Consider the following 72,089-nt stretch of genomic DNA (forward strand, 5'->3'; position numbering starts at 1 on the left):
GTTATAGTACCCGACCATATGCAAAAGGAATAAAGAAAAATACAAAACCATTAAAAAAAGATTAATGGAAATTAGCATATCAAACACCTCTTACAATCTCTACCTCGGCGTTGCTCAACTCTTCATCACCATCACCAAAACGAGAAGGGCTCACCCTAGTTGTATGCCCAACCGAAACAACATCCTCGGCGTTTGTCGTATCAATGGTCGTCTAAGGATCTTCAATAACCTTCAACACCTCGATTTCATCTTCATGAATGATAGAATTGCCATATATGTTCTTATTCACATTGAATCATGTATCCTTTACTAACACTTCACTATAGAAAAACTCGGCTTTCTGAAGAGCCTTGTTGAAGCCATTAATACGTTTGGCCACTACATACTTCTTAAGATCCATCAGTTCAATTTCCACAGTAACTCTTCCCTTGCATGTGTCCACCTGTGCCTTTAACTCTTTTTCCTTGTCTTTAGCTTTTATCTCAAAATCTAGGCACCTCACTCTCCATGTCCTTAACTATTTTTCCTTATAGTCTAGAGTTGTCTCCCTCTTACCCAGGCTGCCTTCTCCTCTTCGTACTTGGCCTGAACCCAAGATAAATCCTCCGCCAACTTCGACTTATCTCTGTCCCTCAACTCCTTTTGTAGCAAGTTGCTTACCTTCTGGCCTATCAATAAGGCCTTAATGTTAAACTCTAGAATGGCTCGAATAGCGACACTCGTCTCCATCTCATCTAGAGCCTTCACCACATCCTCATCCAGATTAATTTCCATCCCTTTGCAGACGTTGACTTCTAGCTTCTCTAGACCTTAAAACTCCACCAACTTACTCCTTGAGGCCGAGCTCCCCCCACGACCAAGAAGTTCGACCCTCAACTTCTTTTTTTCTTTTCCAACACCCCTCTAAGTAAAAGGATTACTTTTTCTCTTACTACTCTCAAGATAGTGAGTATCCACCAATGCCCCTTTCAATTTAGGGACATTAGTCTCCTCGAACTTCTTGGTTTCATCAGGCAGTTGGGGCCTCAAGTTCCTCAACAAGTTCACCTAGGACCTGTTCAGAACAAACGCAAACACAAACCAAATTCACAAGTTAAAAATTACCTTGCAATTCAACAACTAGTTATGTAGATAAATACACTATAATTAAACTCTTAGTAGGAAACTTGCGGGGAAACTTCTCAAGTATCCTTTTATCCTCCATCAACAACATAGCCTTCGTCATGTCCTTATATCTTCACGGGTTATCGGTCCAAAAAGGAAATTTTAGCTTGCCATTGTCATTGTGAAAGTATGCTTGACCAATCGACTTCACCACAACCCGTTAAAAAGTCATCTTTAAAATGCTTAAAAGATTGGGAATAGGAATCTAAAACACTAACACTTGGCCGACTAACTAACGATAACCATGTAACAAAATCCTTATGATAGGTAGCATTAAAGTATGAGAAACACTCAAGAGATGGACGTAAGAACAATGCTAGCAAAGCAACCTAAAGGCCTGAAGGTAGCCCCAACTATTTCGATGTAGTTGCAAGGACGCAAGATTTAGAAGACAGAGCATACCCATAGTGAACTCGTCAAAAGGCAACATCACATGTAGTTGAACAAAATGCCACATCTACATATAAAAACTTCCTCAAAATACTATTCTCGGCCATTGCAAACATTATCAACAACACCCACACTCTCTAACATACTATGTCCGATTATAAACCCTTCTAAAAAACATAAATACTCTAAAGCCATGAGTTTAGTATCATAGACCACCTATACAAAGAAAACTACCCTCTGACTCACTCCTACCCCACTTTACATCGTAGATTGTTCTCGGTCTCCATCACTAGTCCATCGGTCCTAGACATAGAATCATCCAAAGAAAAAGTAACTATCCTAGCTACCCAACCCATTCACAGATCCCTTACTCGAACCAGAATAAGGCATACCTTATAGCTAGATGGTTATTGGCAAATACAATTTTCTTCTCTAAGATATCTCAATAGTAGAGACAAAAGTATGATCGCTCAATAACAAAATAAGCACAAATGATCTCCTATTTACCGCAAATCCCACTAACCCCTCATCTTTCTACTCATCATAATGTATCATTACATCTCAACCAACACCACAGTAATGCAAGCCATACTATGACTCTACATCTTCCCTACTTCTTTCAATTTTTGTGTGAAACTCAGTGCGTAATTTTACATTAAAACTTTTCAACTTCAAGCCAAGCCAAGCCTCCTCACCTTCCCCTTAGTCCTATCATGTCATATCACACCCTTAATAAAGCCTCTACGTCATTTACACTCTTTGAGGTTGGGGGGCTACCATACCCATAGGGAGGTAGACAAAATAAAATAGAAATTTTGGAATTTTAATTTTTCTATAAGAAACAATTCGTGGACACAACAGATAGAAAAATAGGAACCATAAACTACTCGACCTTGCACAAACCTCAAAAGGTCCGCATAACATATAAATAAGACCAATAAGACTTTTCAAACCTTTAGCGAACAAAATTTACAGAAGGCTGGTGGGCTTATGTATCATATAGGGCCAACCAGTTCCCAACCAATGACTTTACCATAGGCCAGGAACTTGTCCATCCCTCTAACGAAGGTCAACCATAAGCCTTGAAGTAGAATAATCCCATAAGAGGTTGGAAAGTTCGATACACCTTTTATAACCGGCTAGTTATCGGTTGTATCTAAGAGTCCATATTGGGTATTTAACAGCCCACATAAGACAAACACAAAAACTAGGCACCCAAATAGAAAGACACTTGACCAAAAGTAGGGCACTTGTTGGAAAACCGATAAGTATAAAAATCCCACTTTATAGACGTAACTTAGAAGACTTTGGTAAAGATTGAACAAACTCTTGAGCAGATTGGGCCTCCAATGTTAAGCCCACAAAGCCCACAAGATTGGGCCTCCCATGTTTAAAGGTAATATTTTAAACAAAAAAATGCATATAGAATCTACATTATGCATTGGGGAAAAAGGAAAAGTACTTTATTTAGGTCGAAAGTTCACATGGGTGGACATCCTAAAATATACTATTCAAGCATTGGGATGGCACCGTGTGAGGCCTTGTATGGGAGAAGGTGTAGAACATCGCTCTATTAGTACCAGGACGGGGAGTCAATTACTATTGGACATGAATTGTTACAACAGATAATGGAGAAAGTTAGACTGATTCAGGATCAGATGCGTGCGATGGAGACCAGGCAGAAGTTGTATGCAAATAAAAGGAGAAGGCCATTAGAGTTTGAGGCAGGGGATCATGTGTTCCTCAAGGTTACCCCAACTACTGGCATTGAGAGAGCAATCAATTCCAGAAAGTTGCATCGGATCTAACATATTAAAAGGAGGATCCGTCGGGTGGCATATGAGATCGCATTACCACCAAATCTGGAAAACTTGCACAATGTGTTTCATGTGTCTCAATTATAGGAATACATTGCAAGTCTCACTCATGTGTTAGAGGCGGATGATGTCCAGTTCAAGGAGAATCTTACTTTTGACATAAGCCCAATAAGGATACTAGACTCTTAGGTCAAGAAGTTGTAAGGGAAGGAGATCCAAACAATAAAAGTCCTTTGGGATGAAGCTACACAAGAGGCGACATGGGAGATAGAAAATGTCATGAGGAAATCCTACCCACACTTATTTTTTGATAAGTATAATTTTCGAGGACGATAATTCTTTTAAGTTAGGGGGGAGAATTTAAGAGTCGTGAAGTTTAAATAGATAATAAATAATTAATTACCAATAATTGTGGGTTCAAAGTACCTCTAAGAGAATTACTTTACAAGTCATGGAAGAGGAACAATGGTAGCTCAAGTGGTTGAGCATGTGAAGTGGTGTGAGAAGACTAGGGTTTGAGTCTTGTGTATGCCATTAGTATGATGTTTAATTGTGTTTTATTTTGCACATATGTTTTGAATGTGGAAACATGATTGATTATTCTATGTGTGCATGAATTGGCATGAAACATGTATTGGTTTGATGGTTGTGCATATGCTTGATGGGTTGGAGGGATGTGAGTTTGAACCTTGGCTAGCATGAGTAGTTCCTTTTCATGTTTTAGTATTTTTGCTAATTGGTGGAAAATTTAGAAATATTAGAAATTCTCTGAGAAGCCAAAAGGGTGGAGTGAGGGCAATTGTGATGGAGTAAAATACTCAAGTAAATGGCAATTAACCCTTAGTTTTTATTATTTTTTTACTTATTTTGGGCTGAAATGAGGGAGATGGGAGTCTAAGGGAGTAATCAGAGGGTCATTGAGTGTGGCAGCAAGGAGGGTGAGAGAGAATAGTGAAATTGTGACCTAGGAAGAGAAATTGAGTGTTGGAAGAGAGTCTTGGAGTGGAGGCAAGGATTGAGGCTTTGGGGACAAGGAAAGATCACTAAGAACGCATTTAGAGCAAAGAATCTAGGTAAGGGGAGTTGTCCCTACGTGCTTTTACATTGAACAATGTGTTTTGTGTTATACTATGGTTTGGGTGCCTTAATTTTCCTTCATATACGCTACTTTTTTATGTTTCTGGGCTTCAACCTATAACTCATCCTATTTTCACCCAAATTTCTAGGTTCTGTGAAGAACTGCTTGGAGACAATGAAGGTCCGCCAAGCGATATGAACTAGTTTTGGTGCAATCCACATTTTTTTATGTTTCTGTGATATGTTTTGATTATTGCAAATTCTAGTTCTTTTACTTGGTTGTTTAGTTGTATACATCACTAAGAATGTTCCTTTCTGATGAATATTTGATGATTGGGGGTTTTCATAAACATAAAGGTTTCGTGAGGGTTTAGGGATGAATGTGAAATGTGTTGTACATGTTACGAATTTGGTTATTTAGCAAGTGTTTGGATTAATCGAGTATGTATGCATGCTGGATACTTGATTGAATGTGATTGACGTGCAAATAAATAATTAAATTGCGTTCGGAGATGTTTAAGGTTTCAAGCAGGTGCAAGAGGATTTTGGAATTCCAAAATCTGAAGCACCGTTTGGCGGTACATGGATGCCGCCAAGCGATAGATGTTGACCAGCAGACACTTTCAGTTGGCTGTGTTCACAACGAAGTGGAGTTAGGTTGGGGACCATTTGGACACTTAAAATTGTATGATGATATAATGAACATGTTCAAACATGGATGTGTTTAATGCATGATTTAGGAATATGGAATAATATTGAACTTGAAATAGGTATGAGTTATGGAAAGGAAATGGTTGTAGTAGGTGTTGTTAGCTTCTTTAAAACACTTGCATGATTTAGAAGTTTCAGGGGTGGTTGTTTGGATGTATTTAAAATGCATGTATGATCTCTTGTTAATATCAAAATGCTACTAAGATAAAGTTATGTATGGATATATGTGATCACATAGTTGGACAAATCATGATTTTTGGTTAGGTTGCATTAGGATGAAAGAATATCATAGGTACTTTTGAGGTTGGTATAATTATATGCATAATTGGACTGTTGTCACATAGGGTCACGTGTTCGATGTATAGTCTTGGTTGCACTTAAGTGATGTAATATTTCCATATTTTGAATGTAGGAATGCTTATGCTTGAATGGTACTTAGGCATTATGATGATGAAATTTGAGGTATGTTGAATTGTAATAATATGTAATTGACATTCTGGAAGTGTGATTTTGATTCCTTGGTATATTCAAATGCATTCTCTTGGGCTTAAACCAGTAAAATACACTTTACTGGTGTGGCGACTAGCGGCAGGGATGGTCTCGCCAAACGATAACTACAAACAGAGAAATTCCTGGAGCGCTTGGTGCCTGGTGGCGTGGAGGTACCACCAAAAGGTTTAGAGCATAGTTTCGCTTGACGATGCTTAGGCTGCACTAGGCAATAGTGCAGGGGCAAGGGCTTTTTGTGGAGGGTTTTGCATGGGTGGTTGTGATTGTTTGGTCTGGGATATGCTTGATTAAATTACAAGCGAGGATGTTCGTAATGGAGTTGGAAATGCATGATTAATGCAGATGGGGAAGTTCGTATTGGTTGTACTCTTTTGTGGGGATACGAGCGAGGATGTTTGTTTGTTTCGTGCTCACACTTGAGTTGGAATGTTCACGCATGTTGGCCTACGAGCAGAGAAGTTTGTATACTTGGACTACGAGCGGGGAGGTTCGTAGAGTTAGACCACTAGCGGGCAGGTTTGTGGAAGCATGATAATCCCTAAGACCAAAGTTGGGTGCACATTCTTCTCATATAGGTTATGAGATCGGGATGACATGGTATAAAGGAATCTATGAATAAGTAAATGGCTAAATCACTTTGGAGTGGATGTAAGTATCATTATTTATGTATGATTGTTTATTTCAACTCACCCTTTCTATTTGTGTTTGGCGATGATTGTGTGACTTGTCACACGAGAGTATATATGAATTTAGGTGAGGATGTTGATGCGTAGTGGTGGAGCTAGGCTAGCTATGGGGATTACTTTTTAACTTGTTTTCCAACATTTTGTTATTTTCATTTATTTGGCTTTTGAATTATGGATTGTATATGGCCTTTGAGGTGTATTTCTATTTCACACGATATAAGTTTTAAATTTTTCTCGCGCTTGGGAACTATATGCACTATTGAATTCCATATTTTATATAAATTTGCTTTATCAAGTAATATCCACCTAGGGTGTTACAAGGGGGGCTGATGTATCATATAGAGCAACTAGTTCCCAACCAACGGCTTGACCTTAGGCTAGGAACTTGTCCAATCCCCAAAGGAAGGTCAACCATAAGCCTTGAAACATAATAACCCCATAGAAGGCTGGAAAGCCTAATACACATCGATAACCGATTAGTTATCGGTTGTATCCAAGAGTCCATACCGGGTACCTAACAACCCAGGTAAAACAAACACCAAAAGTAGGCACCTAAATAGCAGGACACATGTCCAAAAGTAGTGCACTTGTTGGTAAACAAATAAGTATCAAAACCCTACTTCATAGACGTATCTTAGAAGAATTAGCAAAAGATCGAGCAAACTCTTTAGCAGATTAGGCCTCCAACATTAAGCCCACAAAGCCCATAAGATTGGGCCTCTCATGTTTAAAGGTAATATTTTAAAGAAAAAATACACATAAAATCTACATTCTACATTGGGGAAAAAGGCAAAGTATGTTATTTGGGTTGAAATTTCATAAGTAGACATCCTAGAACATATTATAAGATGGTATTTCAAGTAAAAAATTATAATAAAATCTCTGATAATTTTATCTATTAATTGGTGGAGCCAAAATATTGAATTAAATGATATGGTCCTATTGTTCCAATTTTCTTATTATAAAAATTTCAAATTTATTTAAATTCATAAACATAACTTTTATAAGCATAAATTCTAAAAATAAAAGAGAATAGAATAAAAAAATATTTTCTATAAATTTTTTCTTTGCTTTTCATAATTATTGTTTTTAAAACACTCCCCACAAGTTTTTTATTTACGATTCTTTCTTTACTTTTAATTCTTTATAAACTATTCTTATTTACAGACATATTTTTTAATTTAAATTTTCCTAAAATTTGTCTACCTGTAAATAATTATTTTTTCAAATATTTATTTCTCTAATTTAATATATTATATACACTTATTTTTTTTAATATTAATATTTCTTTTACACAATAATTGCAATTAGATCATAAAATTTCCGTTCTTTTCTTTTTTTTCTAATATAATTTTCTTATTTAGATTTTTTATTCTAATTTAAATATCTTTAGATATATGAATCTAAAAAAAGAATCTTTATCCAATTTTCGACTTGTCTAAACAATTATATCATACACCCTTGTTTTTAAGATTAAATCTATATTATCAAATTTTATCCAAACTATTTTTTTTATTTCTAAAAAAAAAGGTATTTTCTTTAACAAAGTATTTCCTTCATTATTTTCAAAATCAAAAGGAAAAAAAATAAAAAATAAAGACATCTAGTTTGAAATTCTAGTTCGTTTATCGGTCGGCCTTTGCACCCATTCACAATTTAGAGTGCAACTACTTAGGAACCAAATTATAAACTGAAAAGTTTTCTTTGTACATATAATTTACATGGTGCCATAGGGTAAAAAAAATTAAGTATTTTATTTAGGAGAAAATTTCAAATGAGTTCCACGTCATGAAAAGAGTATTTTTCTATTCAAGTGAGTGGAACATCTGATAACATAACTACAAAATGAGATATCAAATAAAGTAACAAAAAAATATATATTAATTTTGATGGGGCCAAAATATTGAATTAGATGATGTTTTGTTATGGGGACAAAAATCTACCATAGGTGCTTAAATGGCCAATTTGATAATGCAATAGTTGAGCTAATCTCTTAAGTTCACTACAACAAAAATGAATTTTAGTGACAAAAATTTAGTGACAAATATAAATTTTGTCACTTTTTATATATTATTTGTGACTAAATTTTTATTTGTCACAATTATTAATCATAGGTATAAATACATATTTGGTACCCAAACTTTTTCGGAAAGTTCAATGTGGTACCCAAACTTTAGGAATGTTCAATTTGGTACTCCAATTTTCTAAAGAGGTTCAATTTGGTCCTCTCCGTTAAGTTTAAGTTAACACCGTGTCCGTACAGGACACGTGTCAAGCCATGAAATTTTTATTTTTTTTTAATTTTTTTTCAAAAAATTAATTTTTTCTTTCAAAAAATTTAAAAAACTGCCACGTGTCAGTTTATCATCGTGCCACGTGGCAGCTTACAAGCATGACACGTGGCAGTGTAATAGTTGTTTTCAATTTAGTACCCCAATTTAAATTTTTGGTTCAATTTAGTACCCAAATTTTTTAAAATGATCTAATTTCGTCCTTTCCTATTTGAGACCAAATTAGTAAATAAGCTTAATTATAATTTATATAAACATGTTAAAATAATTGTTTTGAATTTATACATCAAATCACTACACCTAAATATTCAAATTATTTTATTTTTTACAAGTGTAAAAAATTTCATGTATAAAAAATTACAAAGGTTAAAATGAAAAAAATAAAATAATTTAAGTATTTAGGTGAAATGATTTGATGTATATATATTATAAAAAGTTATTGTAACATGTATATATAGGTTGTAATAAAGCTTATTTACTAATTTGGTCTCAAATGGAAGATGACGAAATTGAATGATTTTAAAAAATTGGGGTACTAAATTGAACCAAAAATTTAAATTGGGGTACTAAATTGAAAACAACTATTACACTGCCACGTGTCATGCTTGTAAGCTGCCACGTGGCACGATGATAAACTGACACGTGGCAGTTTTTTAAATTTTTTGAAAAAAAAAATTATTTTTTGAAAAAAAAATTAATTTTTTGAAAAAAAAATTAAAAAAAATAAAAATTTCATGACTTGACACGTGTCCTATACGGACACGGTGTTAACTCCAACTTAATAGAGAGGACCAAATTGAACCTCTTTAGAAAATTGGGTACCAAATTGAACATTCCTAAAGTTCGGGTACCACATTGAACTTTCCGAAAAAGTTTGGGTACGAAATGTATATTTATACCTTAATCATAATAGTGATAAAATAAAAAAAAATGTCACAAAAACTATATTAAAAAATTTATTAAATAAAATTATTATTAATATATAAATTATTAAATATTAATAACTTAGTTTTTATTTTTATTAGTGATAAACTATTAATTATTACAATACTAAAATATTTGTTTCATTAATAATAATAATAATATATAACAAATTTATTTCCTATGTTTAAAATAATATATATATATATATATAAAATATTAATTATTTGATCAGATCTAAGTACCATATTTTTATTTTATAAGTAGATATTATTTTCATTTTGTCACAACGTGGTTAATACAATAATAAATATAAATTTTGTCACCATTTATATATAATTTATAATTATCTTTTAATTTGTCACAAATAAATTATTAAAAATGAAAAAATATATATGTCACAAATAACTGTTTTTTTACAATATAATTAATAGTGATAGAGATAAAATTTGTCATTATTTATATATGTAACCGTTTTTTAAAAATTTTATTTAAAACAACAAAATATCATAGTTATTATGACAAAATTATTTTTTGTATAAAAATATAATATTAACTTTCATTATATTATCGGTAACGGTTAAAAAAATAATAAATTTGTTTTATTTTAAATTTAAACTCTAGTTCTTTTATTTAAAAATTAGTTCTATTTCCACTAGGCCACTTCATATTCATAACATTAATTTCACTAATACATTAAATTATCTATTTGCACATACTTTTATACTATGATATTAATAAATAATATATCCATTTTAAATTTAAATTCAACGTATTAAATTTGAAATATCTAAATTTAACATATTTTTCTAATTTTAATTTTTTTAAAATTTGAAGTTTAAATATTCAATCATTTATAAGGATAAGATTTTTTATCGAAAGGATAGTACGTTATCATGTAAAGGGTCCCAATTTAATTTTTTTTTTATCATTTGAAAGATGGATTAGATCATTTTCAAGGAGATGATCTTTATTTACGAAGATTTGGTGACAAATACTAGAGTTATCAAAATGAGTTGGAACCCGCGAGCCAACCCGACTCACCACGAGTTCAGGTTGGGTTGGGTTGAAATTTTTTTATAAATTTCAATATGAGTTGATTTTTTACCCGGGTCACCTAGAACCCTGCTCACCCGGGTTGAACCCGTGGTAGACCGAGTTGGCTTATCAACTTGCAAATAAAGGGTCATATAAGTATTTTGTGTTAAGTTGGACTTTGTTTTTGGGTCATGTTAGATTTCTTTTTAGCTAACACATAGATAATTTGTATTTTTTTTATTTTGGTCTGTATTTGGATTGTATTAAAGTTTATTTAGATTTTAATTATAATTATAATCTAGTTTTGACTCAAACAAAAAATAAAAAAATTGTATTTTTTTTAATTAAGTGAGCTTGTGAGCCAACTCGTTTAACCCACCAACCCACAGTGGGCCAGGTCGGGTTGGATTGTTTTTTGGCTCGCTAATGAGTGAGCCGGGTTACGTTAGCTCACTAAGTGATCAATCTGTGGTCAGTCGAGCTAGATAGGGCTGGGTTACTCGTTTTGACAGCTCTTACAAATACCAAGTAAATGTCTCGATTTGAAAAAATATATTTGGCAAATCTCATGGACATAGTCTAGGTGCAAACGACCAGTCCAATAGAACAGACCTCGAATTAAATGAAACATAAAGAGATCAATTACTATTTCTTTGGAGAGGGTCCTGATACAAGCAAATTGATTACCATTCCCACGCAGAGGGTGTTGTCAATGTAAATGGAACAAAATGAAATTAGTGACAATTCATATAAAGAGGGTCGTATGTAAAGAAACCATATTTTTTTAAAGAATTTGAGTTTGGTATATAGGTCATTTCATATGAATGAAGAGGATCATTAACCTAAAGAACCAACTAAACCTTTTTTTTTCATTTTCTGAAGGAATGATTCGATAATTATTGGTATGATCGAAGAGAGTTTCAATATGAAAGGTAGAAATTATTTTTTTCTTTTCCTTTTTGAATTTGATGAATAATATGTACATTATGCATGATTGTGTCAACACATAAATGAATGGATAAAAATTTGTTTTCTATTTTCTTCTACCAACACAATATGTAGAAACCTTTTTGTTTGAATTAGGTGTCAAAACCCCAAGATGAATGCATGATAAAGAATTTGTTCTTTTATTTTTCTTGCTACTCAAGGAATAAAAAGCTTAGTCTTTAACATTAAAATAATTTTCAAAATCATATAATTTATGATCTACATATATCTCAAATATCAATAGATACCCAATATTTTACATACTTGAATATACTAAATTATTAAATTTAATTAAATATACCAAATAATATTTTAATAAATTAAAAATTAAATCAATAAATTAATTATAAAGTATGAACTAAATTTATTTTTTTATATATTTTATTAAACATCATCTTTAATTTTATATCTCTAAAAATAAAATCGATTCTTATTTATGATATATATATATATATATATATATTATACAGTTGATTTGTTTTTGTTTTAAAAAGATTATAAAATTTGTTTGCTAGCGTTATTAGGATATATTATTACATAATCATTATTAAGTTATATTAATGCAAAGATATATAATTATAAATTTTGTTTGATTAAATATTAAACTTTTTATTATATAAAATCAAACAGTTTAAAAACATTTAAATATAAAATTGTTTGTTTAATATATGAGGATTTTATTATGAAAGTTCGGTTACTAAACAAAAATTATAAGCGCTCTTATTTGGCGCTATTAGAAATTTTTATTTGGCGCTATTAGAAAATTGACAGTTAGTTTTATTAAAATTTGGAATATTAATGTAATATCAGATTTTTAGTCATAATTTTTAACACTTTTCAATTATTTGTCTATTTATTATGATATAGAAGGAATGTGACAATTAAATATTAACATAATTTCTAATGATAATTATAAAAAATAATTAATAATTATAAAAATAATTCATAATTATCCTAAAATATTTGAATTAATAACATAATTTTAAAATATTGTCACAAATATAATAGTAATTAGAGTATTAAGAGTGACAATTAATTGATATTGTTATTATATATAAAATATATATTAGTGACTACTAATTTATCGTATATGTGTGATAGTATATTTTAGTCACTATTACATCAAATTACTATAGTGACAATTATTTTTACCACAATATAGTTTAATTTTAGTGATAGTGTATTTTTGTCACTATTATAAAAAATTATTAGTGATAATTATTTTTGTCACAATATACTTTAATTTTAGTGATATATAAAAATATTGTCACAAGTACAATAGTGACAAAGTTATTAGTGACATCTTAATTGTTGTCACAAGATGATATTAGTGACATATTTATAATTTTTAGTGATGAATATTAGTATCACTATAGATACTTTTTCTTGTAGTGGTTATGTTTGTTTATTAATCAAGAAATACGTGTTAAATCCATGTATGATATATATTGTAAGTTATAGATTCAATCACTTTAAGGAGAGTGATGTACCAAACTCCAAATATGATTTATTTCATTAATAATGTGTTTGCAAATAACAAACATCATGGATAATGGTTACTTAAAATGATACAAGACAATTGATCACAAATGATACATTTTTTGTCTTGTGGGTGGAGTTCATTGATATTTCTATTCCACTTAGTCATCAAGGTTGTCGAGTCCTAATTCGTGAACAACGATGTTGCATTGGGAATCAATTGTTTGTGTCATGAACCCAAGGGGATTGACAAAGCGTGCCCTAGAGGCAGCACCCATGTTGTTGGTGAGGATGATCCTATCGGACTTGTTTGGCATTACCTCTTTGCATTCTCCCTCATTTGGTGAGTCTGCAACCACCACACAAATGTCTTCCTGATGATCACCACGGACAGGGATGCGGTACAAGCCATTTGCATCAGTTGTGCTATTCTTCATATAAGTCATTGTGTTATTCTTTCCATTGATGCATTCTAGAGTCACATTCACACCTACCAAAACATGTTCAAACATTTTTTTATGCTTCGTCAATGGCTTATGATAGGGACTTAAACTTCATGATAAATTGTAACATGTATAACTGTAAATGCATGTGGGTGTTGCATGATTAGGGAAAGTTACCTGATAAAGGGAAGCTGAGTCTAGACTCAAATTCAAAGTGGCAAGGATCACAATAAATCTTTCCTTCAACATAGAATTTTTCAGATATTTTGCGAGCTGATGCAGAGGAGAAGCACAAAACTGAGACAAAGAGGACAACAACAACAAATGACCTTGCCATGGTGATTATTGGATTTTTAATTTTATGGGTTATTGATGTTGTTCCCCTTGTGATTAGAGCATAAGGGTGCTATGGAATCCTTTTATAAGACAATGAATGAGATTTTGTTTTGTCTTTGTGTGGTCACTATGTCCATCCACCTTATTTGGACGATAAAAAACTATTTCAAAAAGAAATTTCCTTGATATTTGCTAACTAATTCAACCTTAAGTTAGGTGTCTTTATCTCATAATTTAAGTAAACCACTAAAAAATTTCATAGACATTATTTTAAAATTATGTGTTTACATTAATATTCAAAACAAATATTAACAAAGACTTATATAAATGAATCTTGTGTACAATTTGTTCATATTTGTAGGTAAAGAAGTTTGAAGTATAATATAACATAACATTATATGATTGAATCAATTGATTGTAATAGATTATAAATAATATCAATAGATATTTACACACCAAACTTACCCAAAGACATTCACATCATTAATATGATTTTTATGATTTTTATATTTTTTTCTTATGCATGTACCTTAATTTTTTCTTATGAGGACACAATCATAGACAAAATAATTAAATAAGAATGAGATATCAATGAGATTTTTATAAATGATAAATAATATCATTATATATTTATGTTGGCACAAAAGGATTTGTTGCATAAAAACTTGATGAAGGTTGAAGATTTGATCAAGCTTGAAGTGTAGTTTGAATTGGCTGGTATGAAAGGACTTGAAGCTTGACGATGGATCTGACTTAGGATAGAAGTTTTATGCCTATCTTTACAAGTTTTTAATATGTTAAAAAAGTGATTTAACAAGTTAAATAACTTGTGTTTATAGTTCTGTGAACAACATATTCTATCGGCTAAAATAATAATAAATCAGTTGATTTCACTTAAAATAAGTGAAACCAACCAATTGAGAAGTATTTTTAATCAGTCAGTTTACAAGATATAAAGCCTATTATTCTACAAGATTGAGCAGCTAAGCGTTTGCGTGAAAATCATTTTGGAAATCAGAAGATCTCATTCTCTCTAAAGAAGTCACTGTTATTACTATTCGAAATTAATTTCAGAGGTGTTGAAGCCGTAATAACTCTTGGTTGGTGCATTGAAGAAAGTGTCTTGGTTGGCTAGGGAGAGCCAATCTTGAGGTTTGATCTTTCTTGTGCATTTGTGGTGTCCCTGGTGTGAGTTCAGGTCTGCAAGAGGGTTTCTTGTTGTGTAGTTTGTCTTTTTTGTGTGATTCAAGAAACTTGATGTGTGGGGTGTTTTTTTTTAGAGTTGATTTTGAAAGGATATTGCAAATCTCTTTAATTATTGGAAAGTCAAGCTCAGGTTGTCTTGACTGACAGGATGTAGCTCCATTGGAGTGAACCAGTATATATATTTTTTGGTTTATCTTTTCTACATTGCATTCCCTTTAGTTTAAAACTATTAAGAAATTCAAGTTGTGTGATCTTTCATAAGAATATTTATATGATTGCATAATAAATTGATAAAACATTGCATCTGATATTAATTGTAATTGATCTTGGCAGATAAATTTATCATATTTGAAATCTAAGTGTTAAGTGGTTTTTTTGTATAATCACTGTTAGAATTTTAATTAGTTACTCCTATTTTCAATCAATTCAAATGTGTGATTCAAAAGTGATATGTAGCCAAATTCATTGGTCAATCAAATTTAAGAAAAAGGTTTTTACAAGTTTAAAACTGAGCATGATTTTTTAAAAGACCAATTCAACTCCCCTCCCCCTCCCCTATCACTCGTATCTAATACTAAGTTTTTTATAAATATTTGACATATTTATCAATCTAGTTAATTTTGTATAAATATTATTTATGTAACCTTATATACAACAAGGTAACCTTATTCTATATAATTGAGTTCCTATAACCTTATCTATAAATAATCGAAGTGATACTTGTTGGCGTAAAGTTATTATAGCCTAATTTTTCCTAAACTTAAGAATGACACTTATCTCTAATTTTTGAACAAATCATATACATAGTTTTGAACTTTAATCTAATCAAATGTACAATATTTGATTCTATAGAAGATGAGGCAATATTATTTTTCTGTGACTTAGTTGATAAAAGAAAATATATTAGTTGAACTAGATTGAAAGAAATTTTTTAATCAAATATGTCACCAAAGAAAAGTAGGTACACAAGAATTGAGTGAAGTGTATGGAGAAATAGTACAATTATGATCTATGTGTTAGACATACAAAGTTTATTTTCAATATAATATACTCTTGATAGTTTAGTTTTAACTATCTCATATAAGTTTGATTAAAAATGTTCATCTCATATGTTTTAGTTATAACATAAATGTAGGTTTAAAATGACTTTCTTAGTCAAGAAGGGAGAGTTGAATTGGTAGAGTGCTTAAAATATGCTCAATTAAAACTTGTAAAAACCCTTACTATTTGAATTCAGTTAACCAACAAATAAGATGTTTATTGCTACAGACCACACATGTTCAAATAGCATAATTAACAGATAGAAATGTAAAATCAATAGACTTATATTCTAAGAAATTCTGCAGAAAAATGCAAATCACCAAACTCACTCAAATAACATGCTTTATCATACAAGATTGGTTCCAATTGATATACCTTTATCTGTTTTAGCATTAACCTTGCCATGTTGTTCTTTGTCATTATTCAAAATGAAGCATTTTAAGCAAACCCTTTTAAGTGAGAGAAAACAGACCTTCTACCTTTGAAAAGCTCGTAAGGAGTTTTCTTTAAAATAGGTCTAATCAACACATGATTTAACATATAACTAGTTGTGTTGACTGCATCAGCCCAAAAATATTTTGGTAATAAATTTTCATTTAACATGGTTCGATAAAGTTCTTCAAGTGATCTATTCTATCTTTCAACTACTCCATTTTGTTGTGGAGTTCTAGGAGTAGAAAAGTGATGTTTAACACCATGTTTTTCACAAAAAATGTTCAAACTTTTCATTTTAAAACTCTCCTCCATGATCAGTTCTTATAGAAACAACTTTAAAACTCATTTCATTTTCTAAAACCTTGGCAAACCTTTTAAAAGCATGAAATGTGTCTGTACCACACCTAACCAAACTCAATCAAATAAGTAAACAATGCATCAAGGCAACCAAGTATTCAACCTAGGCCGAGTCAGTCTAACTTATACCGGACCTGGTCAATTTAACCATATAAATGATAACCCTCACGAACATGCCAGAGACAACCCAAGTACACGACCTGGGCCGCCATGGTCTCGAACTTAACTGAACAAAGGCTAAAGTAACAACAAAGTGGCCAACACGGATAGTACGCGACCAAGGACGACATCTGACAAGCCAAGAAGTAAACAGATCAGACCGCTCTCGAAGACTTAGTAAAATGGAAACCCCCGCGTTCGATGGGCCTTAAGGGCCTGGGTTAGGGCCCAGGCCCACTCATAGCCCAGGCTAGGGCCCAAGCCAAGGCCCGGCCCATTGGATAACCAGACATCATTAATCTTCTATAAATACGCATGGACCCCACGAGTTAAAGGTACACATTCATTAATCATAGATTTGACTTTCTGAGAGCTTTGACTTACTTGAGCTTTGGAGACTCTTCTGCAGGTAACCCCTCCTGGGTTCAAGCTGACATGTATCAACTGGGGAGAGACCAACTGAGGAGATAGCGGACTACATGGTAAGGTGACACTTGTGCCTAACTTATCTTATTTGTTCTCTGTAGGAACAATTGGCGCCCACTGTGGGGCACGAGACGAACACCTTTAGTACCCATTTTTTCTCTGAAGGTGGTTTCCACCCGTAGCAAATCTGGAGTGAACAAGCAAGCAGATGCTGGTCCCTCTGGACCTCCTGGCATCACCCCTGATCTGGCCGCCATCCTAGACGGTCAAGCAAAGATGCAACAAGAACTCGCAGATTTGAAGAAACGCAGCGTTGACGAAATGGAGGCACTGAGGCAAGAGAACTCTTGCCTAAGGAGAAGGATCGAAGCTGATCCCAATCTGAAGGGAAAAGCCAAAGAAACCTCTGAAGCTGCGAAGTCTCCGGCCTTCCAGCCCACAGAGGAAGAAAGCGAGTACAACCCCACCCCTCACACCTTCACCACCACTCAACAAACACCCATCCCCGCCACCCATCCCCCTCACTTCCCATCTACCCAACCAGGGCTCACCGCACCCCCAACCCCCGCCGCTACCCTCCCTACCACCCAGATCCCCTACAACATACCCTCCACCTTCCCCGCTATGATCAACCATCCCACCCACCTCACCTGCTCCCTTCCCACCAGCCCAAGCGCCATCACCCCTTCACTGACTTTATCGCCAACACCCCTCTTCCAGCCCAGTGGGAACCTTTCACCTTGGATCGCTATACTGGCGAAACCGACCTTGACGAACACCTTAAAGTCTACATCGCCCATGTCGCCCTATATACATCCCAAGACGCCGTCAAGGGCCCTACCCTAGAATGGTTCACAACCCTTCCACCTTACTCCATCGACAGTTTCGATGTCCTCTCCCACATGTTCTCTACCCATTTCGCTGGCAGCCGCCCACACCAAACTACCACCATATCCCTCCTAGGCATCCGACAAGAACAAAATGAACTACTCAGAGCGTTCATAGATCGCTTCAGCAAGGCAGCCCTTCGTACACCACACCTAAATCAGGAAATGATCCTCCAGTGCATGGCCCTTACCTTACAACCCAGCCCCTTCGCCAACAACGTCTATCTCCACCCACCTGCCTCCATGCACGAACTCAAGTTACGTGCAGTTGACTATGTTCGCATGGAGGAAATGCAAACCCTCCACACCAAATTTTGCAACGACTATGCAGCCACCACTGCCAACCCCACCCCACAGCCTAACCCACGTCCTGATACCCGCCCACGCGAACCTCGCCAACCTCGCTTCACCAGATACGCCCCTTTTACCGTAGTCCGCTCCCGCATCCTCGACGAAGCCCTACAAGCCGATCTAATCCCTCCACCACGCAAGACAACCACACCTCCCAATGTCGATATGACCAAATATTGCCGCTATCACCGCAACCATGGCCACACTACAAAAGAATGCAAAGACTCCAGGATAAAATAGAAGAACTGGTCCGTGCTGGCCACTTTCGCCGCTTCATCTGAAGAGACGACCACTCCTCCTCCTCTCGAACCCGCCACCCCCCGATCCGACCACAGACGTCCTCCACATGACGCTCGTCATGACAGACACCGCACCCAACCCACCAGGCAAGAACCGGAGCTGACATCACCCTTGCCAACCCTTCCCTACGTGGCACCATTAACACCATCTCTAGTGGCTTCACAAGCGGAGGATCCACTTCTTCTGCCAGAAAAAGACACATCTACCATATACAATCCATCAACCACATCACCCATTCCCACCACAGACGTCGTATGTCTCCTATCGTCTTCACAGATGATGACTTTCATGGCCTCGACCACCAACAAGATGACCCCATGATCATCACTGTTGAAATCGAAAATTACGCTGTCAAGCAAGTCCTAGTTGATCAGGGCAGCTCTGTTGATATCCTCTACTGGGCCACCTACCAAAAACTTCAACATCCTGACACCGCCATGGTCCCATATGACGAGCCAATATATGGCTTTTCTGGCGAACAGGTATCCACCCGGGGCTACATTGACCTCCACACCATCTTTCGGGAGGGAACCCAAACTAAAACCATCCCAATCCGCTTCCTTATCGTCGACGCGCCAACATCCTACAACATCCTCTTGGGCCGTCCTTCACTCAATACCCTTGGCGCCGTCGTTTCCACCCCTCACTTGGCCATGAAGTTCCCTGCCCCGTCCGACGACATCCTTACCATCCACTGCGACCAATGCTTGGCACGTGAATGCTACATGGCCAGCTTGCGACCACAACTCCCAATCCAACAAACCAACCATATCGAACGACCCCCTGGCTCCAACATAGCCCTATCCGGCGAAGACCTTGACCCCAGAATAGGCCGGGATGTTCGCCTCGAACCAGTTGAGGACACCTCTCCTCTATAACTTCCCAATGGTCACTCTATTAACCTAGGCACCGGTTTAAACTCTGACGAGCGTGCCACCATCACACCTATCCTTATCAACAACACCGATCTTTTCGCCTGGTCGGTCGTCGACCTCCCTGGAGTGGACCCCTAGGTGGCATCCCACAAACTATCCATATATAAAGAAGCCCGCTATGTATCCCAGAAAAAACGCAAGCTTGGCGAAGAACGTCGACAAGCAGCCAAGGTTGAAGCCGACAAGCTACTGAGCGCAGGATTTATAGAAGAAGCTCAGTACACCACTTGGCTTTCTAACATTGTCTTGGTGAAAAAAGCCAATGGCAAATGGCGGATGTGCGTAGAATACACAGACTTGAACAAGGCTTGCCCTCGTGACGCTTACCCCTTACCCAACATTGATCGACTTGTGGACGGCGCGGCAGGGAACAAGTTGCTTAGTTTTTTGGATGCATATTCAGGATATAACCAAATCCCTATGGCCGCATCAGATATGCACAAAACCGCCTTCATCACGGGCGATGCCAACTACCTCTATAGGGTCATGCCCTTTGGCCTCAAAAACGCCGGAGCAACTTACCAACGGCTAATGGACAAGGTGTTCAGCCACCTAATGGGACACTGTGTCGAAGTATACGTCGACGATATGGTTGTCAAGTCCCCAAGTCATCACCAACACGCTGAAGACCTGTCAGTAGTTTTCTCCGCACTACGCCAATACAACCTCCGGCTCAACCCCGATAAATGTGTATTCGACGTTGACCGGGGTAAATTCCTTAGTTTTATGTTAACCCAACGCGGCATAGAGGCTAACCTTGAAAAATGAAAGGCTATCATCGAAATGCGCAGCCCCACTACTATTAAGGAGGTCCAACGTCTCATTAGCCGTCTCACAGCCATTTCCCGTTTCCTGCTCAAACTAGCTGAACAAACCCAACCCATAATCCAACTCCTAAAGAAATCTACCCGGTTCACGTGGACTGATGATTGTGAACAAATATTCCAAAAACTAAAAACAACCCTAACCTCCCCACCTATCCTCCACAAGCCGGACACCCATCAACGCCTGCTTGTATACATCACAACCACCGATTATATCGTCAGCACCGCGCTTGTCCAAGAAATAGAAGGCACACAACATCCTGTGTATTTCGTGAGCAGAATGTTGCAAGATCCTGAAACCAGATACCAAATGGTGGAAAAGCTGGCCCTATCTTTGGTCCACGCGCCGCCTACGCCCATTTTTCCAAAACCACACCATAACTGTTAAGACAGACTACCCAATCCAAAAAATATTACAAAAACCAGATCTAGCCGGACGTATGTCATCATGGGCCGTGGAACTATCAGAATTCAACATCCGCTATGAACCCTACGGCCCCATCAAAGCCCAGTGTCTCTTAGACTTCGTCAACGACCTACAACAAACACCTATAGAGGACCAGTGGACGCTTCATATAGATGGTTCCTCAAATCTAAGGGGTGCCGGCGCTGGCATCGTCTTAGAAGGCCCCAACGACATCCTCATTGAAAATCCCCTTCACTTTGCTTTCAAAACGTCAAATAACCAAGCCGAATACGAAGCCATCCTCGCCGGCCTTTCCCTAGCTCGCGAGGTAGGCGTCAAGAGATTAACGTGCAAAACCGACTCCAAACTTACTATAGGTCATCTAAATGACGAGTTCCAGATCAAAGACCCCATCCTTCTACAGTATTACGATCTGGTCCGTGCAGTCATTCAATCCGCCTTCGAACAAGTCCGCGTCGAACACATCCCAAGAACCGACAACGTTAGGGCCGATATCCTTTCCAAATTGGCCAGCACCAAGCTAAAAAACCGTCACCGATCCTTACTACAGCAAACACTATCCACACCTTCCATCACACACACTTGTCAAAATTTAACCCACACCCCAGCTAACAACGTCACCCCCTCCCAAAGGCAAAACTGGACCACCCCCTACATCCAATACCTCAAAACCGGCAACCCCCTAGACGCGGACAAAACTTGGCTGGCTAAGGCCGCCAGGTACACCATGATAGGTGATGACCTCTACAAACGCGGATATGGTCAACCCCTCCTTAAATGTGTCACGATAGAGCAAGCCCAATATATTATCAAAGAGCTACACGAAGGTATTTGTGGTTATCATTCCGGTGCACGCACCATGGCTACTAGAATTCTTAGTGCCGGATACTTCTGGCCGACCATAGAAGCAGACTGCCAGGATCTTGTCAGGAAATGCAGACCATGTCAGAAACATGACAACCTTATTCACCAGAAACAAGAACAACTACACCACATACTGTCCCCATGGCCATTCGCTAAGTGGGGAATGGACATTCTCGGTCCCTTTTCACCCGACAAGGGGCAAGTAAAATTCCTAATTGTAGCCGTCGATTATTTCACTAAATGGATAGAAGCCAAGCCGCTAACTACCATCATGGCCCAGCAAGTTCAACAATTTGTGTGGAAGGACATTATATGCAGATATGGTGTGCCACATACCATCATCACAGACAATGGCCGACAATTTATTAACAAGGAGTTAGCCAAATTCTACACTGGCCTAGGCATCAAGCACATCACAAGCTCTGTAGAACACCCCACAAACCAATGGACAAGTAGAGGTGGCGAATAAAGTTATCCTCGTAGAGCTACGCAAGAGATTGGATACCGCCAAGGGCCGATGGCCCGAAGAATTAACAGAAGTACTATGGGCCTACAGATGCACCCCTCAATCGTCAACAAACGAATCCCCATTCAGTCTAGTCTACGGCGCCGATGCCATGATACCAGTAGAAATTGGCGAGCCATCCCTACGCTGAGAATTGTACGACCCGAACCACAATCACCAAAACATGGCCTTGCATCTCGACCTTCTACCCGAACTTAGAGAAAAAGCCCAGATACGCAACTTAGCTGCCAAACGACGAGCTGCCAGGAAATATAATGCAAATCTCTGTCCACGATCGTTCGTCATCGGGGACCTAGTATGGAGAATGGCCAGCAGTGCTAGAAAGAAGGATGACAAGTTCTCCGCCAATTGGGACGGCCCATACCGCATACGCGAAGATGCAGGAGGAGGAGCTTATCGCCTAGAACACTTATCTGGGGAAGAGATTCCCAACACCTGGAATGTATCCCACCTCAAGTTCTACTTCAGCTGAATGTACATTGTAATCGAACCGATACTTGCAACCCCGGGTGTACTCTTTTTCCTCACCTGGTCTTTTTTCCCTAAGGAGGGTTTTGGCCAGGGAGGTTTTAACGAGGCACCCCTATTCAATAAATAAAAAGAAGGGTTCCCAACCATACGACTTTCTCATGTGTTTTCTTTCACATTCATTTAAGTTCCCCACCCTTACCCCAAGTAAGCGGCCTGGGTCGAACACCCCTATCTTATGATTAATTCGTTTAAGTTCCCCACCCTTACCCCAAGTAAGAGGCCTGGGTCGAACACCCCTATCTTATGATTAATTCGTTTAAGTTCCCCACTAGAGATGGCAAATAAACCCGTGCCCGTGGGTATCACCCGAACCCGTCCCCGTTTTGACGGGGAATCCCCGCTTTGACTGGGTATGGGTATGGGTATGGGTAATACCCGAAATTTTCAACTGGGGATGGGGATGGGGATGGGAATATATATATATATACCCGCCCAAATACCCGTCCCCGCTTAAATTACTAAACTATTTATAATTTATTAAATAATCTAAAAAATATATATAAATAAATAATATATTGGCACATAAAATATAATATAATATAATATAATATAATATAATATAATATAGTATATATACATATAAATAAAATATACTTTTATATATATATATATATATATATATATATATATATATTTACACATATACATGAAATATAATATAATATAATATACATATAATATATATACATAATAATATAATATAATATATATAATATATACGTATAAAACAAATTAATCATTTAACTAGTGAGATCTTTTACAAACAAATTTATAACATTACAAATTTATAAAAATTTAAAAGAAATATATATATATATATATATATATATATATATATATATATATATATATATATATATATAAGCATAAAATATCTACGCATATACATATAATATATATACATAATAATATAATATATATTATTATATTTATATTATTATATAATATAATATAATATATACTTAAAATAAATATATATCTATAAATATATATATATATATATATATATATATATATATATATATATAAACATAAGATATCCACACATATAATATATATACATAGTAATAATAATATAATATATAATATAATATAATATAATATATATATATATATATAACATATTTCTCATTCTCTTTGTTTTTTGTTATATAACATATTGGCAATTGCTTCAGTTTTAGATCCAAGGTACAAGATGGACATGTTAGAATATTATTTTTATAAATTGTATGGTAATGATTTTGATTTGAAACTTAGTAGGATTCGTCAAATGTGCTATGATTTGGTTTTGGAATATCAATCAAAAAAGAATGAAACTTCTTCTTATAGAGCTACATCATTGGAGTTGGGAAAGGATGTTGATAATGATGCGAATGAATTTTTAGAGTTTATGGAAAAAAAGAAAAAATCTAGAACTACAGTTATGAAAACAGAGTTGGATTATTACTTGGAAGAAGATAATTTGCCGGTTACACAAGAATTTGATATCCTATCATGGTGGAAAACAAATGGGTTAAAGTTTCCAACCCTTCAAGCAATTGCAAGGGATGTTTTAGCTATTCCAATAACAACTGTAGCTTCTGAATCTGCTTTTAGTACTGGTGGTCAGATATTAACTTCTCACCGTAGTCGACTTCATCATATTACTATAGAGGCTTTGATGTGTACAAGAAGTTGGATATGGAACTCAAACCATCTAGGTAAGTTACTCAAATTTATTAATATTTTTTGTTAGTATTTTTTGTGAATTCTCATCTAATATTCTACATTTGGTGTTTGTAGGTGTTAAAAAATTAAAAGGAAAAGATGTTCTCATGAGTGAAAATGAATCTGATGAAGAAGGTACATTATATTCTAGTAATTAAAATTTTCAATTTCAATTATTATATCATATCTAATTTTTCATTTTTTTTCTATGTGTAGGTGGATCGAATGCAAATGAAACCACTGATCATTTGTAAAATTAATAAATATTTTGGTTATTATAAAATTTTAGTAATGTGTAATTTTTTAGCTTTTATATAATTATTTGAATTTTATTTAGTTGTTATTTGATACTTTAATTTGAGATTTATACTATTATAATATTTTTCTTAATATTTGACATCATGAAAATCAAAAAGAGTATGTTATTTTAATATTGAATATTTTGATAGTATCATGATTCCGTTGGTGTGATTTTTAAATTTTTTTTATAAAAAATATTTAATTGATATATGGAACAATAAAAAAATGGGTATGGGTATGGGTATAAGAAAATACCCGTTACCCGGTGGGGATGGGGATGGGTCAAAAGTTGTATACCCGTTGGGTTTGGGGATGGGGATGGGGATGAATTTTTATTATGGGGATGGGGATGGGATCATGATACCCGTACCCGCCCCGCCCCGTTGCCATCCCTATTCCCCACCCTTACCCCAAGTAAGCGACCTGGGTCGAACACCCCTATATGATGATTAATTCGTTTAAGTTCCCCACCCTTACCCCAAGTAAGCGGCCTAGGTCGAACACCCCTATATGATGATTAATTCGTTTAAGTTCTCCACCCTTACCCCAAGTAAGCGACCTGGGTCGAACACCCCTATATTATGATTAATTCGTTTAAGTTCCCCACCCTTACCCCAAGTAAGCGGCCAGGGTCGAACACCCTTAACATACAATCGTTCGTATCACACATCCACCACATATCATCAAAACACAACATACATAATAACATACAAAATCTTAATCGCATTTAAACACAAGTGCAGTAATGTACCAATCTAGCTAAATGTACCAAATATTACAGACATAGGCTCAAATAATATTCTTGAATCAATTAAGACCAAAATCCTAGTCTGCTGCGGCAGGTGCCTCCTCGGAATCGCCCGCCTTCTTCTCCTCCTCCGCCACCTTCTCCTGCGCCTCCTCATTCCCACTGTCCTCATCCTCCTGGACCAACTTCCCGTCAATAACATCCTTATTCACATCGAACCTTGAATCCGTTACGTCCACATCCTGATGGAAAAAAGCTGCTTGACGCAATCCCTTCTCAAAACTGTTGATGTGTTACTGTATGATGCTATTCTTCAGATCATCAAGCTCACCAACAGCTCCATCATACTTATCCTTCAAGTCATCATAGTCCTCTTCCAATTCCCCTATTCTCTTATTCAATTTCTCCTCAAAATCCAAGCAACAGACCCTCCAAGTCACCAACTTCTTTCTCTCCGCATCCCAACTCTCATTTGCCTTCTCCAACGCAGCTTTTTCCTCCTCCAACTTGTCCACCTTCCCCTGCAGCTCCTCCACTTTTTCCCGACCCCCCTCCTTCACTTCCCTCTTATAAAGAGACCCCACACGTCGGCTCAACACTAAAGCCTTGCTTCCAAACTCGACCATTGTCCTCACAAGGTGGTCCGCATCCATGCCGTCAATAGAATTTACAATGGTATCCGAGAGAGTAATTGAAATGTCCTTCCTCACAGATATCTCCAGCAATTCAATCAGTCCAGATTCTGGCCCTTTCTCTCCACTGGCTGACCCTGTCCCGCTAGCCGACCCTGTTCCGAGCAAGACCGCCCTTACTTTCTTCACGTCTTTTCCCTTCCCGGGTCGAGGCGGCAACTCAGCCTTCCTGTTCGTCCCGCCGTGCACATGCACCTCCACCATGGATTCTTGCAAGTTAGGAACATCAGTCTTCCCAACTACCTTGGCCTTAGCGGCCATCTCCTTCCTTAGCGTTTGGAAAAGCGCTAAGTTCTTCTTTCCAGACTGCGCCATATGCCCTACAATAATACATTACAATTTGGATCAAAAAAACTTAGAATTATTAACATAGTTTAAGTAATAAACAGATACCTTCGATATCTATTATCAGATGCACCAAATTATAAACTCTAACTAGGCCCTTAGTGGGCAACTTATCAACAAACTTCAACAACATCCCCACCACCTCCTTATCACCAGCCGACAACTCATTCATCCCCATGTCTTTATACCGAGAAGGATTGCTGGTCCAACTAAAGGAAAATTTGGTACTCCCATCTGCATTCAAAAAATGAGCTTTGCCTCCTTCTTTGACGACAACCTTGAAGTACCCGTCCTTGAAATGCTTGAAAGACTGAGAAAAGGCATCCAGTCTGCTGATACTGGGGCGACTTATCAAAGATAACCAAGTAGTCGGCCGCCGGGGTCTGGTATCGTAAAAATACAAAAAAGCATAAGGAGTGGGCTCCAAATATAAGGACTGGCACAAGATGCGAAAGGCCTGCAAGTAGGCCCAACTATTCGGATGTAGTTGCGTAGGTGTTACATTCAGTGCCCGCAATACGCCCATAGTGAATCCATCTAACAGCAATCGCACATGAAGTTGAGAGAAATGGCACATATACATGTAGAAAAACTTCTCAGTAGCACCCTCCTGTCCATGACATACCCGGTCGATGGCATTGACCCTCTCCAAGGAAACAATGTCCCCACTGACACCCTTGGAGATGACAAGTGTGCAGTTTAGCCAAGAGTTCAGTAGACGAGACCACCAGAACAAGGATGATTGGTTGCAGATGTCGGTAGCCGCCCACCCATAGCCACTTTTTGCCGGCCAGTCACTTTCCGCCAACTCTTCAAGGGGATCTTCTCGAACCTCCCTCACAGTCTCCATTGGAATCCCACTTGTCATGCCTCCATAACTTGTACCCACTTCATCAAATTGTCTACCCCTACTTCTCTTCGATTCCGTACTCTCACTACTACTAGACGTAGATAACGATATACTATCGCTACTAGACATACCTTTTTTCGTGTTTACGAGGAGATGTCGGCTGAATTTGGGAACTAGTCGGACAGTATGATGCGCACACAAGACCTCTGAATGCAAAACTCTCGCAAATGAACCAAGTAACTCCTCTCCCGTTTTGAAACCTATATTTATAGTCCAAGATCCCAAACGACGAAAACTTTTCCCGCCAAAATAATACCCCAGACCAATCGACACCATCATTGCGAAAGATACGACCTTTAAAAACGACGGCGCCAAAACGTGTTGATTTGACCCCTGACACCCCTTCACCTACCTTCAGACGGTTACCACTTTTTTAGCCTTAACACTGTTCATCACACTTAAAGGTTGGGGGACTGGTGTATCACACCTAGCAGGTTCCGCTAGCATACCAACACATATCACCCTTGACAGACAACTCATATCGGACAAGGCTGGAGGACTGGTGTACCACACCTAACCAAAATCAATCAAATAAGTAAACAATGCATCAAGGCAGCCAAGTATTCAACCTAGGCCGAGTCAGTCTCACTTATACCGGACCTGGTCAATTTAACCATATAAATGATAACCCTCACGAACATGCCAGAGACAACCCAAGTACACGACCTGGGTCGCCATGGTCTCGAACTTAACTGAACAAAGGCTAAAGTAACAACAAAGTGGCCAACATAGATAGTACGCGGCCAAGGACGACATTTGACAAGCCAAGAAGTAAACAGATCAGACCGCTCTCGAAGACTTAGTAAAATGGAAACCCCCGCGTTCGATGGGCCTTAAGGGCCTAGGTTAGGGCCCAGGCCCACTCATAGCCTAGGCTAGGGCCCAAGCCAAGGCCCGGTCCATTGGATAACTAGACATCATTAATGCTCTATAAATACGCATGGACCCCACGAGTTAAAGGTACGCATTCATTAATCACTGATTTGACTTTTTGAGAGCTTTGACTTACTTGAGCTTCGGAGACTCTTCTGCAGGTAACCCCTCCTGGGTTCAAGCTGACATGTATCAACTGGGGAGAGACCAAATGAGGAGATAGCGGACTACATGGTAAGGTGACACTTGTGCCTAACTCATCTTATTTGTTCTCTGCAGGAACAGTATCATTATTGGTTGGTAAAATTAATGTCCATGTGAATATAAAATAGTCATCAACTATTAATAATGCATAGAAGTTTCCACCAAGACTTATGGTTTGTGAAGGTCCAAATAAATCCATGTGAAGCAATTCCAAGGGCCTTTCAGTTGAAACAAGTTTTTAGGTTTAAAAGAGACCTTGGTTTGTTTTCCCTTTCGACATGATTCACATATTCTATCGTTCTCAACTAGTTGAAGGTTTACCTTTGTTTGGTAAACCTTCAACTAGTTGTTTTCTATTTAATCGATTCTAATGTTGCATGTGTATGTGACAAAGCCTTTTATACAATAACCATATATCATCCTCTTTTTTAATATAGCATTGTATGCTATTTGATGCATGATGAAGATCAAGCAAGTAAATTTTATTGACTTTTTTCCCTATTAACACTATGCTACCAAATGCATCAAAGATAAGATAATGATTAGGTTCAAAAAAAACTTTAAATCCTATATCACAAAGTTGGCTTATACTTATCAAGTTATGATTCAATCCTTCAACTGGATACCACAAATCATTCTTGTCAAGTTTTATGACCTGCAAAACAAATTCATATTACATGGTATCCTTTGATAAGTTGGGTCCAACATGGTTAAACCTTTCTTGATCCTTTTAGGATCTATTTCATAAACCCCTTAGGAACTTCATATTTCCTTGCATCATAGTTCTTATACACATGACCTTTCTTCCTCCAAAAATTGCAAGAAATAAATGGCATATCATTTGACTCACTTGTTGAAAAGATACTTACAAACTTCCAACCTTTCCAAAAACATAGTTTTTAGAGACAAGAACAACTTCTAAGTCTGTTTTCCCTCTTAGGAAATTTGCACAAGTTTTTAAAAGATATTTAAGTTGATTTTTCAAAACAGTGCAATTTTCACAAGGTTTTGCAGCCAACTGATTTTCACAACAAGTTGAATTACTGTAAATCATGTCCAGATTTTCAAAATCAACTTTTAAATCAGCTAATTCTAATTCTAGCTGATTAACTTTGTTTTCTAGCCAGTTGTTTAGAGCTTTCAAAGTCATGCAACAATTTATTATAATCATTCTTATCTTTTTATGACATAGAACTTACTTAACTTGATGATGACGACTCATATCCAGCCATGAGACACAAGTTTGCTTCTTCACTTCCATCTCGTGATGAGCGACTTGTTGAATCATCATTATCTCTAAAGTTATGTATGCACGTCTTTCCTTGGACTTATTCTCCTTTTTCATGTCAAAACTCTTCTCTTTTCCTTTGTTAATGTTTGAAAATTCAATTTTTATATGTCCTTGCTTACCACAACTATAAAAAGAGAAACTAGGAGTGTTATTTGAATCATTAGCTTAGAATTGTACCTCTTCTAATTACTTTTATTACATTTCCTCTTGAGATACTTTCCAAACCTTTTAACTAGTAGATTCAAGTTCTTATTCCCACTTGATTCAGCCACCTCTTCCCCGGTTTCATCACTCTTTTTGGGGCTAGACTTCAAGGGTATGTTCTTCACCTTTTTTCACTTGACTCTTGTTCATTTAGCTTATTTTTCTCATTCTCATGCTCTATTGGCTTTCCAAAACAATACAGTAGTGGTCATAGTGGATAAATCCCTTGATTCTGAGATGGTCATAAATTTCGGTTGTCAACTTCTATCAAGACACTTTAGCACTTTGATTTTTTGCTCCTTTGTGTCAAAATCTTTTCCCAAGCCTATATGGTGGTTGATAATGTGTTTAAACCTCTTTTGAAATTCCGCAATTGATTCACCTTGTTGCATCTTGAACAACTCATATTCTTGTATCAAGGCATGCTTCCTAGCTCTCTTAACATCATTAGTTCCCTCATGTGTGACTTAAAGTACATCCCACATATCCTTTTCATATTTGCATCAAGAAACTCTAAAGAACTCATCCATTTTTAATGAAGAGGTGAGGATGTTCTTTGTTGTACAATCATATTGAGCAAACTTCCATTCTTCCTCAGTTCAAATATTCCAAGGCCCATCAAGTTGCTTGTTATCAACAACATATTTAGGAATATATGGTCCATTCATAATTGTATTCCAAATTCCTTGGTCAATTTAATCAATGAAAATTTTCATACTATTTTCCAAAATATATGGTTAATACCTCTAAACATAGGAGCTTTATGTATAGAAGCACCTTTTACAAAAGGAAGTTTGTTTACATCCATTTTTCATAAACACGTTTAGGATCAAACTTGATGATGTGACCCCATCAAGCCCAAGCCCAAGCCAAAGCCCATTAAAAGGCCCAATTACAAGATCAATTATGACAAAGATTCAAAAGGATCTCCCATTAGATGATCATAAATTCAATGGGCTTCTCATATTCTTTACATGGGCCAAAGAGATCACAAAGACTTGAAGAAGTGCATGTAAATCTAGTAGTGTAGATTTAAATTGGGCCATTGTTTGGGCTTTGCTTTCCAATAATACATAAGACATGAAAGGAACATAAGATGGGTTCAAATTGGGCTCGGCCCAATTCTTTTCATATATGGCCGAGATTATCAAGACAAGGAGGCTCCTCTGCTCATGGTTTGACTAAGGTTCGCCATCACATCTAAAGGCTAAGAATCCTTCTTGTTCTTCAAGCCAAGATCCAAGAGGCGTGATCTTGTCTCCTTCTCCATGCTTGATCTAAGGGCCAAGATCAAGGCCCACTCCATCCAATGGCTCTCCTTTCTCATGTGTAAATGGCTTCGTATAAAAGCCAAAATTTCACTCATTTGTAGACACTCTTGAAATTTTAAGCAATAGATGCAACTTGAGTTGAGAGCACTCCTCCCTCTATTACCTTTGAGAGTCACCCCTTTCTAGAGATTTTCTCTCTCTACCTCTAGCCACCTTCCTTAGGCTAGCATAGATTAGGAAATCCTATCACCTCTCTCACTTTCCATTGCTTGCAAGTGCCTTTCTACTTGCCTCCATTCCTTCATCCACTTTTCGCTACCCATGGAGTTCTTCACGCACCTTTGGAGCTCCACCATAATGGTATCAAGAGCCATCGAAATTGGAAGTTGCACCAAATAGGGTGGAACAACACCAGAAGGTAGGGCCATTAAATGGGAAGGCCAGTCGACATCAGAAGAAGCCATATGATAAGCCTCAATAGTCACAATCAATAGATTTGAAGTGTTATGAGTGTGGAGGAGCACACCTAAAAGGGGAGTGTCCTCAACAGACTGCTACAAGTTGTTGTAATAGTGGGTCTCATTGGGGAAGAGACTATCCTCATATTCACGAATGGAAATGCTATATATTCTAGAAAGAAGGGCACATTGCCAAAGATTGTCCATATAGGAAAAGGTCAGACATTGTGGAAGGAGTGCCACAGAGATTACTAGATGGAGGCAAGCTCCAAGGTACGGACAGGGTGTTTACTATGGTAGGAATAAAGGCAATTCAAGCATGTAATCTTATACCATTTTTGAGGACTAAAATGTTCATTGGTTTGGGGGAATATAAGACCTTTGAAAATTTTAATAATTAGAAAAATAAATACATAAGGTTAAATAGATATTTTAAGTAAACAATAAAAGTACTTAGTAATTATTTAATTAAAAAGATATTAGATATTAATAGTTGATAGTTAATTATTTTAAATATATTTATTTAAAAGTTATTACATGACATATAATGGTTTATTATTACTTACTTTATTTTAAAGAATTTTAAGGTGGATATTTGAAATATTTTTATTATGGGAATTATTATTATAGGAAAGATTTGACGGTTAAAGAAAGATTAAGAAGAAGATAAGGTGAATATTAATATATAATCTACATATTGTTATATTTCTTAAGAGATAAAAGATTTGATGGTACGGGAATCATTTTTAAAATATTATAGAATGCATGGGATATATCTTTAAGGGAATTTTTCTTCTTTTATCTCCAAGGATTATAAGGATTATCTTTAAGGTCTAAGATTTTATTTGAGATATCTAATAAGATTTTTTCCTAAGAAACAAAAATAGAAATATATGAAAAGATATATATGATATTTTGTGCTTATTAGAATAATTACATAAAATCTCTTAAGAGTTTATAGGGTTTTAAGGGTGAAAGTGAAACCTATAAATAAATAAAAAATGAGTATGTGAAGAGTTATGCTATATGAGAAAGACCATGCTAAGTAGATCTGAAGAAACAAGTAAGAATGTAGTGAGAAGTTTTTGGAGTGTTGCGTACTACAACCAAGTGGGGCAAGCTAACTAATCATTTGTCTTACGTGATTGGTATTGAAAATATTTTTTTGGGCTATTTTGCTTATAACAATCTAGTTGCTTTTAGGTTGATGAAGTTGTAGGTGGTAGAGTATGGTTCTATGAACATGATTTTTTTGAAAAAGAATAATTAGTTTTGATTTATGATTTATTTGCATTTATTTTATTGTTCCCTGATGTTTAAAAAAGTTTTATATGAATTACGTTGAGATTTTTGATATTTTGATGATTAATTTTGGATATAGGACTTTAACGGTGTACTATTTGAAAATTGAGAAAGATGATGATTTTAGGTGTGGGATGGGTTTATGGGGTGGCTTCAACTTGTTGTTTTAAAATTATTGATCATAAAAGAAAACTATTGATATTCTATGAGTTGCAAGAGTATTTTGGGTACATGGGTGAAAAAGTGGATTTTGTGAATGTAACACCCCAAATTTAGGATGTCATGAGAAGGTGTTATTGTTCATTTTTATTTAAAAATAAAACGATTATATCACGAAAAGGCACTTAAAAGAAACTTACAATTTAAATGTAAATAGGTAATCCAAATGTTAATTTGAAATAGTAATAATTAAAAAACAAAGTTCCAACTAAATACTAGGAATCAAAAGAAAATTGCATAGTCTTCCCTGTTTAATTGAAATCAACAAAATAAATCATAATTCCTCAACTTCACTTCATCCTTTCCGCAATCTACTTTGAGTCAGAAATATCTGCATCACTGTCTGCTTCCGTATAACACACGTTATACGATCATCGCACATGCAACAAACACACAAACAAACAAATAGGGGTAAGCTAACCATAAGCAATGATATTCATAAAAGAAATTCCTAAATAAAACATGTCCAGTAATACTCAACATTGCATTAAAGTAACACTTAATCAAAATTCAATCAATCATGCCAAACCAAGCATATCATCACATTCACCTCAATTCTTATAATATAGTGATTATAATTAGAGATGGCAAATAAATCCGTCCCCGTGAGTATTGCCCGAACCCGTCTCCGTTTTAATGGGGAATCCCCGCATTGACTAGGTATGGGTATGGGTATGGGTATGGGGAATCCCCGATTTTTTCAATTGGGTATGGGGATGGGGATGGGGATGAATATATCCCCGCCATAATACCCGTCCCCGTCATATTTCCATCCTCGTTTAAATTATTAAAATATTCACAATTAATTAAGTAACCCTATATATTCTTTTTATTTTTTATTTCTTCTAAATATTTGGTTTGTCATGAAACTCATTCGCATCTCCAATATATTTTTTATCTTATCATAATCTTTATGTAATTATGTTAAAATGATGTATGTCAATTAAAAAAAAATTATGTCTAACATTTGAATATTTCTATTATTTTTTAATATTTTTATTTATTGTATATTTTCTTTCACATGAAAATATTTAATACTCTTAATTTAAGTGTTTAATAGCATAAACATTTCATTTACTTGGTAATATAAAAAAAATCTTTACTTATTATTATTAATTTTTATTTCATTTCAATAACTCTTTTATTTCGCTAAAACAATTTTTGTTATTTCTCAACCATTGAGTATATATGTTGATATTTGAAAAGTTTTCTTAGATCTCTAAGATAATTTTTGTCTTATCATACCCTTAATTATACATTTGTTTTTCTTTGTGCAATTCTTTCCAATAGTCTCCAAATTGTTTATAAGACACACATTTGTTAATTTTTTAATATTTTTATTTTTGTTTATTTTCATCATGTAGAATACTATTTCGATAATTTTTATCTAATTATTTTTTATTTTCTAACTCATTACAATCATACTTTAATTTTTTTACTATAATTGTATAAATAATTTTTATTTACTACAATATAAAAATTTAATGTAATTGTCATGAATATTTTTTATCACCATCCAACATATATTGGAGTTTAAAAGATACAATATCTATGATAAAATTTTATTATGTTTATTATTTGTTCTTTGCGTCATTTTTTTTATCAACCATTGAGTATATATGTTGATATTTGAAAAGTTTTCTTAGATCTTTAAGATATTTTTCATCTTATCATACCCTTAATTATATATTTGTTTTCTTTTGTGTGATTCCTTCCAATAGTCTCCAAATTGTTTATAAGACACACATTTGTTAATTTTTTAATATATTTTTTTTTGTTTATTTTCATCATGTAGAATACTATTTTGATAAATTTTATCTAATTATTTTTTATTTTCTAACTCATTACAATCATACTTTAAGTTTTTCACTATAATTGTATAAATAATTTTTATTTACTACAATATAAAAATTTAATGTAATTATCATGAATATTTTTTATCACCATCCAACATATATTGGAGTTTAAAAGATACAAGATCTATGATAAAATTTTATTATGTTTATTATTTGTTCTTTGCATCATTTCTTTATCAACCATTGAGTATATATGTTGATATTTGAAAAGTTTTCTTAGATCTCTAAGATATTTTTGATCTTATCATACCCTTAATTATATATTTGTTTCTTTTTGTGTGATTCCTTCCAATAGTCTCCAAATTGTTTATAAGACACACATTTGATAATTTCTTAATATTTTTATTTTTTGTTTATTTTCATCATGTAGAATACTGTTTTGATAAATTTTATTTAATTTTTTTTAACTCATTACAATCATACTTTAATTTTTTCAATATAATTGTATAAATAATTTTTATTTACTATAATATAAAAATTTAATGTAATTGCCATGAATATTTTTTTACCACCATCCAACATATATTGTGGTTCAAAAGATACAAGATCTATGTTAAAATTTTATTATTATGTTTATTATTTGTTCTTTGCATCATTTTGATCAAGTGATGTATTATAACTTTTATTAGTGTATAAAATATAGATTCATTATAATTTAAAAAATTGAAGTAAACAAACATTTAAAATATATTTTAATTTAAATATTTTTTCCTTTTATATTTTTTTAAAAATATTTTTTCTTTTATAGTTTTTTTAAAAAATATTTTTAAAGTTTATCAACTAGGTTTCATTAATGTTTGCAAATTTAATAAATGTTTGTGTTCTCATTAAATTTTATTTGGTATTCTAATCTAAAATGTAAACAATTATAATTTATTTTAAAGTATTTGATATCAAAGAAACAACCATACTCCTAATATTGAATATTTGATAATATTATGTTTCCTTTACCGTAATTTCACTAGTGCAGAAATGGTATATTACAACAAGATATTACATCAGTTACACGAAAAACGATGTAGTATAGTGCGCGGTGGCATTTTTGAAATTTCTGCGAACTATATTACATCGGTTCCCCAACACAACCGAAGTAATACCCATTTTTTAAAAAAAAAATTAAAAAAAAATAGCTTTTTTGCACATAGCAATTATATTACATCGGTTCTCCTGTTTAACCGATGTAGTATGCCTTATTTTTCTCAGCAGGGTTTTCCCCCTCATTTCTCCTTTTCGTCTTCGTGCTTTCTTCATTCTCTTTGCATTCTCTTCGATCTTCGTTCCCAACCACCACACCACACCACACCACACCAGCACCGCACGGCCACCGCACCACACCAGCACCGCACGACCACCGCAGGTTCTCCTCGCGCGGCCGCTCCTCCACGCAACCACTCCTCCGCGCAGGCGTCGCGCAGGCGCTCCACACCAGCCCCGCACGGCCACCGCACAACACCGCAGGTTCTCCTCGCGCGACCGCTCCTCCACGCAGCCACTCCTCCGCGCATGCGCTCCTTCGCACAACCACTCCTCTCCTCCGCGCAGACCCTCTTCGCGCTGCCGCTCTTCGTTCAACGCAGCTGCTCCTCGACCTTCGCGAATCGCGCCACCATTCACGGAGCCGCTCTTTGCTATTCGAACAACGACGCCACTGCTTGGGAGTTCCTCCGCCGTTAGTCGAGCTCCGAACCGCGCTCTGAATCATGCCCTTTCGCGCTGCCGTCGTTCCATCGCACCACCGCGTCGTTGAGGGTTTAGGGTTTACTGCTGTTGCCGTTGGTTTTTCGCTGCTGCTGCCGCTTTTGATGTAATATATTACAGCGGTTCCAGGGACCGATGTAATATATCAAACACTTACTACATCGGGAACTACTACATCGGTGAGAAAATCGATGTAATAGGCCCAAAATAACCGATGTAATAGACTTTTTTTGTACTAGTGTTTTTATTATTTTATAAAAATTAGTTAAAATTAATATTAAAGTAGTAAGTAAACGGGTACGGGTATGGGTACGAGATTATACCCATTACCCGGTGGGGATGGGGATGGGACAAAAGTTTGATACCCGTTGGGTTTGGGTATGGGGATGGGGATGAATTTTTTTTACGGGGATGTGTATGGGATAGTGAAACCCGTCCCCGCCCCGCCCTGTTGCCATCCCTAATTATAATCAAGCCGTGGCCTCTCACCCCAGAACAACATCTAGTTTCCTAGAACAGATGGTTCGATGTGTCCCACTTAACGCAGCCAGACTTTCTCCCTTATTCCTCAAGGAATTATGAGTAAAAACATCGATGCATTGCACATCGGGCACTAGACTCGCAACGAGCCGAAATAAGGTGAAACATCTATCCCTTCCCCATTGCTTCACACAGGCGAGAGGGTACAACACTCGAACCAATCCTCTACCACTGCTTCACACAGGCGAAGAGGATCCCTTCCCACCGCTTCACACAGGCGAAAGAGTCTTCACTTGATTCCTAGTTATGGAAAACCTCACACAACATTTAATTCCACCAAGAGTTTTCAAGCAAATCAAAATACTCTTAATATGCAAGACCTGAAGATTTCTTATTGCCAACCAAATACACACCGTCACTTCATGCTTGAAATATATCACACTTGTATTTAATACATGCCAAATATTTAATAAAATACAAGGAAAAGAAAAAAAAAATTAATACTCCAACTGCATCTAAACCTTTTAAAGAGAACAACAAAATATAACTTATCATACATGCAAATTAAAACCCGCTGCCCCAATTTCTTTTACGCATGAATAAAACTAAAAAAAAACAAGAGAAAGACAAATGATTTTGTACCCTTTATTCACGTGAAAAGCTATGCCAAAAGGAGAAAGAAAACGCATGGCACGGTCTGCACCAACTTTAAAGAATGAGCTCTGATATATTAACAAAGTGGTATGAATGGTTTGGAGAAAAAGAGACTAAAACAAACCCGTGGGCTCCACCATCTCATGCATTCACGTGTGGTCTTAATAGAAAGAGAAAGATTTTAAGAGAAGGAGAGAGATGGCTGAAACATGTGAAAGAGAAAAAAAAACCATGTCTTTATGTGAATTTAATGGAAAGGGAAGAAAGAGAAAATTTTTAAGAACCCATTCTCATCCCTGCAAAGTGAAGAAGACCCAAAACCACACCAATCAATGCGTAAACCACCCTTCAATGTTCTAAGAACCCATACCTCTAACTAACAGATTATATAAACTTTTTAAAATACCAACTCCATGAACATGCACTCTGCAGATTAAGTACCAACGACGCATAAAGGATGAAAAGAAAACAAAGAGACCGAAAATGAAACAGAATTCCATAGGCGAAGAGAAGGATGAATTCCCGTGAACGTGCAAACGTTACTTCCTTTATCCCTTATCCAACCAAGAGTAACTACGCTTACTGAAAGAAACAGATGAGACACAACCTTATCTATGCAATTACTATTAAGAGGTAAGCCAAAAGAAAAAAAAAAAAAGAACAAATGCATGAACCCATGCAAACCAAACTGCTGCACCATAAACCTACTACTGCACCATGAGCCCGCGGCTGCACCGTGTACATCCATGAACATTGCACATCACCAAGATGTCGGCAGCCACTACTCCGGAAAACGCAGCCCTCAACACAGGCGGCCACCCTCCGCGTCTGAACCAACTCTGCAAGGTTCCACTCCAGCAGCTGCAGTCCCGCGAGAGCAACACCACCTTTCATTTGTTTCACCGTTGCATCACCTAAGAACTAAACCCTCCAAAGCTACCATTTCAACATGAATTCACACGCTGCCAACCCTGAATAGAAACACGACACAACTGCATCCCTGAACCCGAAAACAAGAGCAACCCACACGAGAATCCCCAACCCTCAAACACGCATGGCATTCATCACCAACGAAAACGGAAGAATGAACAGAAAACATGTATACCCACATGATAAACAACAAGATTAACCTACAACAAACCGGCAAATAAAGTCAGCTTCACCTACACTACACATGTATATTTGTCAAGTTTCATTCATCAATCAACACAAAACAAGAGAAGAAAAACAAAGTTGGCTTCCCCTACCTCTCTATATGATTCCTCTTCTCTACCACAGCCACTAAAAACTCCAACTTGCACTCTTCCTCTCTTTTCCTTCTCCCGTCCTAACCCCTTTTTTCTAAAGAAAACTTCTAGGGTTTAGCTTTATCTAATCCCACCAAATAATTCAGTTAAGATTCTTGAAGTTTGAATTATTTCTCTAGCCCATTTTATTTTTCTTAGCATTTAACTCCAAAAGATATAAAAGAAAGAAACAGAAAGGAAAAAAAAAAACAACACTGATTCTATCATTTTTGGAACCCAATATTTCCGCATGCCCTATTGGCCGGAAACACAAACCTATTCACGTTCCATGGGCCTCGCTCCTTTAAAGAAGAAAAATATTGAATTTTAAAACCAACACAGAGAAAATTTCCGCCAAGTAGGTTCGAACCCGTACACTTGCTTACCTTTGCACCCAACTTTCACCACTAAACTACATGTCATCACATTTTTAATATGCATTATAAAATTAAAGTACTTATACTCCACAAACCATAATTTCTTAAAGTAGATAAATAGCAACTCTAATTACTCATTTAATTAAATTTAGTCTTTTGTCATGACTAAATTTATTTATAGATCCATATCAAAATATAAATCACTTTTTAATTTTACCTATAATATTCCAATTTGTTCTTGGATCTCACGGTGAAGACATGTATATTTTGTTGGTTTCTTTGTGAATGTGTGATTCTGTTATTTTATTTTCATCATCTAAAATTTTGGAGTTTTTGTTAAAAATTATTGAGTTAAGTTAGAAATAAAATGTGTGAAAGTGATATAGGGAAAACCTTGGCTAGGAAAGACAAGGTTTTTAAGTTCGTTCATTGTGACTTAGCTCTTTTTTCTAAAACTTCCATATGTTGTACTTTTAACGAGGAAAAGGATCCTTGGACGAAGTTTATTTTTAAATGCTTTAGGATTTTAAATACTTTATGATGTTATTTTCAAACATGAAGACCTTGCTAAGTTAGCTTACCCTTGTGTTTGTGTTGTGACTTCCACCTGCGATCGTATCTTTATACATGAGCAGACGATGGTATAGGTGTTGAGGAAGATGCACAATAGCGAATGATGAGAATTGGGGTCTTAGAGCTTTTATTTCATTGCTATTTTACAATTTTGTCAAGTTAATAAAAATATCATGATGTAAGACATGAATTTCCTTTTTATTTGAGTTTTAAATAAAGTGATTCAATTTTATTTTTAAAGAAAGTATTTGAAATAGGATTATTTTTGTAGCTATATACCTTAGGAAAGAAAAAAAAATGAGGTCTTACATTACCTATGAAGGTTGCAACCCAAAAACAATCAAACATAACTAATATTTTTATCAACTTGCATAACATAACCTAAGTATTATAATATGAAAACTACAAAAAAGTCACCAATTTAAGTGAAATATCATCATCCACTTAGTGGTTAATGAAAAACTTGTTCATGATTAAGTAGAAATCAAATATGACATTCATGTTGCATAAATGATCAATAATTGTAAAAAGACTCGACACCTACATCTAAGCATGTGATGTGAACAATCATGGGACAACATTCAACTCTTTATCGAAATCAAATATTTATGCATAAACCCCCTGACAAACTAACTCATGACTTATATCGACCATCACGACATTAAGAAACCTACATTTGACTACATGTTTATTTGTTTAATTTCATCTATATTTATATTCATTCAATTACGTATATTTTCTTTGCAAATATTAAATCAATCCCCCCTAATAAACTATGGTAATTTAAACGGGGATAAGGATGAAGGTGGGAATATTAAATAGGGTGTGTATGAGGATAGGAACGGAACATATATCTACATACTCATCTACATCCTCATACATAATTAAAAAACATTAGGTCCTCAAACCCAATTAATGCAAAACATTTCCATCAAAATGGATTCGACCAGTGTAAAAAAAAAAAATTTATTTGTCAGCCCTAACTGTAACTTCTCTTTTATTAAACATTCTGCTGTTTAGTTCTTTTAATTTACTTTCTAGATCTTATTATAAAGATTATTAATATATATATATATATATATATATATATATATATATATATATATATATATATATATATATATATATATATATAAACAAAATTATGAGTAAAAAAATATTCCAAACTAATTTTCAATTTACTTGTTATACAAATTTCAAATTTATTTACATTCATAAACATCACTTTTATAAGCATAAATTCTAAAAATAAATCTTTCCTTTTCATAATTATTTTAAAAATAAATTTTCATTTGACCAATATTTTATTCATGATATTCATTATTTACAACTTAATAATTATATTATATAGAACACTTTCCACTATTTTGTTTTTACAATTTTTTTCTTTTTTGTAAACAGTTCTTAATTACAGACTTTTTTATTTAAATTTTCTTAATTTTTTTCTACTCAAATAATTATATTTTCAAATATTTATTTCTCTAGATTAATCTTGCATACACTTATTTTTTAATATTAACAATTTTTTTACAATTCAAAATAATTATAATTATATCAGAAACTTTCTATTATTTTCTTACAATTCTTTCTTTTCTTCCTTTTGTTAATGTAACTTTTCTTATTTACATATTTTCCCAATTTAAAATTTCTTAAAATATATGAATTTATAAAACAAAGTCTTTATCAAATTTTTGACTTGTCTAAATAATTATATCCTGCACGCCTATTTTTCAAATTAAATCTATTATTATAAAATATCTTCCAAACCAATTGCGTTTTACGAAAAAAAAAGTATTTTCTTTAACAAAAGTTTTCCTTCCCCGTTATTTTTAAAATGAAAAAGGAAAAAAATACAAGTTTGAAATTCGATTTCCTAAAATTGAGTTCTAGTTATTTTTTTGCCAGCCTCTACACCCATTCACAATCTTAGGAACCGAATTCTGGAAGAGTAAACACTGTCTTTTTTTAATATATAATCTACACTATGCCATAGGGTAAAAAAAAAAGTATTTTGTTTAGGTGAAAATTTTAAGTGAGTTGAACATCCTGAAACATAACTATAAGATTTCAAGTAAAAAAAAAAAAACAACAACAAAAATCTCTATTACATTTGGTGAGGACAAAATATTGAATTAGATGATGTTTTTGTTATGGAGACAAAGTATAGGTGCTTAAATGGCCAGTTTGATAATGTAACAGTTGAGCTAATCTTGTAAGTGATTTGTTTATGAATCAAGAAATATGTTATGAACATTTATTTTAATCCTTGTATGATATATGTTGTAAATTATAGATTGAGTCACTTGTGGAAAGTGATGTACCAAACTCCCAATATGATTTATTTCAATAATATTGTGTTTGCAAACAACAAACATCATGGATAATGGTCAATCAAAATGATACAACACAATTGATCCAAATGATACATTTTTTGTCTTGTGGATAGAGTTTAATAAATTTTTGTCTTCCACTTAGTCAAAAAGGTTGTCAAGTCCTAATTCGTGAACAATAACGTTGCATTCGGAATCAATTGTCTGTGTCATGAACCCAAGGGGGTTGACATAGCGTGCCCTAGAGGCAGCACCCATGTTATTAGTGAGGATGATCCTATCGGACTTGTTTGGCATTGCCTCTTTGCATCGTCCCTCATTTGGTGAGTTTGCAACCACCACACATATGTTATCCTCATGATCACCATGAACAGAGATGCGATACAAGCCAATTGCATCAGTTGTGCTATTCTTCATATAAGTCATTGTGTTATTATATTCGTTGATGCATTCCAGAGTCACATTCACACCTATAAACACATATTCAAACACTCCTTATTCTTGTTCAATGGGTTATGTTAGGGACTTAAACTTGATAATGATCAATTGTAACATGTATAAATATGAATGCATGTGAGTGTCTCATGATTAAGGAAAGTTACCTGGCAAAGGGAAGCTGAGTCTAGACTCAAATGTAAAGTGGCAAGGATCACAATAAATCTTGCCTTCAACATAGAATTTTTTAGATATTTTGCGAGCCAATGCAGAGGAGAAGCACAAAACTGAGACAAAGAGGACAACAACAACAAATGACCTTGCCATGGTGATCAATGGATTTTTTTTATGGGTTATTGATGTTGTTGCCCTTGGGATGAGAGAATTAAGGTGTTAAGGAATTCTTTTATAAGACCATGAATGAGATTTTGTTTTACCTTTGTGTGGTCATTGTGTCAGTTCACCTTATTTAGACAATCAAAACTTTCTATAAATGAATTTTCCTTAATATTTGCTAACTAATTCAACCATAATTTGGATGTCTTTATCTCCTATTTAAGTAAACGACTACAAAATATCATAGACATTATTTAAAATTACGTGCATACATAAATATTCACAACAAAACTTAACAAAGACTATATAAATGAATCTCATCCACATTTTGTCAATATTTATAGGTTAAGAAGTTTGAAGTATAATAAAATGCAACACAATATGTTATTTTCAACCTTATTTAGTATATGTTCATATTACACTATTAAATATGTATATAAAAAAAATTTAAAAATACATAATTTTCATCTATAATGTTTAGATTTTTATCGTGTAACTCTACCTTATTTTTTTTTATGGCTTTTTTGTATTAGAACACAATCATAGACAAAATAATTAAATAAGATCGAGAATAATAAACAATATCAATATACATCTAACTTATATATATATATATATATATATATATATATATATATATATATATATATATATATATATATATATATATATAATTATTTGATATATTCAGTTATCTAATAATTTTGGTATAACTATTATCTATGTAATCTTATATTTTTCTTATCATCAAAAACTGAATTTAATAAAAGAGAGTATTTGGGACGCTCTAATCCTTTTACAACCCTTTTACATATACTATCATGGAAAATAGATATAATTTGTTAAACATCGTAAATAGTTTCCCTACATGATAAAATTACAAAGATCAAAATATTGTTTCCTTGCTACAACAAGATGCTCCAACTCATGAAGGCTTTTTCCTACAATCTTTCAGTTCTTGTTGGTGACTACCCGCCCCTATGTATGCATTTAGTCCAAACCTCGTTCCTACAAACCAAAGACAATACTTTAGTAAAAACGATATATCTAATATACACAAACCAGGAGGGGGTTGAATTAGTATTTTAAAAATTGAATCTCTTAAGCAATTCTTAAACAGTTTGCTAGCCATTAACATATACTCTAATAGATTAACATATGCACGTCTTCATGGATTATCTTTAAATCGACAAAGAAATCAATAGAAGAAGAAAAAAGGACAACGATTTTATATTGTTTTGATTCAAACTTGAATCTACGTACAACTTTCATCTAAGCAACCTGAGCTTACAAAATTTCAACTATTTCAATAGAGTTTCAAGAATTACAAGTGCTATTAATAATTTTATACTCTAATGAACCAAAAACTTAATACACTAATCAAGAACTATCCCCAATTGCAATGCTTGACACAATTGCAATCAATTGTTCACCTACATAGTGAAATACACTATAAAGAAATGAAGTTTACAAAAGAATAAAAGGAATGAATACACTTTTGTTGTGTAGAAATTGCAATGAATCCCTAGTGGGAAGCCAGAATCCAGTAGTGTGATCTTCAAGAACTCAAGAATTCCTCTTTTCCAATCTCTCAATTGCCTTAGATTTCAAAATCAGTCATGTTCTAAAATGTGAATCAAGGTTGGTTTAAAAAGGAAACATTCCTACTAAGATTAATTGATTAGAAAAGTAATCTAATCAGTTATCGAGACAACTTAATTGATTAGGTAAGTAAGCTAATCAATTATTGAGTTATAGAAGAGTTTCTCTCACTTCAGATTTGTCCTAATCAATTATGTTAATGCTCAAAATAGTTAGATTAGTGGATTTAAAGAGTTTTAAGCTTGACTTACAATGATTCTAAATAGACACATTACTCTTAGTGACCGAACTACAATTGCTTGTGACCAAACTAGGACATTACTCTTGACTTGGGCATCATAAAAAACAACAAATAGGTAGGATGATAAACTCCATCTTTCAACAATGTCCCCTTATTTTTATGATGCATCCTGGAAAATAAACAATACCTTTCTCCCCCTTTGGATATTAGGAAAATTAGGCATAAAAAATGGAGAGAAAATAATGAAAAAAATAGCCAATCATAATGCAAAATATAATCAAACTAAAACCTTTTAAAAACATTATAAATCCTAATTTATATTTGTTCCCCCTAACTAGAAACCCCCTATAGTAATGAAAAGGCCATTGGAGAAGAGTGGTATTGTTATAGATGAAGAGTAAAGATGAAGAGAGTGTGATAGTCATGGAATGCATGTCATCATATAATTTGATACTAGAGTAAAATGCAACAAATATGGATAGGAGAAAATGGAATATCAAAGTACAAGCAACATTGTTCAATCAAGTACCCCAAAAAGAACATCATAGACAAAATGTGCAAACCAAATACAACAAATTATATTATATTATCTCAAATATAACCAATCATAGAAGAACAATTCTGATCTTAAAAGCTAGAGGCATAGTTATTTCCTCTAGGAACAAGCACCCAAGCAATAATAAAACCTGTAGTTGTTTTCTCATTATAGATTTTCAAAGTTTGTAATGTAAAGAGTGTTGGTGACAGATATAATGATATAAATGTGTTCACACATAGGGAAATGTTTCGTTTAAGACACAAGTTACCAACATAGCATAATATTAATCAATTATGAACTTAGCTTGATGATTACTGCAAAGTAAACAAATACACAACAAATACATAAAAATAGCATAATATTAATCAATTATGATACTTAATTCATGAATTTCTGTAGAAACATGTAAAATGCACATTTTACTAAAACCATACTATGTCTAATATGTCAAAGTCATGGTTCTTCCTTTTTAGTGAAGAATCATGCAATAAATTCAAAAGTTGGGAGTACTTCAACCAGTAATATATTCTCAATCACAATAAAAGAGGAATTTTTCACCTTACCAATGCCCAAAATTTTACCTTTGTTATTATCTCCTTATGTAACATGACCATTGGCTTTGTAAGATATCTTGTAGAATTTTTTCACATCTCCTCTCACGTATCTTGAGCATCCACTATTTAAATACTAAATTTCCCTTGCATCAAGACAAAACTGTAACATAGATTAAAGAGAAGATGTTGGTACCCAATTGCATTTGGGTCTTTTCATGTTAGTGGCTTTAGATGTTTCTTTAGGTACCCATTTGTCTTTCCCTTACGAACACCATGCATGACCAATTTCATAACAATAGAAACATGTAATGCTTGATGGTTTACTCATGTTAAGAAAGCTATTGGGCTCTAATCAATTAATCTTACTAGTATAGTCTATACCTTCTTTGTTAAGTACGCTTCTTTAAGAACTAAGGATGGCATCAAGATTTGAACTACCTAGAGTGAACTTTGAAATTGTTTTCATCAACTATTTTATTTTTTTCTATTTGTTTTAGATAGCTTTTATAGTTTGGTACACTCTTCTTACAATTACAAATAGAATTATTCTTTGCTTTTTCTAGATCTTCTAAGCTAGTCTTCATATTTTCATTCTCATCCTCTAGTTTTTTAATCCATTCTCCAGCCACCCATTTTCCCTTTTGTACCTCTTATTTGAATATTGTAGATTTTTAGCTTCCTCATGTAGTTCATTGAATGCATCAAACAGTTGATAGTAGTTATTTTCATCATTGGATTCAAAACAACTTACACTGCTTTTAGAATATTCTACATCAGCAATCAAACTGAAGTTTGTTTCCTTTGCAGGACTCTCACTAGAGTTGTTGGATGTGTTGGAATCATCGTCCTTACATGCGATGTAAGTCTTTTTCTTTTTCTTATTCTTTCTTACTTCACTCATCTCTTCCAGTTTCTATTTCAAATTGAGAAATGGGCATTCTGGCTTAATGTGGCCAATTTTTCCACATTCAAAGCATGTTGGTGTGATGGGTTGCTCTTGCTTCTTGAATGGTTTCCTGTTTCTTGAAAATTTATTATTAAGTTTATTCTTATATTTTAAAAATTTTGAGAACCTTTTTACCATGAGATTCAATGCTTCACAGTCAAATTTTCATCATCTAGGTCATCTGTAGATTTAGTTTTTCTAGCAATAGACTTTGTAGCAGCTTTTGCAATAGTTTTTAAAGCTACAGTGTGTCTTCTTTCTCTTTCCTCCTCTTCTTCGAGCCTTCCTAGATCCAGTTCATATTCTCTTAATTTTCCAAAGAGAGTAGTCATATTCAAGCTTGTGAGATCTCTTGATTTAGATATTGCTGTGACTTTAGGATACCATGTTTTGTTTAGACTCTTTAAGATCTTGATATTGAGTTCTTCCTTCTCAAATGTTTGACTAAATGCCAATACGTGATTTACTATATGAGTAAACCTTTTCTGAACATCATTATGAACATTTCATACTCTTGGATATGGGTGTTCTTCCTTGATCTCTTAACTTTATTTGTACCCTAATGCGTCACTACCAAGACATCCCACATATCTTTTGTTGATTCACAATTAGAGACTCTGTAAAATTCAAACAAAGTTAGTTTAGAAGATGTAATATTCTTGGCCATAACATCATAGTGTGCTCTTTTGTTTTCATCAGGTGTCCAAAGAGAGAATTATTCAGGAACATATTTTCCTTCTACTATCTTTGTAGGTGTACTGCACCTAAGCGGACTAATAAAACCACACGGCCAAGCCCGCCAACACATAACCCTGCAGATGAAGTTATCAAGCAAGCAACCCGTCAAGCGAAAGCACATAGCGACCCAAGCCGCCTACTTCAGAGGACAAGACATCATTTGTTGACCACTCCAAACTTAGAATATCACAAGCAAGGCCATCGGTACCAACAAACATTAACTAAGGGCTTGGGCTTAGCCCAGGCCCATCTAGAACCCAAACACTGGCCCAGCCCACAAGAAGGGCAAACATAATTAATAACTCTATAAATACACATGGACCCAACAATTTAAGGTATGTTTTCATTAATCCCTTAATCAGAGATTTGACTTTTTGAGAGCCCTTTTTCTAACTTGATCGTTGGAGCCCTCTCCGCAGGTAACCCCTCAAGGGTCCAAACCACATACATTGACAGATGGCATGTTGAAGCCGAGGAGGAGCCAACTTGAGAGGTTGAGGATTGAGGTAAGGAAATATTTGTGTCCCTGACATCTCTTATTTGTTTCTGCAGGAACAGTAGGTTAGAAGGTTCCATTTACAACAGCATCCCACACACCTTTGTCTACTGGTTCAAGAAATATTTTTATCCTAATTTTCCAAAAAGGATAATTTTTACCTGTAAATGAAGGGGGTATGATAATAGAAGCCTCTTCTACAAATGTTTGAGATATATTGGTCATATACAAGATCTTTCTAATCGATTAAGGGTTAGATTAACCAATTTTGGTGCCAATTGTTAAAAATGATATGTCTAATATACACAAACCAAAAAGGGGGTGAATTTGTATTTCAAAAATTTAATCTCTTAAGCAATTCTTAAATAGTTTTCCAGCCTTTTATAAGTACTCTAATTGATTAACATATGCATGTTTTCATGGATTATCTTTAAACTGATAAAGAAAGCAATAGAAGAAGAAAAGGGGACAACAATTTTATACTAATTCAATTCAAACTTGAATATATGTCCAGTTTTCTTCTAAGCAACTTGAGGTTAGAAGATTTCCACTATTTCAATATAGTTTCAAGAATTACATGTGCTCCTAAATAATTCTATACTCTAATGAACTAAGAACTTGATACACTAACAAGAACTATCCCTAATTGCAATGATTCACATAATTGCAATCAAATATTCACCTACATAGTGAATAATACACTATAGATAAATGAAGTTTACAGAAGAATAAAATGAACGAATACATATTTGTTGTGCAAAAATTATAATGAATCCCTAGTGCCAAGCCAAAACTCTCAAAATCACATCCATCTTGAAGACTTCCTGAAAAATGTTTGAAAACCCAACAATGTGATCTCCAAGAACTCAAGAATTCCTCTTTTCCAATATCTCAATTGCCTCAGATTTCAAAATCAGTCATGTTTCGAAATGTGAATCAAGGTTGGTTTAAAAAAGAAACATTATTGCTAAGATTAACTGATTAGAAAAGTAATATCTAATCAATTATCGAAACAACTTAATTGATTAGATATGTAAGGTAATCAATTATTGAGTTATAGAAGAGTTTCTCTTACTTCAAAGTTGTCCTAATCAATTATATTAATGCTCAAAATAGTTAGATTAATTGATTTAAAGAGTTTTAAGCTTGACTTATAATGATTATAAACCAACACATTACTCTTAGTGATCAAACTGCAACAGTTAGTGATTAAATTGGGACATTACTCTTGACTTGGACATCATCAAAAACAACACATAGGTAGGATGATATGCTCCCCTTTCAAAATACTCCCATACTAACTATCTCCCTGTACAAAGATGAGTTGTACTCACAATATTCATCGTCTCTACATAAAATACCATCTCTTCCCCAACCCTTGCGATCTAACCTTATATTTATAAATCATGGATTAATGGTTCCATAGTTTATTGACACAATGATTTCAAGCTTTCAATTGGACATTTGTAGTAATCATTATATATGACAATGTGGCTTTAAGTAATTTGTATTTTATTCATGTCCATGCACTAGTTACTTGTGTCATACAAAAAATTTGTTTCTGGTTAAGATTGTCGTTTATCTCTAATTTATAAACAAAACAGAAAGCATAATTTAAGGTCTGAATCCAAATAAATGTACTATAAATGAGACAATATTATTTTTACTTGGATTGTATAAATATAATGAAAAAAAAAAGTAAAGGTGAAGGATGGACTCAAATTGGTGAGGTAAGTTATAAAACAAAAGATATTAATTAAACTAATTGAAATAAGTGTATAAATTAAATATGTCTCCAAAGAGAAATAGATACACAATTCAGTGAAGTGTATGAAGAGATATCACAATTAGGATCTGTGTTAGACCTACAGAGTTTTACTTTCAATATAATTTAGTTTTAAAACATATGTTCATCTATTTAGTTTTTATGAAGCGATCGATGTTTTCACCTAATAGGGTTTTATTGGAACAAAAGAAAATATATGCGCTTATCACTCATCATACTTCACCACATGGTCTATACAACCAACACGTAAGAAGTATATAAAGACAAGAAAACAAGAACAAGACAGGCTACAATGTTCTGAGAGATGCTATATAATTCACAAGACATGAATTTATGGTACGTTTATTTTATGTGGGATAGATTTGGTTAAACAACTAAAGATAGAAACCAAGGCATTTTTCCATTGGTGGAATTTTGTGTTTGAGAGGGTTGTTCGGGAACAAAACCCTATGCAACTATTACCCATTTGTTCCATTCCATAAATAGTATTGTCATGAACCACTTCCACAAACAAGATAGATATCCATGAGATTCAACCATTCTTTATCACTGAATTAACCTATTAAAGAAACCTTTTACGACCATTTACCACTAATAAGAATAATAATATTTTTTTTTGCAAAACCATGGTGTGTTTGCCATGGGTTGGGCATCACCTCCCCTTCATTCAGCAACAATTTTATGGATGTATTTTGTGTTACCAGTTTTTGCAGAGCTTCAGAGAGTTCAACATCAACCAAAACATGATGGAACCCTCAACTTTCTAGTAGTAGGAGATTGGGGTAGAAAAGGGAAATATAATCAATCCCTTGTTGCTACACAGGTTCATCTTCTTTCTCATTTTAATCTAATCTTTTATTTCATGATTTCATTTTTTGTATCAAGAAAATTAAAGATTAAATATATTTTTGGTTTTAAATTATTTTAAAAGATTGGGTCTTTTTCTTCCACTTTATAAAAGTTATGTAAAATATTGTATCCGACAAATATCCTTTATCATAAAAAAAACACTCTGCATGTCATTTGCGAAAAAATATTTTTATACAACTGTTTTTATGAGTATATTAATTACATATACGAGAGACCCTAAGAGTGTTCAATCCATATAAAAAACTATCAAAACTTACATAGCTATAACTTAAGGATTAAAACCCTTCCCAGATAATGACATATTATATAATTGTCGTAAGCTGCAAAGACGAAACTTATATTACACAGCTTCATCTTCTTTCTAACTTTAACATAATCTTATTCTAAGATTAATGGAACAATTTTATTTCATAATGTATTTATTATATTAGAAAATTAAGAATATGTTAATTATCTTTATACTATTTTTAAAAAGTTGTATTTCATCCATGGCCATAAATATATTTTACATACATGTAATAAAGTGCAAAATTGAGATAATATATAGTTTAACTTAGGAACAAAATATAATTTTTTTAAATAATTTGGTGACAAAAATAAACTTCTTTTTATCTTGAAATTAACAAGTCTAAATTATAGTATTTACAAGAAAAAATTGATTCGATTATCTTGTAAATATTGACATTTTGTTCTTTTTTTCCTCTATTACCATGTAGCACTCGTTTAATTGCTTGTGTATTGCGTGGAATCTATAACATTCTCTTTTTAAAATTGCACTATAGTTATTATATAGATAAAGAAACTAGTTGAACATTTAATAGTTTAATTAGAGTTACACCTGAGTTAATAAAATCATTTTAAAAAATTAAAAAATACATAAAACAATATTTTAAAAGGTATAATAATATCGTTATTTTATGAAGTTAAAATCTAATGTAGAATATAAATTTATAAGCTTTTAACATGTAAAGCACACATAAATTGAAATGTTTCAATATTGTTGATAATAAGAAGTTTATATGTATTGACAGATGGGAAAGATGGGAGACATACTTGATTTAGATTTTGTGGTATCAACTGGAGACAATTTCTACAAAAGTGGGATAAAAGGTTTAAATGATCCAAATTTTGTACAATCATTTTCCAACATTTACACTGCTAAGAGCCTGAGGAAGCAATGGTACTCTGGTATATGCAAAATCATTCCAATCTTACTTTAGGTTTAAATTTTATTACTTTTAAAATAATAATTCATCGTTGTAATTTGAATTTGAAATTTGTTATTCTATCAAATTTAATATAATTTAATCTCAAAATTTTAAAAATAAATAAATATAATATTCTAATTTAACTGCGTTAAATTTTTTTAACATATTAAATCCGGTTTATAATAATATTTGAGTTATTTAAATTATGTTGATAAATTTCAATTCAATATTAAAACATGTTTAATAAACTTTAAAAACTGTTGACGTCATTAGTTTAAAAGAATTCTATATATTTATTTTTAAAATTTAGAAATTAAAATATATTAAAGATAAAGATGAATTTCAAATATATTCGAACTTAATACTAAAAATATATTTAATTATGTTAATTAAATTTCAATTTAAAAAAGAAAAAATAGGTATTCGTGTTGCAGTTCTTTGGTATTATATTTTGTTTATATGCTAGAACTTAAATTTAAAACTATATTTTGGACAGTTTTGGGAAACCATGACTACAGGGGTAATGCATTGGCACAACTAAGTCCTATCTTAAGAAGAATTGATAGGAGATGGTTTTGCCAGAGATCATTCATTCTTAATGCAGGTATAATATTATAGTAACCATTTTTTCCATTTTCAACTTTTTAAACATTGTTTGTTAGAATAATCCAAATCCTATCACAACATTAATCTCCCATATGGTTTTCATTTAACAATAATATTTATGTTCATGTAGAAATTTGTGGATTTTTATTTTAACCTAATCATCACCATTTCTCAAATTTAATTATTTAAATTTGTGTATATATTTTCAACTTTTATGTATTTTATCAATTTGATAAATTTGTAGCAAAAAAATAATTATGCATCAGAAAAAAAAGATAAAGAAACAAAACAACGCGGTTTAATAGTTTTATTATTGAATTTTTTAAAACATCTTTTTTTTTTTACATGTCTTCGTATTTCCTTATAATTCTATCCAATATTCGATAGAGATGAAAATGTTTAATGATGAAAACAATAATTAATTCAAGATTAGAATAATAAAGCACTATTTGTTAACATGCTAATGATATTTAACACATTATTTTCTTTTGTCTTTTCTTAGGAGTTGCTGATTTTTTCTTCATAGACACAACCCCGTTTATTAATAAATATTTCAACACTTCAAGTCGTCATTATGATTGGAGAGGTGTGCTTCCTAGGGAAAAATACATTAAAAACCTTCTCAAGGTACCAAATAATTAATAATACTGTGTGTTTGGATAATTTTTTTATAAGTTAAATTATTTTAGGCGTATACTAAAATTGAAAAAAAAAATATATGAAAGAAAAAACTTTAAAATTAACTTATGTGCATAAATTAATTTTGACTTGTGAAAAATTCATTTTACTCTTTTTATAACTGTTTCTTAGAAGTCTAAGATTGTAGAAACACGACTCCTAAATGAATAATGATTTTTGTTTAAGATTTTACAAAAGTTTTTGTGACAATTAAGGATCTTGAAGAAGCATTGGTGAAATCAAGTGCAAGATGGAAAATCGTTGTTGGTCACCATGCAATAAGAAGTATCGGGCATCATGGTGATAGTGTAGAGTTAATAAATCACCTTGTTCCATTACTTAAGGTATGTATGGATATTATTCATTTTATTTGAGTCAAATATTGAAGAAGGCTAATGAAACATCACCAAAAAAAGATTAAGGTTTTCTTTTCTTTCTCTTTCAGATTTATATATCCCATTGAGATATGCAAGAACATTAATTTATATAAATGCATGAGCTTGATAATTTAAAGTTAAGAATTATCAATTTATTTTTTATAAGGATTAACATTAAACTAAAGTTTAGTATGTAAATAATACAATGTCAGCTTCATTCAGTTAAAGTATTTAATGTGTATAATTCTAAGACAAAAATTATAAGTAATTACTTGATTTGAATAATATTTATGGTAAAAAGACTTAATGATTATTTAAGGAAATAATATAAACTTATCATTCACAACGTATTAAAAAATAAATTACATGTACTTATCTTATTTATAAAAATAATAAACATATTATTCACAATTATTTATTACCCGAATACTTACCTTAATTGATATTAATATTTTCTAATTTCAGACATAAACTAATTATTGTTAACAATATAATAAAGGGTAAACAATGTTTGTTCTTTAATTTTTATTATGTTTTCTTTTGAATTACAATATTTATGTTTATAATATTTTTTTAAATTATGTGTTGAAAGTTCCACATCGACTAGAGATAAGATAATTTCATACTATATAAGTAAGGTGCAAACCTCACCTTATAAGTCAATTTTGTAGGATTGAATCTATTTATAATACAATTCAAAGAATCACAAAAGGCAAAAAATTACACGTGTCATTTTCTCTGAATTTGTTCAATTTCAAAATTTTTTATTTTTTTACCTCTTAAGGTAATTTGGACACGTGTCATCTTCTTATCCCGTCTCAGCCATCTTTCTCGCGTTTCACCACACTCACGTTAATCATCTCTCTCGACTTCCTCTCTCTCTTCATTTTCTCTCTCTGTTTACGCACACTTCACTTCTCTCCTTCCTCAAACCCTTCACTTCCTCTCTCTCTTCACTTTCTCTCTCAAACCTTTACGCACTCTCCATTTCTCTCCTTCCTCAAACCCTAGCCACACCTCTGCCTTCGCCTCTGCCTCCAGCTCTCTGCCTCCGCCTCCAGCTCTCTGCCTCCTCCTCCACCTCAGTCGCTCTTATTCGTTCTTCCTCCACAAACGCGACACCAAATAACGTTCTCCACCTCTCTTCACTTTCCCTCTGTCGAACCCTAACCTGTTTTACTCATTCTCCACTTCTACGCCATCGACCTCCCTTCCTTATCACCTTCATTCGACCTTTTTGCCGCGTCCAACCATCTCCACGATTCTCTCGATTCGTACTGTTTTAGGGTTAACATCAATTTTTTTTGCTTCTAACTAATTTTTTGGTTTGTTTTGTTTGTGTAGATGGTTTTTTTGCTTCAGACGCTCTTCCTGCACAAACGCGATCCACCTCTGCGATCCACCTCTGTTCTTTCTGAACTTCATTCGACATTTTTGTTGTGTCCACGATTCTCTCGATTCGTACTGTTTTAGGGTTAATTTTTTTTGCTTCTAACTAATTTTTTGTTTTGTTTTGTTTGTGTAGATGGTTTTTTTGCTTCAGACGCTTTTCCTGCACAAACCCAAAATTCCACCTCTGTTCTTTCTGAACTTCATTCGACATTTTTGTTGTGTCCACGATTCTCTTTACTGAAACCATGTCCTCTTTTGTGCCGCATGAAACGCTCTCCATTGGAATCGCACTCTCCCCCTTTCTACGTCATCAAACCCTAGCCAGCTCTCTGACGCCGCCTGAAACGCGATCCTCAAACCCTAATTTTTTGTTCTTAGACTCAGTGAATCCAACTTGGTTAACATCAATTTTTTTGGATTCTAACTCTTTTTTTGGTTTGTTTTGTTTCTGTAGATTGTTTTTGTTCTTCTGTGCGTCCATCTCTCTCACGCCGCGTCAAACGCTCTCCATCGCTCTTTGGTAATAACTTTTATCTCTTCACTTTTAATTTGAAACCGTAATTTTTCATTTCTTACTCATATTTTTCTTTGTGTAGATTTTTTTTGGGGTTCTGTACCTTTTGAAAACCTCTCGATTTCTCTGTTGAATCAGACTCAAACCCTACCATTTCAATCTGATATGTTGCCTATTGCATGTTTTATTGGTTTCTATTAACTGAGAAAGTTGCTTCACTTCTTAATCTTTTTTATTGTTAATGTTTGCTCAAATTTGATTCGATTATACATCAACTTTAAAGAAATCCCACCATTTCAGGTTTGCTTAATTCGAACCCCAAAATTTGAGGTATATTTCATTTTTATGTTAATTTTATATTTTATGTTACTTCATCAATCTGTTATGTTGTTGTAACTCATTTTTTTGTTTTTTTTTTGTTTATGTAGGTTGTTTTTGGGTTCATTCCTTCATTTACTCTAATAAGATAACTTCATCCTGATGTCCACTACGTATTCTAGTTGCTGATCAAATTTCTTTTTCTCCACTGTTGAGGAGAATATGTTTTAATCAAAGGAATTCCTTTAATATGTTGTATTGTTTAATTGTTTAATTCATGTATTGTTTAATTCCTTTACAGTTTTAAAAATCTATTTTTGTCGCCTATTTCATGTTTTATTGGTTTCTATTAACTGAGAAACATGTCTTTCTTTGTTATTGATTTTGTGATGTCTGATGTTCTTTGTTTGATTCTTAATTGTTGTATCTTTGATTCAAAGATCTTCCATACTATACTTTTAAAAATATATTTTTGTGGCCTATTGCATGTTGTTGATTAGTTATGAATATGAGGTTGATTCTTAATCTTTTTTATTGTTAATGTTTGCTCAAATTTGATTCGATTATACATCAACTTTAAAGAAATCCCACCATTTCAGGTTTTCTTAATTCGAACCCCAAAATTTGAGGTATATTTCATTTTTATGTTAATTTTATATTTTATGTTACTTCATCAATCTGTTATGTTGTTGTAACTCATTTTTTTTATTTTTTTTTGGTTTATGTATGTTGTTTTTGGGTTCATTCCTTCATTTACTCTAATAAGATAACTTCATCCTGACGTCCACTACGTATTCCAGTTGCTGATCAAATTTCTTTTTCTCCACTGCTGAGGAGAATATGTTTTAATCAAAGGAATTCCTTTAATATGTTGTATTGTTTAATTGTTTAATTCATGTATTGTTTAATTCCTTTATAGTTTTAAAAATCTATTTTTGTCGCCTATTTCATGTTTTATTGGTTTCTATTAACTGAGAAACATGTCTTTCTTTATTATTGATTTTGTGATGTCTGATGTTCTTTGTTTGATTCTTAATTGTTGTATCTTTGATTCAAAGATCTTCCATACTATACTTTTAAAAATATATTTTTGTGGCCTATTGCATATTGTTGATTAGTTATGAATATTGCATTCCATTACTTTTTTCATTAGTGGTATATTGAAATCAGATCTTTATTTCCTATTTTCGTTGATTTGTCAACCTTTTCCAACATTTAAAGTTACTTTTTGTTTTCTTTTTATACTGCTTTCTGCCATATTTCCTTTTATTGCACAACATTGAGACATGTGAAAAACAGCTTTTGTTCTTTTTTGTGATCTTCGTATTTTTGTCAGTCACTTCTCCCAATTTTTACTCCATTTGTTTAACCTAAACCACACTTTGCGTGTTGTTTCAGTAAATATCTTTTTTCGTATCAAAATCTGATTTTGCTTTTGCAGATTGTTTCTAAATTTGTGAAATGAAAACTAGAGCATGCGTATGGTGTTGTTTTGTATTTATGATCTTCCAATCTATTCTTTTTATGTTTTTATGTTTTGTACAAATACATTTCTGCAGACCTTTCTTCATTCCTTACTCTACTCTGATTTCCCTCATTTTCCTCATTCCTTCAACCATGTCTGTTATCCAAAAACACACTCACTCTTTACAAGAACTAAACCCTGAGAAGGAGAGTTGGAATATCCTTGCAAGAGTTGTAAGGTTATGGTTTGTTGAAGATTACACAAAAGGAAAAACTCCATTTTCCATGGAAATTGTTCTTCAAGACCAAGAGGTATCTTCCTTGAACTATAAACGACTTTTATTTTTTGACTTTTCCTAAATTTTTTTTTACCCAAAAGTTTAGATATGTTTTTGTAAGTTTAAATGTGCTTCTATTTTTTCATTTATGAATCTTTTTTTTCAGGGTGTACTAATCCATGCATCTGTTAGACGCACATTGATATACAAATTCCAGTCTGAAATCAAAGAGGACAAGGTTTACACCATCCAATCTTTCAGTGTTTCATGTAATGGTGGTTCTTATAGAACCACAAAACATGCCTATAAGATCAACTTCCAATTTGGAACCAAGGTCAATATGGTGCAAAGTACCTTAGTTCCGAAAACTACAACTTCATACACCCCTTTTTCAACCATCATAACTGATGGTTTTGACACAGATTACTTAGTTAGTAAGTATGTTTTGCTTATTTTTCTTCATTTTTTTGTATAACTTTTTGTTAATTTCTTTTCTTTCTTTTTCCTCTTTCTGTAGATGTGATTGGGATGTTTACTGGTGTTGGAACAGAGAGGGAGCTAGAGAAAGCTGGTAAGAAAACCAAAATGAATGTCATCCTTATTGAAGCTGATGGGTAAGCAGATTTCATTTGTTTTTGTTCTTTATTGTTTTTTATTTTTCTTCATGTATTTCATATGCTTCTCTTTTTATGTTATTTTTAACATTCAATAGTTTGCAACTGGAGTGTACTTTATTTGGTCAATATGTTGATATGTTAAATGCCTTTCTGGCCTCTGGAGAGGATCAACATGTTGTCATTGCTTTGCATTATTGCAAAGTGAAGACCTTCCAAGGTAACTAACATAAACCACATTATTACAGTTTATTAATGAATAAAAATCTTTTTGACATTTTCTCTTTTGTAGATAAAGTTTCTATTCAAAACTGTATGAACTGTACCAAGATTATCTTTAACTGTGATGGTGAAGATGCAACCAAGTTGAAAAAAATGTAAGTCTATATACATAACATATATCTTTGTTTATACATAGATATATGTATATCTTTGTAATATAAATTATTTTTTTAATGTAGGATGTGGGATAATACTGAATCTCCTTCTCAAGCTCTTACCCAACTTTGTGCTTCTTCTAAAGTTAGCTTAGAAGATGATTTCATTAAGCTGCATCCTAGGAGTTCAATTAAAGGTCTAAAAGATTTTAAGCAGGTTCAAATATTTGTCTCTATGTTCCACATAAATTTTTTTATTTAATGACTATTTTTTTTCATAATTTTATATTCTAAATTTTACAGGAAAGTACTTTTGTAGTAAAAGCTACTATCAAAGATGTGCTAGATCATGATGATTGGTGGTATACAGCATGTATCTACAACAAAACAGTTTATCCTGATTCCAAAATGTTTTTTTGTGAAAAGTGTAACAAGCATGTCATTAAGGTTACACCTAGGTAATATTTTCAATATTCACAACATGATTTTATTAATATAATATTAAGAAAACTTAATAATGTTCATAATGTCTTGATGGACGTCCTTGGTGTAGGAGAGGAAGGAGATCCATGGAAGACACCAAAAAGAAGATGAAATGCAGCGGAAATGAAGATAAGAGCAAGAAGAGCTCTAGGCAATGGAGGTTTTTGGTGAAGATGAAGAGTAGAAGTGGAGCTATGGTATGGAAGGTGGCTAGAGGAGATGAAGGAGAAGGTTAGCCATGTGTGCTCTCAAAATAATAGAAGAGTGGAGTGATCTCAACACAAACATTCTATTAGAAATTTCAAGAGTTCAAATGTACAAATGGTCTACTTTTGGCTTTTATATGTGAGCCTAAAAGCTAGAGTAATTCTTGGCCCTTAGATTAAGCTTGGAGGAGAAGCTTTAATCATCACCCTTGCATGGTGGCTTGGAGAAGGAGGCATCTTCCTAGCCTTTGGATGAAGGCTTGGAAAAGAAGACACTCTCTTAGCCCTTGGATGAAGGAGGCACATGGGTGGAGTGTGGACTTGGCTCCATGGGATGCATGATCCATGAGGTGTAGGAAGGAATGTTGACTTCCACTTAGTCTACCTTTGACCTTTGGTAGCTCATGGCCAAATCTCCTATTGGGCTTAGTCAAGCCCAATTTTATCAATTCAACTACACATTGTTTGACTTATTATTCTAGAAAAACAAGACCTAAACAATGGCCCAATTTTAAATCTATACTACTTCCTTCATGCATCATCTCATATTTTAGAGATTTCTTTAGCCCATGTGAATAATGTAAAAAGCCCATGATTGACTTGATCATCTTGTGAGAGGCCCATGTGAATCTTTCTCATCATGCTTCTAGTGATTGGGCCTTGATGTGGGCTTGGGCTTGTTGATGCACTTGAGTTTGGGCTTGTTGGGGTCACATCATCCCCTCCCCCTTGAAGAGGATTTGCCCTCAAATCTTGGTGGTCACCCTCTTCATCAAAAATACCTACAAAAGGAACCAAATCAGTAATGTTGAAAGTAGGATGCACACCATATTCCGGAGGAAGATCCAATTGATAAGCATTATTATTGATCTTCTTAATGATTTGGAATGGACCATCACCTCGGGGACTAAGTTTGGATTTTCTTATATTAGGAAATCTTTCCTTCCTTAAGTGCAACCAAACTAAATCTCCTTCATTAAAAGACCGAACTCTCTTGCCCTTGTTTTTAGAATGAGTAATCTTTTCAACTTGGGCTTGAATTTGGTGTTTAACCTTCTCATGAAAATCTTTTATGAACTTGGACTTAGAAACCCCTTCTTTATGAACAAAATCAAAAGAAGTTGGAAGAGGTAATAAGTCCAATGGTGTGAGAGGGTTAAAACCATAAACTACCTCAAAGGGTGAGAGTTTGGTGGTGCTATGGACCACTCTATTGTAAGCAAATTCAATGTGGGGAAGATACTCATCCCAAGATTTATGATTCCCCTTAAGCAAAACCCTAAGCAATGTGGAAAGGGATCTATTGACTACCTCGGTTTGCCCATCAGTTTGTGGGTGACAAGAGGTAGAGAAAGAAAGTTTTGTTCCTAGCCTAGACCACAAGGTCCTCCAAAAATGGCTTAGGAATTTAGCATCCCTATCAGACACAATTGTTTTGGGTAAACCATGGAGGCGAACCACTTCTCTAAAGAACAACCTTGCTATGTTGCTAGCATCATCTACTTTGTGGCATGGTATAAAATGTGCCATTTTAGAAAAACGGTCCACTACCACAAATATAGAGTCAACACCCCTAGAAGTCCTTGGAAGCCCTAGGACAAAATCCATACTTATATCCTCCCAAGGGGTGGGAGCAACAGGCAAAGGAGTATACATCCCTGCAGGCATTGCGCTAGACTTAGCATGCAAACAATTCAAACAACTAGCGCAATAGTTTTGTATTTCCCTTTTCATATGGGGCCAAAAGAATTTCTCTTTAAGCATGGCCAAAGTTTTGGCGACCCCAAAATGACCCATAAGTCCCCCCTCATGCATTTCTTTGATCAAAAGTTTTCTATGAGAACCTAGAGGAATACATAGGCGGCCTTCTTTGAAAAGATATCCATTTGAGAGATAAAAGCCGCCTTGGGACTTAGTGAGACAATCATGATAAATGGTAGCAAAGAAGGGATCATGAATATACAATTCACATATGTTGTCAAATCCAAGAATTTGGGACCCAAGCTTGGCTAAGAGAGTATATCTCCTTGATAGTGCATCAGCCACCACATTAGCTTTCCCTTTCTTGTACTTGATAACATAAGGGAATTGTTCCAAGTACTCAACCCACTTTGCATGCCTTTTATTCAATTTGTGTTGGCTCTTCAAATACTTGAGAGTTTCATGATCACTATGGATAATAAACTCTTTTGTCACAAGATAATGTTCCCAAGTATGAAGAGCTCGCACAAGAGCATATAGCTCTTTGTCATAGGTGGGATAGTTACGAGAAGGACCATTTAGTTTTTCACTAAAATAAGCAATTGGATGGCCTTCTTGTAACAAAACCGCACCTATTCCCACCCCAGAAGCATCACATTCTAGCTCAAAAGTTTTCTCAAAATTTGGAAGAGCAAGAATGGGAGCTTGGGTGAGCCTAGTCTTGATATCATCAAAAGCCTTTTGTTGTCTTTCACCCCACTCAAAAGAAATGTCTTTCTTAACAAGTTCATTGAGGGGTGAAGCAATGGTAGAGAAGTTGGGGACAAATCTTCTATAAAAACTTGCTAATCCATGAAAACTTCTAATGTCCCCAACATTCTTTGGCACAGGCCATTCTTGGATGGCCTTGATTTTTGCGGGGTCAACATGCACCCCACTCTTATTGACCACAAATCCCAAAAAGATGACACTCTCTACACAGAAAGTGCACTTGTCAATGTTAGCATAGAGTTGGTGGTCTCGGAGAAGAGATAACACAACTCTAAGATGACCCACATGAAGTTTAGAGCTTGTACTATACACCAAGATGTCATCAAAATACACAACAACAAACTTGCCTATACAATCTCGCAAGACATGATTCATTAGGCGCATGAATGTACTAGGAGCATTGGTTAGACCAAAGGGCATGACTAACCATTCATATAGACCAAATTTTGTTTTGAAAGCAGTTTTCCACTCATCACCTTTTTGAATACGAATTTGGTGATAACCACTTTTGAGGTCTATTTTTGAAAATATTTGTGCTCCATGTAATTCATCCAACATATCATCTAGTCTTGGGATTGGATGCCTATATTTTATGGTGATGTTGTTGATAGCCCTACAATCACAGCACATACGCCACTTTCCATCTTTCTTGGGCACCAACAACACAGGCACAGCACAAGGACTTAAACTTTTTTGAACCCATCCCTTGTCTAGCAACTCATTCACTTGAGTTTCTATCTCCTTGGTCTCAATTGGGTTTGTCCTATAGGCAGGTCTATTAGGAAGACTTGCCCCTAGGACAAAATCAATTTGGTGCTCAATCCCTCTAAAAGGTGGAAGACCATGAGGGCCATCCTTTGGAAAAATATCTTCAAATTCATGAAGGAGAGCACGAATGGAAGGAGGTAGATCCTTAAGAGAAGGATGTTCAAGACAAGTAAGGATTGCTTGACAAAGTAAGAGGAAGGGAGGTTGCTCATTATGAAGAGTATGCAAAAGAGTTTTATGAGTTAAAAGAACTTCATGAGCAACATCCTTAGAAGAAGAAACTTCCTCTACCTTTGTCTTGTCCTTAGAATCATTAGAAGCATTAGAGTTCTTGGAACTCTCTTCCTCTCTCCTAGCTCGCATTTGAACTTGATCACTAACAACTTGCCTAGGAGTGAGGGGATGCAACACAAAAGTTTTTGAATGATGTTGGAAGGTGATCTCATTGGTGTGGCCATTGTGTAAGGTTTTATGATCAAATTGCCAAGGCCTCCCCAAGAGAATATGGCAAGCTTCCATTGGGATTACATCACATAAAACTTTATCTTTAAATTTCCCAATGGAGAACTTGACTTTTACTTGATGTTCAACTTTGAGATCCCCATCTTCATTAAGCCAATGAAGTTTGTAAGGTTTGGGATGGGGTAACAAAGTCAAATTCAACTTCTCAACCAATCTTGTGCTACAACAATTGCAACAAGACCCACTATCAATGATCAAAGAACAAGTGTTTTTCAAAACCTCACATCTTGTGTGGAAAATATTTTCTCTTTGATCATTGAGAGGAATGCTAGGTTGGTTATTGAGAAGCCTCCTAATCATCAAAAGTTTCCCTTCATTTGGATATGAATGTTCTTGAGAATCACTAGAATGAGAAGTGTCGGAGTCACTTGAAGATGACTCCTCTTGGCTAGTGTAAAGGTTTTTGCCCTTAAGCACAATGGTGCGTTTGGTAGGGCATTGAGCGGCCACATGACCTCTACCTAGACACTTGAAACATTTAATGTCACTACCTCTTTTGTTGGTGGAGGATTCACCCTTGTCACTTACCTTTGTAAGGCTCTTATGAGTGGACTCTTTTTCTTTTGAAAAATCTTTCTTTTGAAAATCACTTTTAGAAAAAGAGGGAGAATCCTTGCGAGAAGGACGTCTCAAAAGTTGTTGCTCCACCTTGATGCTCATTTGAACAATATCATTAAAATTGCGGTAGGGGAGCAACTCAACTTTATCTCTTATGTTGTAATTGAGTCCACTTAAGAACCTAGCAATGGTAAGTTCCTCTTCTTCTTCAATTCCGGCTCTCATGATGTAGAGCTCCATCTTTTGTCTATACTCTTCTATAGACATAGATCTTTGTTGGAGCCTTTGGAGCTTGTCCAAGAGCTCTCTTTTGTAGTAGGAGGGAACATGGCGGGCATGAAGGGCTTCCTTAAGATCATTCCAATACTCAATATCATGTAGCCCTTTTCTCCTTCTTTGGAGGACTAAGGAAGTCCACCAATTAAGAGCATGCCCTTGAAAGCTAAGAGTAGCTAGAGACACACGCCTCTCTTCCTCCACAACATGACTCTCAAACAATTGTTCTACTTTGGCAACCCAATCAAGAAAAATCTCAACATTATCCTTTCCATAGAAATGAGGCAAATCAATTTTGACTTCCTTTGGGTGAGGAGGTATGCGCCTTTTCCTTCTTACACGAGGCGATTGTCTAAGGTTAATGCGCTCATCTTCCTCCTCTTCAAAATCATACTCATGCCTTGAAGGGGCACGAGAAGGCCTAGGAGAGGCACGGGTATTGTGGTTGGGAGGGGTAAGTTGATTGGCAATTAATTGAAGATTGGCTTGTATGGAAGCCATTTGAATTTTAAGGTCCCTAACCTCTTGAGAGAGATTATTTAGGACTCTAGGATCAACCTCAACCTCCTCATCACCACTTGTGTGGAGGTTGTTTTCATCATGTTGTTGATGTTGGGTACTAGCACGAGTAGCCCTTCTAGTGCTCATGGTGATTGAAAGAACTTAGAACTTTAACAAAATAGTGAAAGAAGAAACCAAGCACAAGTAGATCTCCAGGTTAGGCGAGGTGAGTCTAAAAGACTTCTTAAGTACCAAGGCCAATCCTTGCCAAGATGTACTTGCAAAAGGTTTCAAAGATCACATAATTGTTTAAGGCTAAGTAAATAGAATCACTTGAGACACTAAGCACTAACAAACACAAACAAGACTCAAAGAAAAGAGAAGACTAACACTAAAAACGGACCCCTAAATGGCAAAAATTTTAGAGACTTTGGTCTCACAAATTTAAACCACTAAGCGTCTAACTATGCGGCCTAAAAGCAAGGTGAGAAAGCACTTAGAACTTTCAACACACTCACTTACTAAAACGTTGCACTAGAATATGAAAAAGGTTCTACTTAGGAGATGGGATTGAACACCTTTGGTTCCCCAAGACACCTAAGTAGGCCATGGATACAATGGAATTTGAAATCATTTTTGGTTCACTAATTTGGTACTCAAAATGAAGCAACCTCAAGCCACTTAATATCTCAAATTTTGATGCTCAAAAGATGCAATTTCACAATCAAGGAGGCTTCAAAATGGTACCAAATAAGATGTGCCAAAAAGAAGTACAAAGTACAAAGAAATAAAGCCAAAAATAAGAAACAATGCAACTCCAAATGTGCTGCCAAAGTGCTGCCAATTTGCACAAAATCAAGAGCCAAGAGCTTGGCTTGTAGCCTCCTTTTGATTTGAACAAAGACCACCACCAAGTAAGGCACTTGTAAGCACCTTAAGCCACCAAAATGAAGTGCAAAACAGCAACTATAGCCTTGGTTTTAAGGCCAAAACAGCCATCAAACCTGCACCAAAAAAACAAAACAGCAAGAAAACTATACCAAGCAATGGAGTTAGCACACACTCTCTCAAATGAATAGGTCCAAAACTCTCAATAGGTGAGGAAAAGGATAAGCACACAAGCTAAAATTCTACTTCAATATCCACCACCTAAGATGCTACCAAATCATAGAAACCATTCTAAACTTCATAGCATCATCAATCACAACCAATAACCAAGAGTCAAGTATATGAACCCAAACAAAGGAGAAAGCAAGAAAAGCTAATTAGAAATGTTAAACCAAAAGAGAATTGGAATGAAACATGACTAGAAGGAGATTCAAGAAGTGACAAGCAAGAAATTAAAGGTTGGAAAGAAAGGCAAGCACCACAAAAAGGAACCTAGAAATGCACTAGAATAGATGAAAAAAACTGAAAATAGTGAAGAAAAAGTGCTCAAAAACAGCCACTGTACTCATTGCAATTTTGTGCCAAATTGAGGGAATAAATTCCACTTCTATTGAAGGCAAACTCAAGCCAATATAGAGTACACAATCAAGGAATCAATTAGAATAACAAAGAGCACTTAAAAGCACCACAAATCGCACAAAACAGCAGTAAAACATAAAATTCCCGAGACCACTGCGCCAGAAAACGTGAAAATTTTCCTCAACTTCGCTGATTTTTTATTTTTTTTGTACTCAACATTTTTGAATGATTCTTTTTTTGTATGTTTCGTCTGGATGTTAGCTAAATGAGGAAAAATTCAGATTAAAATTTGGACCAGGCAGTGAGTCATGAAAAATCTCAAACAGTAGGTGTGCGTGCAGTGAAATCTGGAAAAACAGACTGGAGCAGAATTGCTCACGGAAATTGTAAGATGTTCTATGAAAATTCAAGATGAATGAACTTGATTATGATCTAAAATCAAGTATGAATCATAGAAGAACATCTTAAACACTCAAAAGCACAATCCAATCGGTGAAATGGACGAAAAACAGTGAGATCATTGCCTTACACATCCACAAGCATCACTTGAAGTTCATAGCTCATTTTGTGTGATGTAGGACTTGGTTTTCATCAAGCAAGTGCAGAATTCAGCCATATGAACGAAAATTAAGATGAATTAAAGTGCTAAAACATGACTTAAGACAAAACACAATATAAGGAACTAAAAATTGAAAGATGCACCAATTAAAATGAAGAAAAACAGCAAGGAGAAAAGAACAAGTGCTGGAAAACGAAAATGGAACCTAAAAACAGATTTGCACCAATGAAGCAAGGAGTACTACAAGGTGAATCAATGGAGATTCATGTAGCCTCAATGTCAAACGGTGGAGAACATTAAAAACATGAAAAAAACAGCAGCAAAAGTGAAGAAAACAGTGGAGAAGAGAGACAAAACGGAAAATGAAAGAGGAGACAAGTATGGACCAAGAACCTTACCCAAACCAAGAGGATGGATGCACCAAAGGCTTGGATGGCTCTAGATACCAATTGATGGACGTCCTTGGTGTAGGAGAGGAAGGAGATCCATGGAAGACACCAAAAAGAAGATGAAATGCAGCGGAAATGAAGATAAGAGCAAGAAGAGCTCTAGGCAATGGAGGTTTTTGGTGAAGATGAAGAGTAGAAGTGGAGCTATGGTATGGAAGGTGGCTAGAGGAGATGAAGGAGAAGGTTAGCCATGTGTGCTCTCAAAATAATAGAAGAGTGGAGTGATCTCAACACAAACATTCTATTAGAAATTTCAAGAGTTCAAATGTACAAATGGTCTACTTTTGGCTTTTATATGTGAGCCTAAAAGCTAGAGTAATTCTTGGCCCTTAGATTAAGCTTGGAGGAGAAGCTTTAATCATCACCCTTGCATGGTGGCTTGGAGAAGGAGGCATCTTCCTAGCCTTTGGATGAAGGCTTGGAAAAGAAGACACTCTCTTAGCCCTTGGATGAAGGAGGCACATGGGTGGAGTGTGGACTTGGCTCCATGGGATGCATGATCCATGAGGTGTAGGAAGGAATGTTGACTTCCACTTAGTCTACCTTTGACCTTTGGTAGCTCATGGCCAAATCTCCTATTGGGCTTAGTCAAGCCCAATTTTATCAATTCAACTACACATTGTTTGACTTATTATTCTAGAAAAACAAGACCTAAACAATGGCCCAATTTTAAATCTATACTACTTCCTTCATGCATCATCTCATATTTTAGAGATTTCTTTAGCCCATGTGAATAATGTAAAAAGCCCATGATTGACTTGATCATCTTGTGAGAGGCCCATGTGAATCTTTCTCATCATGCTTCTAGTGATTGGGCCTTGATGTGGGCTTGGGCTTGTTGATGCACTTGAGTTTGGGCTTGTTGGGGTCACATCATGTCTTTATTGTTTTTTTTAGGTTTAAACTGAAACTTCGTGTAATTGATGCTACGGATTCTACAACTTTTGTTGTATTTGATCGTGATGCAAGTGCAATGTTGAAGAAATCATGCTCTGACATTCTTGACTTGCAAGACAAGGTTAAGTTTATAATCTAATCATTTCTGCTTATATTGTTGACATTTAACTTAAATGTTTTGTATAATTTTCAAATGAATTCACAATCAATTATTTACTATTCTATATTGGGTACTTCGTTTCCACTTATTTTACTCATTATTGTTGTACAGTAATCGTTTTACATTAATTTACATCATTTTTATTAATTGCTTTTTTAATAGAACACTGCTGCTGGAGACTTGCCTAAAGAGTTTGAAGTCCTAATTGATAAGACCTATCTCTTCAAAGTTGAGTGCAAGAATGATTATAATACCAAATTTGAACAATCATTCAGCGTTAAAAAAGTTTGCATGGATGAAAAAGTAATTGAAAGCTTTTCTGATGTTGAAATTAAGTCTTTGGTAAGTTTATTTTTCTAATTTTTTTCAGGTGTTAGCCTAATTTTTTCTTAAATTTTATCATTATTAATATTTTATACAATTTTTAGGATCTATACTCTGCAAATGAAGAAGAAACCAAATTAAATGAGCGAACAAATCAAATCTCATCTGATTCCATTGCAGAGGTAGTTGAAGATTACAATTTAACTTATTTTGTAAAGCGTTGTATATTCTAATCTTTTTTTTTTAGGATTTGTTGATCAAATTCACAGAAGAATCAAATGATCTTGAGACTCTAAGTGATGATTTGAACAATATAGTATCAAGCCATGTTCCTCCCGAAGAATCCTTGAAAAATAAAAATGTAATTGATGTTCAAATTCATGAGTTAACCCGCAAAGAATCATCTCATCTGGACAATCTTGATTTGGGTACTCAACCACCTGTTCCAGTACTTAAAAGACAAAGTCGATCTATGGTTCAAGAAAACAAGAAGATTCCAGTGAAGATGTTGAAGAAGAATATAAAGATTGAAAAGTGATAGACTTTATTTGGATTTTTATGTTTGTTATGTTATTTTTTGAAAAACATTTGCTGTTGTTATGTATTTGTACTCATGACCATTATTTTCTGTTTGTCTTTGGTTGTTATTTTGCAAACAATATTACTTCAACTATGTTTTAATTTAATTATGAATAGATTTCATGCTTATTTTTAATTATGTACTCTATTTTTTGTTTCAAAATTTGCTAGCTGAATCAAAGTGTGTTGATATAATTTGACATTGTCAACACCATAATCATGCTAGCTACATTAAATTAATTAATTTCAGCATAGGTTTTTCCTTTTGTTTTGGTTTATAAAAAATCCTTTATTTTGAATATTTGTTTTCCTTTTTTAAATAGATTTCTTTAAATTTATATACATTTTGTTGTATATGCTTATTTTTAAAATTTAGTATATATTGCTAGCCTAATGTTGAAGTTTTGATATTATTTTTAATGTCAACTACATTATGATGCTAGCTACATCAAATTCATTAAGTTTTTATCTATGTATATTTTTCAACTACATTATTGTTTTCGTAACATAAAAAAATTATTTAATGTTTTCAAAACCATGATTCCTTTATCAAACAGATTGATTAACAAATCAAAAAACATTTGTAACTTTTCATTTAAAGGATAAAAGTTGATTTTTATTTTTCTTAATCATTAAGTTTTCTTCTTTTATTAATTAGTTATCTTTTATTTTAATCTTTTATTATATTATTTTTATGTGTTATTACTCTGTCAACTTCTTATTTGTTTTTATTTATTAATTTATTAAAAAAATGTTCATTTCTTCGTAATTTGTTTAAATTTATTTATACTTTCTCAAAATTAATTTTAAAATTTTTTTAAGTCGCATTGGATTTTGAAAAACACTTCTTTTATTCTTTTATTAATTAGTTTTAATTACAAGTCTTTTCATATCTATTTATTAACTTTTAATATTATCTTTTATTCTTTTAAAATTATTTTTTTTTCTGAATTCTTTATTATATTAAAAATGTATATTATTTTTAATATACATTTTTAAATAAATAAGGAGTTTTGATGATGATGATGACTTATGAAGAAGTATGGAAGACTTGATGATGATGCATGGAAAATGTTGAAGACTTAAAAGAATGCTTCGATTCAAGAGATTAATTGAAGACTTAAAAGTTTAGTTGTTTAAAGTGTTGTAATATGTGTACATTATTTAAGATAGTTAAAATAGTAGGTCAAGAGTCAAAAGGCAGAACCCAAACAACAGAGCACTGAGAGAAATTCTTATTTTTACAAAACGCACTGTGATAATCGATTATCACTTATGATAATCGATTATCATAAGTTTTCTTTTAAATTTTTCAGAAACTGCTCTGAAATAATCGATTATTTCAGAGGATAATCGATTATCAGTACAAAACAATGTTTTTCAGAAACTGCTCTGGAATAATCGATTATCACTTATGATAATCGATTATCTATGGCAGTTGTGACTTAACCTTTCATATTCTTAACCTAATTTCTAAATAGGCTTCTATAAATAGAGTGGTAGGCTTCCATTGTAAAATTCAGAAGTTAAAGAAGTCTGAGTACTTGAGAACTCTCTGTGGGAAGGCTTTGAAAAACCTAGTGTGGGTAAAGCGATAACTTTCATCAAGTGGGATCTTGAGGGATTGAGTGCTACTGCTGTTGCTAGGAGAAGCCGATCATCCTTTGTGTGATTCAAAGGAGGTGTTCATTCCTTGTGTGATTTAAGGAAGGTGTTTTCATCCCTTGTGGATTTCAAGGGAGGTGTCTTCATCTCTTGTGTGATTCAAGAGAGGTGTTTTCTAAACCCTAATCTTTCTTATCATTGATTGTAAGTTTGGTTTATTTTAGTGATTTAGTTAATCTCTTTTTTAAAAGATTAACAACTGGACGTAGGGTCTTTTGATCCGAACCAGTATAAATACTTTGTGCAATTTTCTCTTCTCTACTCTCTTTATTTTATTGTGTTTATTAGAAAATAAAGGAAAGAATTTTAATTGATCTTTGATATTAAAAGGGAAAATATTAAAAGCACAATTTTTATTAAGAACCCAATTCACCCTCCTCTTGATTTTTGACCATTGTTTAGTCATTCCGCTGCGCGATACCAACAATTGGTATCAGAGCTTGCTTTGATAGTTATTCAAATTTTTTGAAAATGGTTGGACAAAATCAAACTTTTGCTGAGGGTGCGTCTATTGACAGACCTCCACTTTTTACTGGTGAAAATTATCCTTTCTGGAAAATCAGGATGCAAATCTTTTTGGAGTCTATTGATAGAGGTATTTGGGATGCTATTTTAAATGGTCCTTTTGTTCCTACTATTACTGTTAATAATTTGCAGGAACCTAAGCCTTTTTCCCAATGGACTGCGGAAGAAAATAGAAGGGCTCAATATGATGTTAGGGCCAGAAACATAATATCATCTGCACTAACTCTTGATGAATTTTATAGAATTTCAGTTTGTACAAGTGCCCAGGAAATGTGGGAGATTTTACGAGTAACCCATGAAGGAACAGATGATGTTAAGCGTGCAAGGAAGAACTCATTAATTCAAGAATATGAGATGTTTCGAATGCAACAAGGCGAAACCATTTATGATGTGCAGAAGAGATTCACCCACAT

General features: G+C 34.1%; 5 protein-coding genes across 7 annotated transcripts; 3 read left to right on the forward strand and 2 right to left on the reverse strand.

Annotated features, from left to right (window-relative positions):
• Window positions 1-13,063: 13,063 nt before the first annotated feature.
• On the reverse strand, window positions 13,064-13,914 carry LOC114174729 (olee1-like protein). Its single transcript, XM_028059574.2, has 2 exons — window positions 13,692-13,914; window positions 13,064-13,561 (listed from the first exon to the last, which is right to left on the reverse strand). The coding sequence occupies exons 1-2, from the start codon at window positions 13,849-13,851 to the stop codon at window positions 13,233-13,235; spliced, it is 489 nt and encodes a 162-aa protein (XP_027915375.1). The 5' UTR covers window positions 13,852-13,914; the 3' UTR covers window positions 13,064-13,232.
• Window positions 13,915-42,885: 28,971 nt separating this feature from the next.
• On the reverse strand, window positions 42,886-43,719 carry LOC114173228 (olee1-like protein). The gene is made up of 2 exons (XM_028057496.2): window positions 43,500-43,719; window positions 42,886-43,367 (listed from the first exon to the last, which is right to left on the reverse strand). The coding sequence occupies exons 1-2, from the start codon at window positions 43,657-43,659 to the stop codon at window positions 43,039-43,041; spliced, it is 489 nt and encodes a 162-aa protein (XP_027913297.1). The 5' UTR covers window positions 43,660-43,719; the 3' UTR covers window positions 42,886-43,038.
• A 7,425-nt stretch (window positions 43,720-51,144) lies between these two features.
• Window positions 51,145-54,367, forward strand: LOC114174404 (purple acid phosphatase 3-like). The gene is made up of 5 exons (XM_028059243.2): window positions 51,145-51,392; window positions 52,471-52,627; window positions 53,144-53,251; window positions 53,756-53,880; window positions 54,147-54,367. Exons 1-5 carry the CDS (start codon window positions 51,210-51,212, stop codon window positions 54,303-54,305), a joined length of 732 nt encoding a protein of 243 aa, XP_027915044.2. The 5' UTR covers window positions 51,145-51,209; the 3' UTR covers window positions 54,306-54,367.
• Window positions 54,368-55,792: 1,425 nt separating this feature from the next.
• LOC114173229 (uncharacterized) lies at window positions 55,793-59,984 on the forward strand. Of its 3 annotated transcripts, none has more exons than XM_085669763.1 (10): window positions 55,793-56,220; window positions 57,132-57,161; window positions 58,092-58,308; window positions 58,441-58,708; window positions 58,792-58,888; window positions 58,987-59,108; window positions 59,181-59,265; window positions 59,350-59,482; window positions 59,569-59,723; window positions 59,819-59,984. In XM_085669763.1, the coding sequence occupies exons 3-10, from the start codon at window positions 58,150-58,152 to the stop codon at window positions 59,982-59,984; spliced, it is 1,185 nt and encodes a 394-aa protein (XP_085525889.1). In that variant the 5' UTR covers window positions 55,793-56,220; window positions 57,132-57,161; window positions 58,092-58,149. The 3 variants fall into 3 exon arrangements, with proteins under 3 accessions (XP_085525889.1, XP_085525890.1, XP_085525888.1); XM_085669764.1 differs by having other exon boundaries at window positions 58,187-58,308; XM_085669762.1 differs by lacking the exons at window positions 55,793-56,220; window positions 57,132-57,161 and having other exon boundaries at window positions 57,187-58,308.
• Window positions 59,985-67,575: 7,591 nt separating this feature from the next.
• LOC146888273 (uncharacterized) lies at window positions 67,576-69,572 on the forward strand. Its single transcript, XM_085669769.1, has 5 exons — window positions 67,576-67,709; window positions 68,424-68,544; window positions 68,746-68,925; window positions 69,012-69,089; window positions 69,155-69,572. Exons 2-5 carry the CDS (start codon window positions 68,500-68,502, stop codon window positions 69,443-69,445), a joined length of 594 nt encoding a protein of 197 aa, XP_085525895.1. The 5' UTR covers window positions 67,576-67,709; window positions 68,424-68,499; the 3' UTR covers window positions 69,446-69,572.
• Window positions 69,573-72,089: the final 2,517 nt, after the last annotated feature.

The sequence above is a fragment of the Vigna unguiculata genome, chromosome 2 (assembly GCF_037176805.1).
Source record: "Vigna unguiculata cultivar grain cowpea cultivar isolate G323 ecotype 2 chromosome 2, ASM3717680v1, whole genome shotgun sequence".
NCBI lineage: Eukaryota > Viridiplantae > Streptophyta > Magnoliopsida > Fabales > Fabaceae > Vigna > Vigna unguiculata.

Coding starts and splice junctions, on each gene's coding strand:
- LOC114174729 (XM_028059574.2), bottom strand. CDS start 13,851: ATGGCAAGGTCATTTGTTGTTGTTGTCCTCTTTGTCTCAGTTTTGTGC. Junction 13,562..13,691: donor ACTCAGCTTCCCTTTATCAG/GTAACTTTCCCT, acceptor ATGTTTTGGTAG/GTGTGAATGTGACTCTAGAA.
- LOC146888273 (XM_085669769.1), top strand. CDS start 68,500: ATGTTGAAGAAATCATGCTCTGACATTCTTGACTTGCAAGACAAG. Junction 68,545..68,745: donor TTCTTGACTTGCAAGACAAG/GTTAAGTTTATA, acceptor CTTTTTTAATAG/AACACTGCTGCTGGAGACTT. Junction 69,090..69,154: donor CATCTGATTCCATTGCAGAG/GTAGTTGAAGAT, acceptor TTTTTTTTTTAG/GATTTGTTGATCAAATTCAC.
- LOC114174404 (XM_028059243.2), top strand. CDS start 51,210: ATGGGTTGGGCATCACCTCCCCTTCATTCAGCAACAATTTTATGGATG. Junction 51,393..52,470: donor AATCCCTTGTTGCTACACAG/GTTCATCTTCTT, acceptor ATGTATTGACAG/ATGGGAAAGATGGGAGACAT. Junction 52,628..53,143: donor GAGGAAGCAATGGTACTCTG/GTATATGCAAAA, acceptor TATTTTGGACAG/TTTTGGGAAACCATGACTAC.
- LOC114173228 (XM_028057496.2), bottom strand. CDS start 43,659: ATGGCAAGGTCATTTGTTGTTGTTGTCCTCTTTGTCTCAGTTTTGTGC. Junction 43,368..43,499: donor ACTCAGCTTCCCTTTGCCAG/GTAACTTTCCTT, acceptor ATGTGTTTATAG/GTGTGAATGTGACTCTGGAA.
- LOC114173229 (XM_085669762.1), top strand. CDS start 57,994: ATGAAAACTAGAGCATGCGTATGGTGTTGTTTTGTATTTATGATCTTC. Junction 58,309..58,440: donor TTGTTCTTCAAGACCAAGAG/GTATCTTCCTTG, acceptor CTTTTTTTTCAG/GGTGTACTAATCCATGCATC. Junction 59,724..59,818: donor GTCATTAAGGTTACACCTAG/GTAATATTTTCA, acceptor TCCTTGGTGTAG/GAGAGGAAGGAGATCCATGG.